At 53.6% G+C, this 61,852-nt stretch overlaps 1 protein-coding gene across 1 annotated transcript; it reads right to left on the bottom strand.

Moving 5' to 3' along the window:
• Window positions 1-2,923: 2,923 nt before the first annotated feature.
• Window positions 2,924-40,237, bottom strand: HRH2 (histamine receptor H2). Its single transcript, XM_045185159.3, is given in 4 exon segments — window positions 2,924-5,330; window positions 5,332-5,409; window positions 23,264-24,812; window positions 40,036-40,237. Coding segments are annotated over 3 exon segments (1,242 nt in total). The 5' UTR covers window positions 24,340-24,812; window positions 40,036-40,237; the 3' UTR covers window positions 2,924-5,242.
• Between the last annotated feature and the right edge of the window lie 21,615 nt (window positions 40,238-61,852).

Genomic DNA, 61,852 nt, shown 5'->3' with positions numbered 1-61,852 from the left:
GTGGGGTGGTGGGGCTGTGGGGAGCCAGCCCCCAACCCCCAGTGCTGTGGGTGGGAGAGTGAACCAGCCATGCCTCTCAGGAGGGCCCATCAGCAGCACACCCCACAGCCAGAATACACGTGTTGGTATGCTGAGCAGACATGTGCATGTGTGCCCCCCCCCCCAAAACCCACTCACACATGCTTACAAGGATCATTGTCATATGATCAGCATATTCACGCTTAAACAGCTGAAAATTAGAAATGACTCAAACGCCCACAGCCGGGGGGACAGCTAAGTGGACGGTGGGGTGCCGAGGGCCTGGAGCAGCCTCTGGCTGCCACCACTGCTGCGGGAGGCCTCTCTGCACCAGTGTGCGTGACCCTGAAGAGGGGTGACTTAGGTCAGTTCCTTAGATGCAGGGTCACTTTTATGATGACAACCAAAGATAAAGGAACCGAGGCCCATTCAGCAAACTGGGGAGTGTGGTTGCCTCTGGGGAAACTGCTAGGGGAGGAGGAGAGGTCATGTGGCCAAGGAACTCGGGCTTTCTCTGTCAGGCCGCAATTTCGAAGAGAGGCTGCTGTATCTCTATGTTGCCTAACCCTTAAAAATTAATTTCAGAATCTGAACGGTAAAGACAAGACAGGACTTTGGAGACAAGAGGTTCTGGGTGGGAACCCTGGCTATGTCACTTGGGTGTTTAACTTTGGGCACTTTGTGTTCAGGTTGCTGGGGCTGCAGACCTCTACCTGGCAGGAGGTAGAGGCTGCATTCACTCCTCCCCCAGCCCCCCTGCCCTCGTGGAGGGGCAGACATAATGTGCAGGGGGGGGCTCCTAAATGTAAATGTCACTTGAAAGTGAGGGACAGGTTTATCTGGGAGTCACACAACGGAGACTGCACGTCATTCTGGGGCCCTGTTTCCTTGGGACTCCTGCCAGGCCCACGGGGCACATGAAAGCCTTGGCACAGCTCCAGGGAGTGAGGGACATGGTCCAGCCCGGCCAGTGCTCTGCGCAGTGGCATCTCAGGGCGTGAGAAGTATGCTGTGCTGTGTGACCCTGAGTGAGGAGGTCGAAGACTTGGCACTGACATCTGCAGTGACCTCCAAAATAGTGAATTAAGAGCCCCTTAGGGCTGATGGCGGGGGGGGGGGTACAGCAGGGGGGACAGGGGGCCTCCTCCCAGTCACCCTGCAGCTGTTAGTGACTGCTGAAGGTTCCTGAGTCACCACTGAAATGACTGGGATTCTGGTGGGAGATGTGCATCCTCACTATCATTTCCTGCTTGAACGACCTGGAAAGAGCTCCCGCAAAAGGACAATGAAGGTGACAAACCTTCCTCCAAAGCTAGTAGTCCCCAGGACCAGATGGCACTGGCTAAGAAAATGTGAGCTGCCAGCCACTTAGCTGAGATGGGATTCCACACGGATCCCCTCAGTCTGGGCTGCTGAGCACCCCTGCCACCCACCGTGCTTCTACCCTGAGTTTAAACACAGCTGGCCCCGTGTACACCAGGAATGGCCCCCTTTGGGAGCTCATGGCTGCTGTGGCCCACGTCCTCCCACACTCCACACACTGCGCCTTGGTCCTGCCCTTGGCGACTGCAACACTGGCCCTGTGTCCCAGTCCTTCCCTGATTCCTGGCTGATGTTCAGGTACAAGCCTGGCTCTCTGGAGGGCCGGGAGAGTCTGGTTCCTGTGGGTCCCCAGCACAGAGGTCGAGGTCTGCTGTGGAGTTTGGAGTAGGTCTTCATCAGATGCGACCATGGACCCTCCCCCTCAGTGGGGCTGCTCACACTCTGCCTCTGCCCCCAGCTCCCCCCTTCATTTTTCCAAACTGGGGACTCTTCATAGCACAGACCGCATCTTTTCAGCCCCCCTTGATGGAGACCTTTCAAAGTTCTCCCACTCATGACTCATGGGGTGAGCCAACTTTCCTAATGTGGCTCCTTGTGGTGGCCCCTCTGCTGCCCTGTACCCATCCCCTCCTCCCACCGTCCCCTTTGCTCCTTACAGTAATGGTTTTCTTCTCTTCCATTTCCCTCTGGTGCAATCTAAATTTGTTGGAACGGGATTCTGGAAATTGGACTTCCCAGGCTTCCAGTCCTGGCTGGTTGCCTTTGAAGTGCTCCACATTCGTTGCACCCTGGATTATACTTCAGGGGCACCTAGATCTGCTCAGTGCCATCTATGGGCTCAACACGCTGCCTCCCTCTTTCCCAGGACACCCTGCCCACGGCTTTGTCCTCCCTCTGCTGAGTGGTGATGAAACTCGGGCCGATCAGCTCCTGTAGGCTTGCACGGTGGTGGTTCACAGCCTGTCCTCTGCCTCCCATGCACATTCATCACTGCGTGTCTTTATGTGTCTTCCGCAAGGACTCCCTCCCATCGCAGGGGACCCTGCGATTATCCAGCCATGAGCTTGGCTCTGGTCAGCTCTCTCCCTGCATTTTCCAGACCCTTTCACTGCTGCCTTTGGGATTCAGTCCTTGCACAGAATCCACGAATTTTCCTTGACCTGATTTCTTCCTTGCACCTCACCCACCTACTCTCAACTGCAGACTTCCTCGATTGACAGGGTTCCGTTCTAAAGGTGTCTTTTTTCTCCCCCTTGACAGAGGCGTCTCTAAAGCCGACCACTTTGGAGACGTTCCCGTCCACAAACACTGCAGGCCTGCCCCGCACTGGGCTCACCAGGTGAGCCACTGAAGGCCTGATCCTTCCGACCAGCTCGTCCCCCATTTTTGATGTGGCGTTTTCAGATGAAACGTAGTTTCCTGAGAATGTCTTTACTTTTTAGGGCAATTTCTAAGTTGGCCTTTACCCCAGAATTTTATCATATTTCTTTTTCTAAATCAAGACACATTATCTGATGACCTTTGGGGAGTAGTTCCTCACCAGGAAGTTAAAGAATAAAACTGCATGGCAACATCGGTTTTGCATCTTTATTGGAATATCATGGCAACACTGATCCATGGAGCCGTGGATTTGGGGGGCCACCACAGATGGTCCTCCTCCAGGCAGCCTGCACCCCACTTCTGCAGGTAGCACAGGTACCAAGGGGTCTCCAGAGAGGCAGGGGCAGCACAGAGACAGGCCTGAGGGAGGGCCCTGGAGTGACAAGTGGTACGCGGGCCCCTTGACCTCAGCGCTGACCAGCTGAGTCTCTGATCAGCCAGACTAGTCTTATGCCTCTGACTACTTGGCCATGACTTACAGACCCACCTGCTTTAGACTCTTGGCAAAACTTCCAAGGAGGAGATTCAGGGGCTTCCAGGGGGAATCCAGCCAAGAGACTGAATAACTGCTGCCACCAGGGAAAGTCATGACTTTGGGTGTGTTGGCAGACAAGCTGTATAAAACTCTTACGATGTGCCAAATGGTCTTCTAGGGGCTGGACATAAAGTGGTCAGCAGCCCCAGGCAGGGCCCATGACCTCCTGAGCGGACGGGCCAGGAAGTCACAGGCACTATGCATTACGACCATGCTAACAGCTCCCGAGGACAGTTCGGGGCTGTGTGCCAGGCGTGGCCTCGCAGGGAGGGCCGGGGAAGACTTCCTCAAAAGTGCTTTTTTGGCTGAGATATTGCGGCTGAAAGGGCAGGAAGAGTGTTTCGAGTTGTGCAAACAGCTCCTGGCCTGGCAGGTGAACCAAACGGTAGCCACGTGAGAGACGGTTTCCTTCGTGTGTGACCCAGCCACGTTTGCATTTGCGCTGGCTGTGGGTGGAGCGTGGATGGGAAGAAGGAGAGTGAGGAATGCCCAGGGCTATCAGGAAGCTGTTCCAATGGTCCTGAGAGAGGAGACAGCAGTGGGATGGGGCGATGACAGGCCAGGTGGAGAGAATGCCAGGACTGACCTGCAGTCTTAGAAGTCTGAGATGGGGAACCCTGGGAGAGGAACAGGTGCAAGGAGAAGGTGAAGGGTAGTCAAGACACCCAGGTGAAGGCGTTATGTAGGCAACAGTGGGGGCAGCCCCCAGAGGGGTCTGGGCTCCTGGTACAGATCTGTGAATGATCTGCACAGAAGTAAGTGTCTGGGTAACTTCAGTTTCGAGGGTATAAATGAGGCCACAGAGGGAGAGCAATTGCTGTGAGGAGGCTCGGGGAGCAGCCACATTGATGTCCAGGAGAGGACAAGTGGGCAGGGAGGGGACACTGGGGAGAGTTCTTGGGATGAGGGGAAGAGTGGCTCAGGGAGGGGCAGTGGTCAGTGAGGAGAGTCCAGGGACACCCTTACCTCTCTGGGGCTGTCACCACCCACCTCCTTGGGTGTCTTCAACTCCCTGTAAATAGGACAGGGGAGCTCACCCCCTAGGATAGAGGAGTAGAGATGCTGAGAGGGGCCCCTGACTCTCTCAAGGTCATGCATCCCAGCAGAGGGTGCTGCAGGGTCAACTCCCCTGCTCAGGTCTATTGCATCCCCTCACCTCCACCCCTCACTCTCTGACACCCGGCACGCCTTCGCCAGCAAGTCCACTCATGCTACAGTGCGAGAGCCCCTGGCTCTGCTCTGAGCCCTGCTGGGTGGCCTCAGTCAAGGAAACTTTTCGACCCCTGTCCTGAGAGGCGGTGTAGTGTTGTGTCAAGGACATGGGCTTGAGGCCTGGCTTTTCACCCATCGTCCTGTTGTTCGTTCCTTCACTCATTCCTTTGACAGCCATTTCTCCAGAGCCTCCTGTAAGCCAGGCACATGTTCCATCTGAGCGGCCTTGGGCAGGCCCCTGCTTCTCTGAGCCTCAGTTTCCACCTCTGTAAAGTGGGGGCGGTGACCCTTGTTGCAGGTGATGAGGGTTATGGGGACCCATGCAGGTGAGGTATGTCACTCACAGCAGGAGCCGTGAAGACTGATATCCGCCTTTCTTTTCCTTTCCCTCTTCTTTCCTTTCCTCCATCCTGCAGAACCCACAGGGAGCGAGAGGCCAACACCCTCTGCTGTGCTCAGAGGTCACGGGCTCACCCACACACACATGTGCACACACCCTGAATGTCCCCCGTCTCTGCTCAGAACTCAGGGCCAGCACCAACGTGAGCTCGGGGCCCAGAAGAGCCCTGAGCACCACTCTGGGAATGCTGAGTGCAGACACGCCGCTCCGCCCAGGCCCAAGGAGCCTAGCAGCCCCCACGGTGTGCTCTGGGAGTCCCCAGACGCAGGCTGGGGTGCATCCTAGGTTGCTTTGGGGGCTACTGGCCCCTTCGTGGCTCCAGGAGTTACATCTTGGTGACCAGGAGCAGTATCATCAGTGTCCCGGGGCCAGGTCTAGACAGGCTGGGAGGGCAGTGTCCTCACAGCTTCTTCGGGTAGTGTCCACAGTGGCTGCTCCTCCAAGGGGCCTCCCTCGTGCCTGGAGGAGCCGAAGGCCCCACAGACTCTTGCAGCAGCTCAGAAGGTTGCTGGAGCACACAGTGCAGGGCAGCTTGGGCTTCCTGAGGAGACACAAGTCCAGGTCAGGGTTGAGGTGACCACTGAGTGAGGCCAGTGAGGCCAGTGGGGCCAGGGCCCAGCCACTGGCCTCTGCTTTTTCTAAGCCAGGCCCCAGGAAGGGCGGCCAACCTCCCGTGTTCCCACCATGGGAACTTCTTCCCTCAGTCCACAAGGGGGAGCGTTCTGGAGACCTGGGGACCTGCTTTCAAATCGCAAGTCTGCTTCTAACATGCTGTGTGGCCTTGGTCCAGTGACTTAACCCCTCTGAGCCTCATATGAGGTTAACTATCTTTAAGAGATAATCTGTTGTATATATCTTTATATATATTCTTTATCTAACTGCTTTTGCAATTCTTGAAAAGATTAAGTATTCTAAAGTCTGGCTCATAGTAGGAGCCCAATTAGTGCTTGCTATTTTTGAATCTTAATGAAATGATTCCTGAGCACCTACAGCACACCTGGCATGAACCGGAGGGAGGTTGGGAGGAGTCGACGCAAACATTTATTCAGCCCTTGCATCAAAATCCATTATGAACGACTCTGTCTCTCCATTAGAATGTGTGCTCCCCAAAGGCAAGGCATGTGTTTTCCAACCCCCTGCGGTGTGGCTGGCACTTAGTAGGTCCTCAGTTAAGGTCAATCTGATTGAAAGAGAAGGTACTGAAGGTACGCAAGCCAAATGCTTGGTAGGACAGTTTTTTCACAAAGTATTTGACATCCATTTTCAGGAAGCAGAGGATTCCCCTCACTTCTGGGCATACAAAGCTCCTTTGCCCTGTTGCCTGCTAAGTTGTGGGTGGCAGACCTGCTTTCCCTCCAGCTACTTTCACTGAGATTCCTTTCTGGTTTGTACTTCGAGCCTCACGATGTCGGGGGGGTGGTGGGGAAAGGCTCAGCAAAAGCTCCTGTGTTTCGGGGCCTAACATCTGCCTCTCCCTTTACAGCCAAGAGCAGGGCGCAAGCTGAGAGCTCTATTCTGGCAATTGGATCCGGGCGAACTGATGGCATTGTTTTGTGTAATTGTAGCTCATGTTCACCAGTACTTCTGTTTTCCACAAGAGGTACTGCGTTTCCATTTATGGCGACAATATAAAGATTTCTCATAAATGTCTTTCAGTGAAAGCAGAGTTGGTGCAGACATTTAAGTGCATATATAGTGCAGGTCAGGGAGGACGATGAGCTGGACCAGAGAGGATTTACAAGCGGCTCTGGTTTGGGGAGTGCTGCCACAAGTCCCTGGCCCATCCCACTTGCCCTGGGCCCAAACACGGAGACGCTGAGCACGACATGGTGTCCCTAGAAAGTCTGTTGGGCAGACCTGCAGCTCCAGGGCAAGACAAGATCCAGCCTCAGCTCTAAGCCGCCTGCCTCATTTCTTACTTCCCTGCCTCAGCCAGAGGGGTAGCTTTCCTGGTCCACTTTCAACCTGGGAGCCATCTGTCACTGGTGCTGAGGCCCGTCCTGCTTCCTTTGGCTGTCCCGTGAGGCTCCTTCTGGCCTCAGCTCCAGCCACTGTCTCTTAAGCCACCAGGGGAGTCAAACTCCCTATTCCTTCTCCCTTCCAGGTGGAGAGGGGGAGAACTTCCCCTCAGATGGGAGCTGCCTATTTGGGCGCCTGGCTTTGCACGGCTTTGCAAACAAGGACACAGCCAGGGCCCACGCCTCCTGTAACGCTGGAGGCCGCAGCTCTCCCTGGGGGGTTGGCTGGGCCCTCCTTCCCCAGAACACCCAGCCTCACCTGGATTTCAAGGTCATACCTCTGGGGCTCCAAAGCTGGTGTCGTTCTCTGTGCTAGCAGTGTACATATTTGACCAGGCAGGCGGGAATCTGCCCTTGCATTAACATTCCAGACGGAGCCTGGGGCTCTGATAAAGTGACTTTCACTGAATGAGTGAAATTATCAAAGGTAGTTTACAGTGTCTGCATTTTCCCTTGCATGGGGCATAAAACTGATCAGTGTTCTTACCATTCTTAATCTCTGCGACATCTTTAACACTATTACCCTTTCATTCTTAATATTATTTATGATGTTAATGATTAATTTAGTGCTGTCAATTTTTCACATTTTTGAAGCCAGTTTACTTAGTACATACAAGTTTAGAATTATCTTCTTTCTGGTGAACCTTTAAAAATATGACCATCTTTATCTTGAGTTATACTTTTTTGCTTATGATTCACTTTGTTTGATATGAATTTAGCTACCCATGCTTCCTTTGGTTATTATTTGCCTAGTTTATCTTATTTTTCCTTCCTTACACTTTCAACATTTTTTGTTTCCTATGTCTATCTCTTGTAAAAAAAATTGTTTGGATATATAATATCAAACCCGACAATCTTCATTTTTTCCACTGGCCAGTCTGTTCCTTGTACGTGTACTGTGATTATTGATCTAGTCTGATGAATTTCTTCAGTGTGATTTGTGTTTTATATTTGCCCCTCCTTTTCTCCGATTTCTTCTGTCTTTTCTTGTTTTGTCTTCAGTTGCCTTTTCTCCCCTCACTCTCTTTCTTCCTTACTGTATGGATCTTACCCTGTTACAAAAGTTTTGGAACATGCGTATCGAACATTATTTACCCTAAGTGCAGTGGCATGGGACCCCTCCTCCTTTACCTAGCTCGCCCTCCGTGCCATGTGTGAGTTGGGGCGAGCCCCGAGCTGGCTTCCCATACTGTGTAGACTCCGTTACCTTGTGCACTTCTAGACGCACTAGTAGGTTTGATAGCGCTTGACCCCCTTCACGGCCCGTGGCTGACCTGAGCCCTGGGCACTGACGCTTACACAAAGGGATTTTAACGGGCTTCTCAGAGAGCAGAGAATACAGCGTCTGCCACTCTGTGCACCTGGGAAAGCACCTGTTACTTTCACCTCCCATCACCCATCCCTTTCCTCTTGGGAACAGCATGTCGATTTTGCTTTGGGACCCAAACTACCCCACTCTTGGCCCATGGGGATGTGGTGGGGTTGTCCTTTTCTTCTTTGCCCTGGCCCCAGGTGTGGATTCAAAGGTACACACATGACCCAACCCAGCCCATGAAACCGAAGCCTGAAACTTGTTGTTGAGGCAGTAGGAAAGGGACGTATTTTCCATGGGGCCACTAAGGTGGTAAGATGTAAGATGCTGGTGGCACCCTGGGGAGACTCTGACTGAGAATGAAGTCAACGCAGTGTGAAATTGAGTTGAAAGCTGGAGAAAGACACATTTCTAATGACATTGAAGCATTTGGATCCAGTCATGCTTGCAGCTGCTCTTGGTCTCTTCTGTTCTATGAGCCAATTCCTTCCTCCCACCAGTCCCGCTTCTTTTAACTGGCTTTCTGCAAGGGGCGGTGAACACTGTCCTGACTCATCGCATTCCTGACTGTTCTTTGGTGCTGAATCTCATGTTTTCACGTTGAGGGTACTGTAATACGCCTCACCAGCAGGGGTCAGGACCAGTCTCAGTGCTACTCTGTATGGGAGGACTCCCTGAGCCTTGGCTTTCTCGTGGGGGAATGTTAGTAATAGCAACCGCACAAGACTGTGGGTAGTAAGGACTTCAGACAGTGAATGTTAGGCCCTTTTCCATTACTCTGCAGTGTTGACAGTGCAAACGGTCGTACACGCAGAAGCACATGCTCTCTCTTGTGTTTGTGCCACGGCACATGCTCTTCCCATTGCTTGAAAGTCCTTCTCTCTCTCTCTCTCTCTCTCTCTCTCTCTCTCAGCTGTTGAACCTTTACTTGGGTTTCAAGATTCTATTCAGGCATCACCTCCTCTGGGAAGCTGTCTCTGAGGTCTCCCAGGGTTACTGATTCTCTCCCAGCCCCTCTGCTGAGGTGCTTACCTCCTTGCGTTAACCATCAGTTTAGTTGCCTGTGTCCCAGATGAAAGGCAGGCCTTGGGTCTTTCATCTTCTACCCACTATCCAGGTTTATAATTGGTGTTCAATCATGTGTGTGACTAGGGAATGAAAAGCCTGATAAACCTCCATTCACACAGGGATGGTTCTGCCTTCTGACTTCCCAGACTCACAGATCACCAGAAGCAGAAGTGCTTCCCCTGGCTGTCTCGGGCAGCCCTCACCCCTATGCGTTGTGTCTCTTGTTGGCTTTGTTTCTACAGCCGCTTTCCCACAGCTGCTAGCCAGCCTGGACAGCCTCGTGGGCAGGAACCCCAGGACGGCATCGTTTCGGCCAACACCTTCCGAGCACCAGCCATGTCCTGGGATAATTGGGAGGAAGTGTGAAATGTCCAGACTGTGGGTCTTAGATAACTCTGTCTCCCTTCCCAAGACCCTCCCCTCACTGGAAGACGGGGATCATTCCAGTGAAAGACCTGTTGAATCCATGAGATGAGATGGGAGGGGGACATGTTTCGGAATTCGAAGAGAGCCTCTTCTGCTGCCCCCTCCCTTGTTTCCGCAGTGGGCACAGCCATTAGCTGCTTTGCCCCCGAGAATCCCCAAGAACTGGTGGTAGAGGGACTGTGTCAAGGGTCTGAGTGATCCCTGAATGCTTGCTTGCCCCATCCCCAACAACACGGGAGAACCGCCATGGCCTCAGGGTCAGCTTCACCAGTGCCTGGAAGCTAGGTTACTGGAAAGCTCCCATCCTTTATGAGGAAGTGGGAGAGGAAGACATTAGAAGGGGAAGTGGCTGTCTCCTATCCCAGAGCCAGCCATGACCCACTAGGGGTCTTTCCTCCTCTCTTAAGCTTTTGCCAAAATCTGGGGTGGCCCACTTCTCCAGCTAGACCTAATTTCTGGTTGGTTTAAAATAAGCTACTGGGTAAAACTTTCAGGGCACCAACTTACCCAGAGCCCAATTAGAGTGTTACCTTCACAAACCAGTATTGCCCAATGTGCAGAGTGACCACACTTCTGCCCTCTGCTCATGGAAGGGATTATTTTTTCATGGCTTTCTCATAATTTTCTGGAAGTAAACATGGGGTTTGCCTGTGCCAGCATCTGCTTTGAAGGAGGAGCCATGGGCAGGTCTGATGGGCAGGGACATCAGCCAATCGTATGTCCATAAGGTAGAACTGTCTTTCTGTCCTTCAGTAGCAAGGGTCAGAGCAAGTTGGGGCACTTCCTATAGGGGCTTTGCAAACATTGTTTATATTCATGACAAATAAGGCAACACTTTCTAGAAAGGGTACCCTAGAACTCCCTTCTTATTTTTTCCCTATGACAAGGGAAATCAAAGGGTTGTGGTGCTGTGGGCTCCTGGAAGGAATCTTGACTGGGGACCTCCCAGGGCACACATCCCTGAACATTGGTGGGTCACTGCCTGGGACCATCCTGGGAGCTCATGGAGGGAGGGATTGGCTGTGAGTCTACCAGTCCTCAAGGGCCCTTCCCATAGTCGGCGTCTGTGAATTGTGCTGCTGAATGAATGAACAAACAATCGGCAAGAACTAGCATTTACTCTGTGCTCTCGGGCTAGGTCCTGAGTGGGGTGTTTTGCATCCTTTTTCCAGTTAACCCTCTTGATGGCGCTCTAAGGCAATCCTAGGTGTCCCATTGCACGGCCAGGAAACTGAGGCTCTGGCACAAGAGCGATGCCCCCAAGTCACGTGGTAGCAGAGCTCAAATTTCAGCCCTCAGCTGTTGACTCCCAAGTGCACTCCCTTTCCCGGGCTAAGTAATGAATCTGGCAGAATGGGACAACTGGCCAAGCTGAGAGCTGTGGAGATGGTGGTCAGGGCAGGGTCACCAGTCTCAAGGAACTCATGGGTGTGAATAGGTGCACGAGTGAGTGTGTGAGTGTGTGAGCATGTGCACATACAGGAGTGAGTGTGCGTGGGTGTGCATGGGCAGGGCTGTGTGGCACAGAGCCCTTCTTCCCCTGGGCATCAGGGGAGGCTCCGTGGAGCAGGTGGCATTTGAGTTGGGTCTGGGATGATGGGTGGACATTGAACAGGGGTGTTGGGGGCAGTTTCTGCTCACTGACGAGGGGGCAGCATGGCTGTGGGTTGTGGTCTGGGAATAGGAGAAGCCACCGAGGAAGCAGAGGGAGAGGGGAGCAGGCAGGGAGTCAGTAGCCAGAAGAGGGTGGCCCCATGGAGGAGCTGGGGAAGGCTCTGGAACAGGGGAAGGTCAGGAATGTCTCAACTTGTGGCCTGGACGGGCCCTTCTCCAAAGTTTCACAACTGCATGGGTCAGTGAGATTGTATCTGACTATGGCAGTGAGTGACTGGCCCAGATGGGTGGGGTGGGGGTGCGCTCCTCTGGTGAGGAGTGTGCGCTCACCACTGAGAGAACTGGGGCTGCAGGGCACAGGCCGGCGTTGGCATGGATGTCCTCTCTGAGGCCCTCGGGGGGCCTTCAGGTCGAGTACTTGCTGTGTGCTTGCCCCTTGAGGTGGGCACTGCCACCCATGTCTTCACAGGCGAGGGGACCGGCCCTTCATGAGATTAAGCAACCTGACCAAGGACACACAGCCGGGCATTAGAGGAACGCAGCTCTGTGCCATACCTGCCGGTTCCAAAGCCTGTGCTCTGAGCCCCACGGAGGTCCTCCTGCATGCCCGGCCTGGTTCTAAGCATTTTGTAAGTATTAGCTCAGTTACTGCACACCTATTATTCTCCTTATTCGATGGAGAAGGAAACAGAGGCACAGAGAGGGTAGGAGACTTGCCTGAGTCCACACAGCCTGTGTTACACGTTACAGCATGTTGAGCTTGTTGCTTGAAGACATAAAGGCTTGGGGAGCCCTATTTCCTCTCAACCCCTCCACTGCCTCCCTGTCACCCACTTCCTGCTGTTGAACTCTGTCTGCTGCGTAATGAAATGACAATGAAATGACTAACGCGCTTGTGAGCTGGGCACTCAGCACGGAACTTTGACAACACCTGTGTGATACGTGTCACACAGTTATCACAGTCTTATCTCTAAGAGATGAGGGAGGCTGAGCCCAAAGAACTGCAGTCACCTACCCAGGCACTCATGGCAACTAAGTGTGGGATCTTGAGAGAGCCCAGCTTGGCTGGACCGCAGAGCCAGAGACGCCCTGCCCGACCCCACCCCCTCCCCGCTTTCACAGGGAATTGGGGTCACACTCAGATCTACCCAGCCCTGGTGTGAACCCTCCAGCAACCTCCATTCGAGACTGGCTGGCTCGTCCACCCTGCCTGGCAGGCTCTGCTTGGCCAGGCCCATCTAATTTGACTTGGGACTTAGTTGCTCTCTTATCTCTGAGTGGACGTGAGTCTCACCTGTCTGATGGTTTCTCCTCAACCCCTTCAGAGACTCTCTCCTGTGGCCTGTCCCCTGTACCCATCCTTAAATGTTGGTGGCCCCTTCTCTTCTCTGTCTACACCCTCTGCCCCATCAGCACCCACAGTACTCCCAGGACCCAGCCCTTCATGGCTTAGAGCAAGTGATGCTTCCCACGTGGCTGGAGGCTGGAAGCCAGTAGCCTGTCTAGAAAACAATTAAGCAAAGTGTAACAAAAGGCCTAACATATCCCTCCCCTTTGACCAGTAATTTGGTTTCTAGGAACGTCCTTTCTAGGGAAATAATCTGAAAGAAACAAAATGTTCTCTGCATGCAGATGTTCATCACAGGGTTGCTTCCAATAGCAAAAAATGTGGAGATGGCGGTAAAGCACAAAAATAATTCATTTCAGACAATTCCGAGGCTCCTCACATACCCCCTTCCCCACCAGCGGCCTGTCACCGGCTGGTGTCAGAGACTCTTCTCGGGCCCGTGTCTGTGTCTTTATTCTCCCTTTTAATCCCTACAGCCACCTTTGAAGCAGGTACTAGTAACACCCCATTTTACAGACAAAGAAACTGAGGCATGGAGAGGTTAAGTAATGTGCCCGAATTCAGTCCGCTCCCAGGCAGCCTGACCTGCAGGCACAAGCGCTCCCAGAGCAGCGGCCATTACTCGTTACCATACCATCACCGGGGAGTTAGTCATCGAATGGGGGCCAGTGTGCCAAGTGTGTGGGGTGTCTCGGGTGGGTGGGGGGTGGGGGAAGAAACTCTTTTGAGATATGGAGGGGTTGCTGTGGTTTCTCACCCATGCTTGCTCCATTGCCAGGACCGCCCCCGTCCTCAGGCAGCCACTGCAGGTGATGGCCCAGGCGATATCTTAAGCCTCAAGCAGAAACCCTGGTGAGACAGCCCAAGGGCATTTGGTTTTCTAGAGCCTGGGAGAGCAGCTCCCCACCACCCAGAGGGTCAGCAGAACCTCTGGGGGCTGCCTGGGGCAGGAGGCTGAGAGTTAGGTGCTAGAGCGGGCTCTGCCCCTGCCCCTGCCCCTCTCTTCTGGGGTGAAAACACTGACTGGGGGTGGGGTCAGGGCCACTGGAGGGTGTGGGGGGCCTGAAAACACAGAAGGCTGTGCCCTCCTTACCAGCTGGAATCCAGATCAAGGGAGGGGCCCCTGCAGATGTGGCAGTGTGGAGGCTTCGTGTAGCCTCTGTGCCCTAATCCTTCTCCCACAGGGGTGTAGGAGGCCCCTAAAATCCCCCAGACTGACAGTGAGCCCCAGGGTGTGTCTGGGCCTTGGGGCCTGCCTGCTAGGGGAGTCCTGGGGGCTGGAGGGCTGCAGCAGAGGCTGGAACCCCTGGGAGGATATGGTCGGTCCTCCACAGTGCCAGGGAGAGCCCAGAAGCAGGCCACTAATGTCCCCTGGGCCCAGGCGTGGCATGGGCGCTGTGGATGGAGAAGCTGGAAGGGCAGGTCTAGACAGTGGCCCAGAGGATGCCACAGGGGCCAGACAGCCCTGGGAACTTAGCTGGTCCTGGGGAGATGGAGGCGGCGGGGGTGGAGAGAATCTTGTACTGACTGGCTTTACAACTGAAGTAGACTGAGCTCCCCTGACCTGGAAAACGTGTTTTTTGGTCTGTGGGTGCGGGAGCAGAATGAAACAAAGAATCTCACATCTGTGCGGACTCAGGAATGTGCTGTGAGCTTGTGTCCAGGCGCAGGCATTATTGTCCTCAGTCCTTTCCCCAGCCCTGGGAGGGAGGTGCCGTAACCATCGGCCTGACTTTCCCCCATTTGCTCCGGGAAGTCAGAAAGGCAGTACAGATGGGGACAAAGTTTTAGAGAAGGAAGCACTTGTCCATGGTCACCCAGCCAGCAGCACCTTCAGAGCTCTCCCAGCAGACCAGGCACTGAATGGCTCCCCATTGCCTGTGGCTCCCCTGCCCCTCTCCCCAGCCTTCACACGCTGCTCCTTTGCCTGAGTGGCACCTCCAGCAAGGGCCCACAGCTGCCAGAACCGAGCTCATGGCACATGCCTGTACCTGTCCCTGCTCGCCTGGCGCCTCCATTAGCGTCCCTCTCCCCACGCACACCCTGTGGGAGCGGGCACAAAGCACGAGGGAATATGAATCAGTAAGATTCAGCAGCCCCCACACAAGAGACATGCGGCCCGCTTAGGAATTCAATGTGTGGCTCTTCTCATTGCCTGGCTAAGGCCCCATCTGCTCCGGGAAGTCAGGAAGGCAGTACAGAGCTGTGACTTCAGGGGCTGTGGGCGTTGGCAGTGGGACTGGGGTCTCTCTTTGACTTTCCACTCCTATACTGCATTTCAGCAATAATTCAGTGTCTGTAAGTATTCTGTGTCTCCCTAGTCGGTGTGGAGAGGGCAGGTTCCCTTAGTCCTTGGGCACGGGGGACTGCCTGGCCACCTACCCTGGGCGTCTGGGCACAGGTTACAATGGCAGGTGACCTGCCCCGGGGTGAGGAGGGCCCGAGTCTCTTCCACGGCCTGTGATGCCCAGAGCCTGCATCCTTCCCTGTGCACTGTGGCCTTCTGCATGGTCAGAGCTGGCCAAATAGACCCACTGATGCTGTGTAGGGCCATCTGCCCCTTTTTGACAATTGGGACAACTGCCTTGCCCCCCCCCCCCCCCCCCCCCCCGCCAACTTTCTATCTCTGGGCAAGGAGGAAGTGGTCCTCATACCCCAGGAGAGCCTCTGGGGCTGTGGACAACTTGCAATGCCCAGTGGATCTCAGGCACACACCGTCCCTGTCCCCCCACATTGCCACAAACAGCCCTTGTGGGTTTCATGAACACCAGCCTCACCACAAAGCAGGGAGCCTGTGTGACTCATTGCTGTTTCTCCAGAAGCAGTGACTACCACCCGAAGTCTTAGCTCTTTGATAGGCGAGGAAACTGGGCTCAGAGAAGGGTGTGATCTTCTCAAGGCCACACGGACAGTTAGCCGCGGGGGCAGTGAGAGGCCCAGGTGCTGTTGGCCAGGCCAGGGCTCTTGGCAGCCCTGTCCTGCGTCCAGTCTCCACCTCACCTGCCGCTGGTCCCTGCGCTCTCAGCTCAGGTTGTGACAAGGACACATTTTACCGAATATGCCTCTGCACTCAGAATGGATCATTAGTATGAGAAACATGTTCTTCACTGCTCTTGCCAGAAGATTCTTGACACAAACACAGTTGGGGGTTTGCATAATTTCTCTCGCTTGTTCAGCATTTATATGTAATTAGTGTTGGAATGGTCTCTGGAGACTGATCCAGGCCCCCCATTTTCAGATGAAGGAGACCAGGCTCAGGATCAGGGCCTCGCACTTTGCTTAAATTGGTGCTAAGCCACATTGCAGTCCTCACAGAGGCATTTTTATTCCTATTTTGCCGACGAGCAAGCTGAGGCTCAGAGAAGGCAAGCCACCTGCCTGAAGTCACAGAGCCAGCAAGTGCTGGGGCTGGAATTGGCACCCATTTCTTTCCTTTACACTGGGGGTTGGCAGTGTATAGGGCCTGTGGGCCAAATGCAGCCTACCACCTATTTTTTTTTGTTTTTGAAATGGTGGGGAGAAAAAGGAATAGAAGAATAACATTTCATGACTGATGAAAATGATATGGAATTCAATTTTCAGTGCCCATGAATCAGGATTTAATGGAACACAGCTGCCCCCCTTTGTGTATTGCTGTCTGTGGCGGCTTTAGCAGTGTAAGGGCGGGGATGAGTAGTTGCTACAGAGAGCATATGAGCTGCAAGCCGGCCCTTTGCAGAGAAGGTTTGCTGACCCCTGCCCTACACCAGGCCATCTCCCCTGGGGCCAGGAGGGTCTGCAGCCCCTTCGCTGCACAAGGGTGTCAGGACTGAAATCTAAGAGCTCCTGCTGCTGGCCAAACCGTGTGCCCTGGGGCCAGGTTCCCTGGACAGAGGGCCTTCTCCTAATTTGTTCCCCGGGAGTGCACCTTGTTCTTATGGGCGCATAGCTACTAGCATGACCTCAAAGCACAGGTCCCCTTCCCTCCCCATCACAGCCCCTGGGAAGGCAGCCACACAGCAGGTCCCATCAGGTCCCATCAGAGTCAGAAGGAGCCAGAAGTATAGGTGGGAAAGGGCAGGGCCAAGGGAGAGGGAGAGGGGGGCTGGCTTCAAAGGCACAATCATGGGGGAAGGGGGTGGGTGGGTAAATGCGGAGTTCTCTACCTTTCAAGTGACTCCTGGGGGGGTCATGATTTATTCTCCTTGACTTTTGAGGCTGTAAAAGGCTTTCCGCCTCCTGTCCCTTTGCTCTCCTTCCCTTGACTTCCTCTCCCAGGCGGAGTTGGGGGGGGGTAGTCTCACTCCCCAAACTCTCTGAAGAGACAGAAGATGAAAAGGATTAGCTCCTTGTTGTAGCTGCTGCCCTGCCCAGGAGCTGTGCAGATGTGTGGGCCCTATGGGCCACCGGAGCAGGAGGTAGGGACTAGGGGTGTGGGCACCTGGTGGACCAGGACACAGCCTCAGACTGGAGCGGCCTCATGGACTTGCCAGGGCTGGGGGCTGCCATAAAGCCCAAGCACTTGGTGAAGGAGAAATGGGACTATGGAAGGAAGAAGGGAGGTGTGAAACAGAGGAAAAGAAAACACAAAACAGAATAGAGAAAATACAGGAAGGAGGGGGAGGTAGAGAAGAAAGAACCTCAAAAACAGCTTGGCACAAAGGAGCCAAGTGCAAAAGACCAGGCATTACAGGAAATAGCCAGTGTAGGCAAATCTATAGAGATGGAAAGCAGGTTAGTGGCTGCTGGGGAAGGCAGGTTAAAGGCTCCCGAGTTTCTCTGGGGGTGGTGAAAATGTTCTCAAATGGATGGTGGCGATGGCTGCACAGCTCTGAATGCACTAAAAGCCAGTGAATTGTACGCTCGAAATAGCTGAATTGTGCTGAATGTGGAGTGCATCTCAATGAAACTATTTATATAGAAGATAGGAAATGAACAAAAAGAGGCAAAATGAGAGAAAAGAGGGGAAGATGGATGGTGAAGAACAAAATACATGTCTGTTCAAGTCCCCGTCATTGTGCCAGGAACTGCGCCCCATGCCTGTGTACCCAGCTCCCTCTTATTCTTACGGCCCTGCAGAGTAGATTCCCACCGCTGTACAGGTAAGGAGCCCGCCCAGGGCCTTGCCCAGCACCACCTGGCCACTGCATGGTGGGGCCAGGACTCACACCACGCTCCCTAATTTCCACGCTGAGGCAGGAGAGCACCCTGTTAGCCTTGTGGTCTGATCGTCAGGCAAGGCACCGAGGGCACAGGTGATGAGCAGCCAAGCCCCTTAGTTTCGGGGTGGGGAGCAAACTGTTCTGGGTGCCTCTGCAAAGAGCACCCCCAAAGGCCATAGGGAATGCTGGAGTCAGTGTGCCAGGCAGCTAGACTGTATGCGAACTCAAACGACACCAGTAAACCAACCTGAGCTCTTGCAGGGGTGGTTACGGGAAACTTCCTTTCTGAGCAACAGCTGTGGCTTTCCCTCCTATGGTGTTGTGGCCTCATCCGCCTGCCTGGACTGGACTTCTAGCAGAAGAGAAGTCAGCTCCAAAGTCCCCTGGGCCCTCAGCCTCTGGCCCAACTAGGCAGTGTCTGGCGACCCCACCCCAACTTGCAGCACTTCCTGTGCTTTTGGCACACGTCTCTTCACCTTCCTGGGCTCATCTGTGACAGAGCGAGGGGAGGGGCCTCTCTCTCCTCTGACACTCGGAGTCACAGCAAGTCACAGCAGCAGTGGATCCTGCTGCGAGGCCTGCCCCCGATGCCAGTAATTTGGAGGGAGGACCATTGTGACATCCAGTTTAGAAAAGGGGAACCAGGAACTTCTGAGCTCCCATTAGGTTCCTGGAACTCCCCTCTTTGAGACTTGGTTTCCTGATCTCTGAAGTAGGTGCAGCATTAGTTACTTCTCAGGGCTCTTGAGGACCTAGAATGAAGTACTATAGTCATTCATTCATTCACTCATTGAACAAATATTGCCAGGCTTGTCTCATGCCAGGCACAGTGCTCGGTGTTGTGGACACAGCGGTGAACTTTAGAGACACAGGCCTGCCCTCAGGGAGCTCACTGTCTGGGGGAGCGGACATTGAACATGTAGGATGCACCAAGGGGGTCAGAAGGTCCAGGGCATGTGGGGTGCAGGGCCTTGGTGGTCAGGATAAGAACTCGGTGTTTTATTCCACGTGCATGGGGTTGGGGGCAGTGCATACTCCCCTTTATGTTGGGAACTGTTCTCTCTGGCTGCAGAGGCAAGGAAAGCGGACAGGGCAGACTGGAAGAGGGGTGGGGGCACCTTTCCTCCTTGTCTTACTTGAGCCCTGACTCCTGACACCAGGCATATCATAGCTGCAGGCATGGAGGGGGGGGTTCTGAGGGAATGAGGAAGTGTCACCCCCCAGGAAGACTGCTGATATGCCCGAGATTTGTGAATAGTATCTCCCTGCCTTGGGAAATTATCCAGAGCCAGTGAGTACTGGGAGAAGAACTCAAGAGCCCTGGGCAGGGGTCCAGAGATAAGGGTCTACTCTTGGCCCCTCCTAAGCTCACTGTGGGCCTTAGATAGGTCGCTGGCCTCCCCACGCTTTTGTTTCCCCATCTGGTGGCTATGAGTCTGGGCTGAATTCAAGTCTAGGCAGCATTTCATAATGGAAGGAGCCCAGGCTTCGGGGTGAGGCAACTTGGGCTCGAATCCTAGCTCTGTCACAGGCGAGGCTGTGTGGCCCGATGCTGGCTGCTTTGCCTCTGGAAGCCTGCGGCTGACTGCGGGCTGCAGTTTGAGAAACACTGTTCTCGAATAACACCCTTCAGAGATGAGGCCCTCTGCTTTGCTCACTGCTGTGCCCCAAACAGTGCAGGCATGTAGCCGATCCTTGGCGAGTGCTTGTGAATCAATGGACTCTTGAATGGTTCATTTTGGCAGGAGCAGAAGAGGTGGAGGGCTCCTGGGGGTCTGGGGGTGGTGGCAGTGCTTACTAAAGTGGTCAGGGCCTCTAATGACAGGCTAAGGAGCTGGGACTTGTGGTAGCTGAGCATGCCCCCAGAGAGGCCCACATCCTCATGGCTGAAATCTGAGAACGTTACCCTAATACAGCAAAAAGAACTTGGCAGATATGATTAAATTAAGGACTTTAGGATGGGGAGGTTATTCTGGGTTCTCCCAGGGGCCCTAAATGTAATCCCAGGTGCCCTATTGTAAGAGGGGGGCAGAGGGAGACTTGGCTGTGGAGGAGAAGGAGATGTGAGGATGGAGGCAAGAGGCTGGGGGAATGTGAGGAAGGGGCCATGAGCCAAGAAGTACAAGTAGCCCATAGAAGCTGGAAAAGGCAAGGAAACGGATTCTGCTCTGGAGCCTCCAGAGGGAGCCAGCCCTACCAACACCTTGATCTCAGACTCACGCCTCCTGAACTGTAGGAGAATGAATTTGCGTGTTTTCAGCCACCAGGTTCATGGCCATTAGTTACAGCAGCCCCAGGAAACTAACATAGCCTCTGTCCAGTAGACGCTTAGGCTACTGAGCAGGGAGAGAGGCTAGGGGCTGGGGATCAGAGAGGAGGCAGGGAAGGCTGTCCAGGGCAGAGGTGATGAAGAGTGGGGTGAAGGAGGCCAGCTGGGGTCAGGAAGGGGCAGACAGAACATCCTGCTGGGGAGGTGGCTGCTGGTTGGCCACAGGTCAGCTGGGCCTCCCTCTCTCCGGAGTCTCTTCTTGGCTGACCATGCTACCCTCCACCCCACCCCAAAGGCAGGCCTGGCTCAGTCCCTTGGAATTCTCAGCTCAAGCAGACACCCCAACCCCCTCAGAAGTGACAAGGTTCTTAGTCAGGCCACACTCGTTTTCATCCCCAGAAGGAGAGCAGGAAGGACATGCTATGGGCATCAGGGAAGCTGAGAGCCCCCCTAATGGAGGGCCATTCAGGGTCGCAATTGCCCTGGAACTGAGGTGGGAAAACCCACTCTCTCTGTCCTTGGCTTGCTGCATCGCCACCCCCATGCTCCTCTCTTCGTGTGAGGCCCTCCAGCTGGTTCCCTGTGCCCCTCTGCTAAACCCCTCTGTCCACTGCTTCCCTGGGGTACTCCACAGCTGCTGGGTAGGGCGCAGGCAGGCTCTGCCGCTTGGCTGGCCTCCGTGGGGGGGCGTCTTCTTAGGCCCCCACCCATAGTGGCCATGAGGATCAGAGGACCAGGTGGATGCTCACACCCTGCAGCGTGCCAGGCACCCACAGGGCAGTCAGGAGTGGGGGCTACTACTTCTGTTGATGCTCAGGCCTTGGCACTGGCTGACTCACTAGCTTATGTCACTTGGGCAATTTAATGGACTTCTCTGTGCCTCAGTTTCCCATCTGTAAAGTGAAGACTAAACAAACACCTGCTTCACGGAGTCGTGCAGAGAATGAAATGAGGCTGCGAGTCTGAAGGGTCCGCCACCACCCTGGATGAACGGGTCTTCCTTGACTTCGCTCAAGGCTCAGCTCAGAGGTCTGCTACCTGGGACGGGCTGCCCGGGTCATGTGCCACCTCACCTGGTGCTCAGAGTTTCAACCCTTGGCACGTGCTACGCTGAACCATGGCCAGTCTGCTCCTCAGCTACCCCCAAGCAGTTACAGGTGGCGTGGGGTGGGGGTCTTGCTTTATCTCCCTTTGCACTCTTAGCCTCCAGCACAGGGGTGGGGTTAGGATGCCCTCACAGAATGATCAATACATAGAAACAATGGCACAATTGTAAACCTGGCAGCTAGTGGTGCCCAGTGAGTGATAGCTCTTGTTATGTGCTTACTGAATGTTCCCCTAAGGATTAGGGTGAAGCGGCCTATTCACTGGGAGGTCACATAGGTAAGAGCAGGAGGAAGTGGTGTATATGATGAGACTGAATCATGTTGGCACCTTCTGGAGAGTCCACACCGCCCAATTCGCTCTTTGTTTGCTTCAGGAGCTATGTTAGCTTTGCACCTGAGGCTGCTTCCTGAATGAGGGACTGAGGCAGGACGTGGATGGGCATCACACCCACCAGGGCTGGGCATTATGGAGAGACACCTTCAGGCGGCTTGGAGGGTGGATTTGAAAGGGACAGTCTAGAGGCTGGGAGGAGGCTGGATGCAGGTTAGCAGTGGGGTGGTGGGAGGGCCCCAGACTCAAGTCTTTGGGGGGTGGGACACTCCACACCTGGCTGCTGCAATGACCAGAGAGGACATGAGGCCCAGGAGTCTAGTTGGGCAGTTTTCCCCCGCAATGATCCACAGAGACCAGAACCCGAGGGTGTGGGTCTGTGGTGTCCAGTGAAGCCTTTCTTGAGACCGAACATGTGTCCATGGGGATCACAGAGCCTCCTGGCATCTCTTAACTCACATCCACTCAGGCGACTCTGGGAGGTGAGCAGGGCAGGCTGCGTGAGGACAGACCTCATGCTCTATGAGTCGAGGAAACTGATGCCTGAGAGAGGCAGGGACTTGCTCAAGCCAGAGGGAGTGAGGGCAGAGCTGAGAAATGCTCAGAATGTCATTTCTACATCCCTGGGGCCCAGCCCAGTTCTCAGCCTATTGTAGGAAGATGATAAATGTTTGTGAGTGAGTGAGTGAATGAATGAATGAATGGCTCAGTCACACAGACCAGCGTCCTGGGGCACAAAGGCATGGTCTGCGGAAGAGAAGGAAAGGGACACTTATCGAGCACATCTGTGGGCCAGGTGTCCTACCAGCACACTGTCATTCACTCTCTCCCAGCTCATCCAGACCTTCCTCCCCACACGGAGAGTGGGCATCTCTGTGCCCTCGAGTCCGTGGTGTAGTTCCCACTGAACATCCTGCATTGGCTGTGTTACCGGTGGACCTAAGTCTCCTTCCGATCCTGTTTACTTTTCAGCTGGGATACCCCTTGGGGGTGAGTCCTGGGGCATCCTTTCTCTTCTGCTCCTGCACCCTAAACATCCAGTGATCCCAAGCCCATTTTTTCATAGCTGAGATTCTGCTCTGTTCTCTCTCACGGACCAGCACCCCAGGCCCCTTCACTGATGTCCTGTCTCCTTCTCATCCACATCTTAGGGGGCAATCAGAGCTCTCTTTCCAAAGCACAGAGCTGCCTAAGTCACCCCACCTTGCTTCTAACCCTTCCGTCTTCCCCTAAGGCCCATGGTACACTATCCAAGGCCCTGCCTTCCCGACTTGGTCAGTCCTCTTTCCCCTCTGATTTGCGCGCCCCCAGTGTAAGCGCTGGTGCATAATAGGTGTTCAGCAGACTGGCTGGATTTCTCATTCCACCCCCAGGAATCGGCACTCATGCACGGCCACCTGCGGGCTGTCCTGCAGGTTTAAGTAAGCGCTTACGACTGCTAGCTAAGTGGTAGAGATGGGCCTTACACTTAGGGCTTCTGATTGTCAGGACAATGCAGCTAGGTAAAAGGGCCCACAAGTTCTGGATCTGGGGACCTCTGCCCTGGTCCCAGCTTTGGGGTTCTGGGCAAGTTGTGGTCCTTTTAAAATAGAGGTAAAACGTTTCACCTTGAGGGGGCTATGGGTACTATGGCACAACACGAGGTTCGCAAAGTGCTCACGAAGAGTGCCAGCACCTTGTGAGCAGCGACTGCCTTAATGGTCACCATTAGTGGGGCCTCTCCCCGTGCCCCTGCCTGGGCACAAATAGCCAGGGAAGTTACCTGTCTGTGGTTCCACGAGGTGCTGTGGCTTCTCTCCCATGCCACACCTGGAGCTTCAGGGGCTTCTCTTCCTGCTGCCTGGGTTCTTGGCTTTGAGTCCTGGAGAACCGAGAGTTGTCAGACCTCGGAGAAGGGTCATAGACGTTGCGGCTGGCAGACCTGCAACGCAAGAGCTGCTGGTACGCCATGCGGAAGTCTCTATTCAGAGCGGCATACAGGATGGGGTTCAGGGCTGAGTTGGCATAGCCCAGCCACAGAACGACGGCTTCGAAGACCTTGTTGATGGCGTCATCCCCTCTCAGCCCACGGTAGACAAACACGGTGAAGTAGGGGAACCAGCAGACAATGAAGGCCCCCATCACAGCAGCCAGTGTCACTGTGGCTTTGTGCTCTCTGATGGTGGCTGCCTTCCAGGAGCTGATGTGATGGATCCTCTTGGCCTGATCCCGGGCGATCTTGAAGATGCGGCAGTAGGTGATGCACATGACCACTAGAGGCACGTAGAAGGTGACCAGCCCGTCCACCAAGCCATACACCAAGTTGACCTGAACTTTGCAGGACAGAATGGTGGAATTGAAACCGCTGGTCTTGTTCCTGCTGTTCCACTCCAGGTGGATAGGCAGGAAGGACAAGGTGATGGAGACGGCCCAGATTAACACCAGGGAGAAGCCGACCCGGGTTGGGGTCACCAGCACGGGGTAGCGCAAGGGGTCTGTGATGGCATAGTACCGGTCAAGGCTAATCATGAAGAGGTTGAGGATGGAGGCTGTGCAGAGCATCACGTCCAGGCTGGTATAGATATTGCAGAAGACCTTGCCAAAGTTCCACCTGCAGGACAGCTGGTAAATGGCTGAGAAGGGCAGCACCAGGAGGCCAAGGAGCAGGTCGGTGATGGCCAAGGACACGATGAAGCAGTTGGTCAGAGTGCGGAGCCGGCGGTTCAGGCCCACGGCCAGGCAGACCACCACGTTGCCAGCAATAGTGATGAGAATGAGGACAGTGAGGGCCACGCTAACAGTGATCTTGAATGCAACAGAATCCAGACAAGAGGAAGAGGTCGTGTTGTTGGGCTCCATCCTGGGGCCCCAAGGTTCCTTCCTCTGCCCACAGCCCCTGGCTGCTTCTCTCCCCACGACCCAGTGTGTCAGTTATGTTGACCACAGGGCTCCAGGCTGCCCAGCGGAGCCGAAAGGAAGTGTCCAACTGTGGGGAGGCTACAATGAACAACTCAGTGCTGTCTTTCTACAAATAAATAAAGCAGTCTCCTAGGAGGTGCTGGGCATGAGCATGACTGGAGAAGAGGCAAAGTTGGTGGTTGAAACTCCAGTCCCCAGATCGCCCCCTGCAGAGCTGGCTTCCTCCTCTCTCCAGGTCTTGCATAGAGACTGAGGCACTGGAGCATTTGTCTGGTCATGGCTTTGGTTTTATGCGGGAGGGATCATGTGGAGATGTGGCTGCCTCCTTCTCCATCGCTGATAGCTGCTCCCATCCATGTGACAGGGGTCAAGGTCTGCCGCACCTGCCTCTTGGGAACATTGGGGAGCAGGAGCTGAAAATGCAAAGGTTGAGTGTTGAGCACCTTGAAACAGACCAAGAGAGTGACCTGATTCATGATGATTCGCTCTAGACCTTGACCTCCCTGCAAGATACCAGGAGGCCAGTGTAAGTGCCTTTTCTTGGGAGGCACTGTGGCAATCAGTATATACAGTAGAGGAGGAAGGGAGCAGATGCAAGGGGCTGGACCACAGGTCACTGTGCGAGGTATGGTTGGAGTAACTGTTTCTACTGGAGAAAGAAAGATCTAGACACAGGCTCCAGGCTCCACAAGGCAGGCTGCATCTGACTGTTTAGTGCTGGTTCCCCATGGGTAGGCATTAACACTCTGATGGATAAATCATAAAGTGAATGAATAAGTACACAAATGTAATGAACTTACTCTGAGACAGTGCCGAGAACAGTTGTTGTACAAAATGCCATCATACCCTAGATCAAGGGCCGACGCACTGTTTTCAGGAAAATATTTTCTGCTCTGTGTCCCACATGGTCTCTGCTGCAGGGACTCAGCTCTGGCACCCTGGAGGGGACGTCACCTCCACAGCCGAGCACATGAGCAAGCAGACCTGTGCTCTAAGGAGACTTTACTATGAGCAGTGACCTTTGAATTTCATGTGATTTTCATGTGTCACAAAATATTTTTCTTTGTATTTTCTCTAACTCTATACAACTATTTCCAAACTATTGAAAAATGTAAAAGCCATTCTTAGTTCACAGGCAGCACAGAACCAGGCAGAGGGCTGGGTTTACTGCGGTTGAAGTTGGCTAACCACACCCAAACCGGCCCCTGCTCTACCCACCTCTCTAAACCTTTTCTTATTTGGCAACACATGTGGTCCCACTTCCAGGTCAGCTGTTACAGAACTCACGAAATCTTTTGAATGGCTGCATAACTGGGGCTTGCCACAGTTTATCATCCTCCTATCAGGAGTATTTGGGTGGTTTCCAATCCCTTCCTCCCTGTCTTCCTTCCTCTGGTCCTACTGCAAAAATCACTTCCATATAGTTGCCGCACCCACAATGCTTCTTGGCTAAATCTCAGAGACTACCTCCTAGTGGTGATATTCTATGATTCCAATGGGTGCAAAACACGCTTAAGGCCCTGCTTGATTGCTGGACCCTTTCATGGGAGCTCTTCCTGATTTTCCCCAGCACCGACAGTCTTCTGGGATCTGGGAGTGTGCAGAAATCCAGTCGACAGCAGAGCCTCTCGGAAGCAATCTAATCTCCAAGTGACATGATTTAAGCCTCTCCCACACTCTTGCTTGCAGTGGTTCTGCACCCTGAATGTGAGAAGCATCATTTAATCGTAACCACTGTGTTGGTGTAGAGATCACGGCTCCTGGTCACCTTCTGCTGCTCCAGCCGGCTCAGCCACTCAGCCTCACGAACTGCGCCTCTGGGAGTTATTTTTAGAAGATCTTTTCATTACATAAAAGCCCAGACAGCATGGCTCTCAACCACCACACTCAACTCTGGGGACGTAGCAGCAGGGGTATTTTTTTTTTTTTTGAGGATCCTTATTTCTCATCAAAATATTCTCTGAGTTTCCTTAACAGTGCAATATAGGTATTTTGGCATTGGCCCGGCATTTTAGTTAATGTTTGGGGGTTTTCCAAACAGAATGAACTGGTGTCATATATAATCAGAAATTCATCCTTCCCTCTCCCTTCCCTCCCTTCCTTCCTCCCTCCCTCCCTTCCTTCCTTCCTTCCTTCTTTCCTTCCTTCCTTCCTTCCTCCCTCCCTCCCTCCCTCCCTTCCTTCCTTCCTTCTTTCCTTCCTCCCTCCCTCCCTCCCTCCCTTCCTTCCTTCCTTTCTCTCCCCTCCCTCTGTTCTAGCAAATACTTTTCAGAACCTCCAATGTGCCAAATGCTGGTTGCAGGTGCTGGGGGCACAGCAATGACCAAAATAGCAGTGGTTCCATTTCCCAATGAGAACCACATCTGCTGTGTTTCCATTCTGCAGCTCAGGTACCAGCAGTTTCTGGTGATTGTTTGCATGGAGCGCAGTCCATCCCAAACCCTGTAGATAGAACGACTGCCGTAGAGGGCCGTGGAACCCCCATGATCATTGTCATCATTGTCAACATCACAGCCAACATAAAAAACACTTCCTTGACTTTCCTTTCAAACTTGCAAAGCAATGACTTGCTTATTGCAGTAAACCAAGTGTCCTGAGGTATACAGAAAGGGCCAACTATTTGGGTGTCACACACCCAAGCCCTCACACCTGGGAGGTGTCTGTTGCCAACTGTTGGGTGTGCTGGGTCCCTTCTCTCTCTGTGCCTCTGCATGGACACAGGCACACACAGGACACTGTTTCTTAGTGTCACTGTTCACAGGACACTAAGTGCACAGTACTTAGCGACTTTCCTTAACCTCTTTAAAAATTCCTATCATACAATGGATGACCTTCCAGGTTGCTCAGATCCCACCGGTCCTCCTGGGAAATTAGGCTGTGGCAATCTGACCACTGTTGGGTGAAGATGGAAAAAGGAGGACATGTGACAGACACTTGGGTGTCCGTCAGCAGGAGGATGGTTCAGCAAATCATGGCACCACTGTCCGGGAGGACAGTCTTGGGCAAGGCGATATCACGCACGTTAGGTGAAATGTCATTTCACCCTCACAACAGGGAAATCGCTGCTCTGGGTAACAGCTGAGAAGACGGAGGCTCAGAGAGGCCAAGGAGGCGCGCCCTTGTAAGTGGCCGGAGAGCTTGCATTCAGACCCAGCTCGCACTGCCACAGGGCCTGTGCTTGGGTCGGACTTCAGTACGTCCTCCCAGCTGGATTTGTCTCTTAACTTTCCCATTGTGCAGCTGGGCCTGGCCCCAAATGCAACACTTCTCATTCCTGCCCTCACCGTCTCCTTCACCTGCAAGTCCCTGTTCATGTCACCTCCTCTCCTTTCAAGGCCCAGCTCAGATGCTTCCGCCTTCCTGAATGCTTGGAGGCAGGAGCACCATCCCCTGCTGCATTTGTACCAAGTTATCCCATCGGCACCTGCTGCCTTGTGTTATTAACATGGCTCTGTGTCGGCCCTCGGGCAGGGCCTGCAACTTGGCCGTCTCTCTCCATGCCCCGTTCACCCGTCCATCCATCCATCCATCTACCCGATCATCCACCCACGCAGTATTTCCTGTTGGCTCTGTAACAGGAGTGTGCCTGTGTATGGGTGCATGGGTGTGTGGGTGTGGTCCCCTTGGAAGCTGGAGGATGCTCACCTTGGGGACGCAGTGGGTCTGGTTAGTATGTCTACCTGGGTATGAGAAAATGGGCCTATCTTTCCCAACATTTTATAGTGAAAATTTTCAAACACACACACAAAAAGTTGAAAAAAACTGATACAATGTATGTTAGATCTTGTCTAATGTCCATGCAGATTCAGTCATTATCTGTTCTGTGTGTGTGGTGGGGGCAGGGCGGGGGGGGGGCGGCGGGGGGGGGGGGACGGGGGAGAGAGAGAGAGAGAGAGAGAGAGAGAGAGAGAGAGAAATGTATGAAATTCAGCACCGCAGCCTTCAGCGCCTTCCTCTCCCCACTGCAAAGGCTGACCACAGGGGCTGCAGGCTCACATGCCACACTGCTTCCTCCTACACCTTCTTATCTTTGCCTGAACAGCCTTTGAAAAGACATTTTCTGGAGAATTTTCTGCCCCCCTGGGGAGGCTTCTGACATTTACCAAGTCATCACCTAGCAAATGCAGCCATAACACAGGGCCTTGGCCGGCTCAGCGTCTACTTTGTTCTGTGTCTCCCAGAGGCTGCGCTGGCCAATTAGCCCTCAAGGGCCACCACAGCTGAGTGTGTTAAATGTGCTGGATGCACACGTGGGTGTGTGCGAACCCCCCTGTGCTGGGCTCTGTGTGGGGAGTCTGCTCCAACCACTGTGCCTTGGGTGTCTCTATGTATAGATCTTGGCGTGGCATTCGAGGTTCTCCATGACCTGGTTCTGTCTCAGTCTTTAGCCTCAGCTCCTGCCTGCTGCGTGCCCTTTAGTGTCCTAGAACACTTGGAGAAACACAGATCTGGTGGCTTTTAATTCCTCCTGGTGTGGAAAGGACCAGGCCCATTCTGATTCTGTGCCTTTGCACATGCTATTCCCACTGCCTAGAATGCTCTTCCTCCCTTCCAAGCCTGGTGAGCCCTCACTCTTCCTTAAAGACCTGGCCTCTTCTGTCACCTCCTCCAGGAAGTCTTCCAGAGGTTCTTGCTCCATCCTCTCTCACTTCCACCTTCTACTAGCCCCTCTGACAGAGGCTTGTGCTTTCTGGGGTGCACAGGAAGGAGGGATTCCTTAACCCCATTGGATAGAATTCTGAGTTTTCAGGTCCCCAGGAAAACTCTCCTCCTAGTGGAGTACTTGGTAATTCACCATCAGAATGTGTCTCCCCAGGAATTGAGTTGCAGTGTGTGGTATCTGGGATACTATTTCCCTCCTGGATCCTGCCACCCAGCAGCAACAAAAGTGGGGTCTTGTAGGGTCAAGGGTCACCCACTATCAGAGGTGTCACTCGGAGGCAAACCCAGGTCTTCCCAATGCCCCAACTCCCTCCCTTCTCACTGCTTCTCATGAAATCCCAGACGTAATGCCACTGATGGGACGTTCTGATTGCCAGCTACAGAGGTGAGACCATCTAGAAAAGAAGCAGTCTGGTGGCTGGGGTCTCCTCCCCAGCAAATTCAGTGAACACTGAGTTCAGCACTCTCTTTTCCTTTCTCAATGTAGTTCCCTTTCTGGTTTAAGTACCTGAGCTCGGACATAGTCCTCAGGGAGCTGGCAACTGTGCAAGCAGCCAGCATTCGGGGGAATCAGTTAAGTCTCTTTTGATTGGGTTTCTCACTCGGCCTGAAAGATGAATCTGATTTTTCTAGGCAATAACTCACAGTAGGAAAAGAAAATGGTATTCATCAGGCAACACTATGCACGAGGCAACTCTGGGCGGTTCTGAGAAGTAGGGGTTTGGACCCATATTCTGCAAAAATTGACAATCAGAGAATTGTATGAGGGGAGCCCCAGGGGCTGAAAGCAAGGACTTTGGCATTGACCAGATCTGGGTTCTAATTCCGCGGCTGCCATTCAATAGCAGGTGACCTTGGGCACATTACCGCATGCTCTTCAAGCTTCAGTTTCCCCATTTGTAAAATGGGAGTAATAATATGTCCTCCTCCACTTGGTGGATGTGGAAATACCGAGGGTGAAGGTATGAAAAACAGCGCCTGGAACGTGGTCAATCATATTAAGATGGTTGGAAAGCAACACACATTCAGTAGAAATCATTCTTCCAGTGTTGGATTTTGATCTGTTCCTGGGTTAGCGATACGCGGTTGACACTCTCCTGGTGCTGGACAGCAGCCACCAGCGCAGCCCAGGGTCAGCCCCGCGTAAAGATGTTATTTTCATTATCGTCTAAAGCCACCCTCCCGTCGTTGTTGAATGCCTTGCACTCGCAGACACTGTGCTGGCTTCTGGGGCCCAGGGGTGAGCATGGCAGACACTCCCTGGAGCTTCTCTTGTGGTGACGGAGACAGGCAGTTGCACAGCAAAATGTAATGGGGACCAGAGCTGGTCTGGGAGATGCTGAGGCTTCCTGTGGTAGAGATATTTGAGGGGCAGGGGGTAACTCAGTGAAGATGGGGACATTCAGGTTCCAAACAGGGAGAATGGCCCCTGTGAAAGCTTGGAGGTGGAGATGGTGGGTTTTAACACTGGGGAGGGGAGTGGAGATGGGGGTGCGTGTGGATGGAGGTGATGTGACTGGAAGGCAGAGAGGGCTCTGGGTCCTGCTTATCTGCTGTACACCAGGGGTTGGGTGTGGCAGCTCAGGGGAGGCCTGAGCCAGCCCTGCCAGCCACCCCAGTTATCCCCATGCTCTGGGTCCCGGGGAGGCAGTTTCTCATCTTCATGAGCCATGACTTCTCAGCACTTTCCACCTAGAATCAGCCGTGTCACATGTTCTGAGTACCTGGGGCTGAGGGCATCAGAGGGGCCCCAAGCAGCAGCCCCTGAGGAGCTCTGCCCCTGTCAGGAATCCCACATGGGTCCCAGAAGCGGGGACACTTGTGCCTTTAGCTTGTCCTGCAGAGAAGGAAACCATCCTTCGGGCTTCTCAAGGAAATGGCAGGATTCTCTGAACTCACAGCACAAAACACTTCCTTCCCCCTTCGCCATGTCAGGGCTTCCTTCATCCTTCTAGTTGTGGATCTGTGACTCCCTCCCCGCAATGCACTGGGTGTTGGGTAAAAGCCTTGCAAGACCGTAAAGGACTTCGGGTTGAGGCTGCTCATGAGAGAGAGAGAGACAGAGAGAGAGAGAGAGAGAGAGAGAGATGCCAGCCTCCCAGTGGTCTGAGCTTTGGACCCACCCTTCCATTTCTTCTGAGCCATCTGGGGCCCAAGGCCAGGGGCTGTCCTCAACGGCGACTCATTCGGTGCATTGCGGCCCCTCGGGGAGTCCCTCTGCACAGCTCAGGGGTGAACGTTGTCTGGAATTTGGGGCAGGTTCTATAACAGCCACTCTGGGCCTAGGTTGGGAAGAGCTCCACCCACCCCTGCGATGTGTACCCTTGAGCCCTGAGCAGGACATTTTTTGATGAGGAATGTCATTGCCACAGCATCAGGGAGGCCTGGGCCAGAAGCCAGGACACTGCTGTGCACATACGGATAATTTCGTATCTCTGTGTGGCAGAGGTTATTATTATTCCCACTTGACAGATGGTGAAACTTGGGTTCAGAGAGGTTAAGTCACTTGTCCAAGGCCACACAGCTGGTAAAGAGGCAGGCAGGGCTTTGAAACCAGGCCTGGTTCCCCCAGGCTCTCAGCGTCTAGAGCCACCCCCGCATCCCCACCCCACCCTCCCTCCCCTGAATACATGCACCTGGTCTAGTTCATTCCCTGGTGGCGGTGATGACATCTGGTGATGCCAAATTCCCCGAGTTATTGTTTGCCTGAGAAAGTCTCTATCTCTCCTTCATTTTCTAAAATCGAGGTAAAAGTCATATAGCCATTTTAAAGCGCACAATTCAGCAGCATTCAGTACCTTTACCATGCTGCGCGACCACCATCTCTGGTTCCAGAACGTTTTCACCCCCTGAAAAGGAAGCTCCATTCCTGTGGAACTGTCACGCCCAACCCCCCTTTCCGTGCTCCCTGGCCACCACCAGCCTGCTTTATGGCTCCATGCACATGCCTATTCCAGATACAGGGGGCACAGAGTGTGTAAGTTGGGAAGTGTGGGTGGAGGGAGGTCCCCTCTCTTTCCTACCCTCTGCCTCCCCTTCATCCGCCTGGGTGCTCAGGCTAGTATTGTCCTTAGGCGTCACCACTGTCCTGTCCTCATCCCCACATCCAGTCCAGCAGCAAGGCCGGTGGCCTCTGCCTCTGAAATACACCGCTCTTGGATGTGGCCACTCTCTGGCTGCTGCCACCATCCTGGTCCTGCTCCGAGCCAGCACCACCTCCTGCCTGGACTTCTGTGACTGCTCTCGATTGGCCTCCCCGAACTCCCTCTAATCACTCACCCCCACCCTGCTTCTCTCTGGCCAACGCTGTCCTGTTCCACCTTCCCCGGGGCTCACAAGCCCATTGGGATCTGCGCTTCACCTTTCTGACCTCCAGCTTCACCCCAGGCCTCAGCAGGTACCTGGCCACACAGACCTTGCTCCTGTGCCCCAGACATGTCAGCACCCCGCCTCGGGGCTCTGCCGGAGGACTGTTGCTGCCCTGGATGTCCGTGTCCGAGTGGCAGAGCAAACGTCAGCTCCGCAGAGGGGCCTCCTCAGCCCCCAAGGCCGACCACCTCGGCCCCGTCCCCCCACTGGGCCTTCTGCGTCCACTATTGCCCTCTGCCCACTGGAATGTGGGCACGAGGGGCCAGGCTCCACCCTGCAGGCGCTGCCTGGGGCGCGGTTAATATTCATACTTACGGGGTTGACTAAATGCACATCGGAAACAAACATCAGAACAATGTAATGTTCCATTTGCCAGGCACTCTGAAAGTGCCAGGCAATATTCTCAGTGCTTTACATGCCAGTACTTTATGCCACTTAACCTCTGCAACAGCCCTGTTACGTGGACACCATTAGTCATTTCCATTTTGTAGGTGAGGAAGTTGAGGGTTATGGTATTTTGTGACTTGGCCAACGTCCAATGACAGCAGTGGGTTGTTGGCACCTGTGGGAAAGGGCCGGGGAGGGAGTTTTCAGGGCAGGGGTTGGACTGGGCCACACAAAAATCCTGCCTTTGTTCTTCTGGGAAAGGTGAGGCCCCAGTTGCCGATGTTTGCTGCGAAGCCCAAATCTCTGCTGCCAGGGGGCAAACCACCCAGAGGGTAGGGACCCAGGGGGAAAGGGCCCTGGGCTGGCAATCGGGACTAGAGTTTGAGTCCCTAGTGTGACTCTGAGTTGCTGTATTACCTCTAATAAGTTCTATAGCCCCAATTTCCTTAGCAGGAAGGTCAGGAGACGGGCTTAGAATCTCAAAGGTTTCTGCCAGAAACTCTGTGTGTGTGTGTGTGTGTGTGTGTGTGTGGAGGGGGGTAGGAGGGAAGGGGTCATGAGCTCCCAAAATAATAAAATGGGAGAGATCTGGGTAGAAACAAAACTCGGCAGCCACCTGGTGTTCAGGAGCCCCTATTTAGCATCCCAGAGAGGCAACCCCACTCTCCTTGCACCCCTCCAGTGATTGGCGGTAGGGGAGCTTTCTGTCCTACAAAGTAATTGCCAGTCAGCCATGGCCATTTCAAGACAGTGTAGAGCCATACACACTCTTTCTCTTGGAGTCCTTACCCTGCTGCAGAACGAGCACATTGGAATATAGGTGCATTCCACAGAAAATGCGATTTGTATATAGCTATTTAGTATAATGAACTACTGCTGTCAACTATCTGTCATAGTGCTACATGTAGATACCCAGTTAAACATGTATTGCACTTTTATGGTTTTCTTTTAGATCTGATACATGTAAGCGTAGGTCTGTGAGTTTGCAGAGATTTTTGTAGGTTCCTAAAGAGCCCTGGGGTCCACGAACAAGCCCCTTTTCTGGGCAGCCCTGCAGAGCGTCCTGTTCGCCAGGTGTCAGGCGCTCCACTGAACCCTTTCCCACCCCTGTGCCCATCACCACGGCCACGCCCGCTGCTCCTGTTGTGCTCACCGTGATTACTGCCTCACCACGATTACTGATTACTGCCGTAACCACCGGCAGCCCCACCTCCGTCTGCACCACCACTTCCAGCAGCAGCAGCCACAGGAGCTGCTGCGCCACCCTGCACTTCCCTTCCTCTGTTCTTTTTCCTCCCAGCCTCCCCTTGGGAAGGTTATGCCCTTCCAGCAATGCACAGCTCGCCCTTCCAGGCAAAACGTCCTGCAGCCACTGGGTCACCTTGCCACCTTCACACTATCCGCAGCGAACAGCTAACACTTGCCAGGAACATGTCTACAAGCTGGTTACCCAGTCTTCCCTGCCCTCCCCACATCCATGGCCCCCCCCCCGCATGCTCATTTCAAGTCTGTAGGAGGGCTCTGTGGAGCAGTCAGAATGTAACCCAGGTAGCTGGTTGTAGAAGCTTCTTGCACTTAGGGGAAATTGGGCTCAAAGCAAGTGTGGCACAGAGAGGTTGAGTGCCTAGGCTGAGACTGCACAGCCGGAGTACAACTTGCCTGTCCCATCCTGTTTCCCAAGCCTCACCCCATCCAGCCCCACCTCCATGATTTTTGCCAAGCCCACTATTTTTTTACTTTACATTTTTTAAAGTGATTGAATTTATTGCAAAAGGAGTTGTTTTATTGTTACAGTAACTACCGGGATTGCTTTCCCTCAGACGGGTCACCCTGAAAATAGGTGCCATGGAAACACAACCATTGTCGTTGAATCCTTATAGCTACAGCTGCCCAGAGAGCCCGGCCTCTCCCTCTCCTTGTCAGGAAGACAGGCCAGCCTGTGCTCGAGGGGGTGTTCAGGACCACCCCAGCCCACCTCAGGACCCCAGGGCTGCCTGCCCCACACTCTCGCCAGGGAGCCAACTCTGTGCAGTGCAAAGGAGCCAAGAAGCTCTCTGAGGCTCAGTTTTCCTCCCTGTAAAATGGGAAGATGACATGTGACGGTAAAGCGATGGTGCTGAGCGTAGTGGCTCCTCAAAGTGTCACCATCCTCCCCACGGCCATTTGCTGGTCTGCCCTTCAGTGAGAGAAGGCGCCCGAGGCTGCCAGAAGGGGGGCAGACATGAGCGCTGAAACTGAGCACGGGTCTGCATCGGGAAAAGTGTGTGCAGGGCCGGCCTGTGGACCGCCCTGACGGTCTGCAAAGCCAGGTGGGGCTGTGCTCTGTTAGAAAGCCAGTCCTCCCAGCCTGCCCCTCACCCCACCCACATCTCAGCCTCTGGCCCCCTGAGGAGAAGGACTGGAACAGCAGCTGGGGGTCCTGCTCCCAGCTCTGCTCTCACCGTGAGGCCATGCTAGCCAGGAGACTTTGCTTTCAGCCCAGCTTCTCTTCCTGTGAAATGGGGGTGATAATCCCAACCACACAGGGCCAGGTGGGGGTGGGGGCGGGTCAAGAGGCTTGTGGGGCTGAAGAGCAAGAAGCTTCTAGAACTGGCCACCTGGGTTACATTCTGGCCCCTCTGCTTCTCTCTGCATGGCTATAGGGAGCAGCAGCTGGGTATCTCTGCCTCAGATGCCTCAGCTGGTGGAAGGAAGTAGCTAGAGCCCCTGTTATCTGGCTGTTGGGAGCAATAAATGGCCCAGCACTCACAGAGCTCAGTGAGTCTGAACTCACGTGATACACAAGCAGTTGGCACAGCGCTTGGCCCGGACTTGGCCCAGCCTTCCTCCAGCTCCCCACTCAGCTTCCTCCCCTCCACCCATCGTGCTTTCTGTGCCCCAGGCACCCAAAGAGCCTCACGCATGCTCAGAGGAGGTTTGGAGGTGAGAAGATTATTCTCCCAGGAGAACCAGGCCATTCCAGAGCTGAAAGTGGCCAAGGTGTCCAGTCCTTCCTAGAGCTGTTGACAATTCTTTCTGCTGTTCCTGGAGGCTGGGCACCACGTCAAAGCAGCCGTGTGCACCTGGAGACCGTCCCCACAGGGCTGGCAGTCATCAGCCATTCCGCCAGCTCTGATCCGTGACCAACTTGGCTCCAGCCACCTTTCTCTCACAGCCACGGTGCCAGGCCTGCGTCCTCCTGGCAGCGCTGTCGCACAGAAGCCAGGATCAAAGAAGGGCGGAGTCAGCAAAGCCCTGGGACATCAGCCAGTGTGCCCCTGTCTAGTCTCAGGTGGGGCGGTAGCTTGCCCAGGTTCACACAGTGACGGTGATGAGAGGTATTGTCACGTCTGTAGCCCAGTTCTTCCAGCTCTTATCAGATAGTAAAATATATATATATATCTCAAACAAGAAGTTTGACATCTTCTATACAAGAAGTTTTGAGATGTGCTAGAAAGGTCCTGGGAGGTGCTAGCCCTCGAGACAGACAGGACAGGGACGGCCTCGCTGTGGCTGACCTAAGAAAGACTTTGCAAATGGTGATTTGGCAGAGGAGACAGCCCATGTAAAGGCCTTGGGGTGGGGGGGGCCCTGGGGGGCAACCAGCTTGCCACCTTGAGGCCCGAGTGGCCACAGCAGGGTGAGTGGGGAGCGATGCAGCCCACACGGGCAGCGCCCGATCATGTACAGCCTGGTGGACAGACCTCTGTCGGGTTTGCATTTCAGTCTAAGTAAGGGAATGACACAACGAAGTTTTAAAAGATGACTCTGATCTGAATAGACAGTTCTGCTGACAAGATACACAAATGACCAATGAGCGCCAGAAAAGATGTTCAGATTCATTAGCCATCAGGAGAATGCAGATCAACCCCACGATGCAATGAAGCCACTTCACACCCACGACGACGACCAGAATCCGAAAGCCAGGTAACGGACACGCTGGAACCCTCACACGCTGCTGGTGGGAATGCGAGATGGGGCAGCTGCTGCGGAGAACAGCCTGGCAGTTCCTCAAATGGTTAAACAGAGTCGCCATATGACCTAGTAATCCCGCTCGTAGGTACGTTCCCCAAAGAAATGAAAATGCATGTCCTTGCAAAAACCTGTACAACAATGTTCATGGCAGCATTTCTCAGAGTAGCCAAGAGAGTAGGAACACCCACGTGCCCATGGACCGGTGAAGGAATGCGCTCTTGGCCACAAGAAGGAATGAAGTGCTGACACATGGTACAACTTGGACGGACCTTGAAAATATTATGCTGAGGTCCCTGCTGAGCCACCCCTGCACCTGCAGAGATGCACTGCTCCCCCCAGGGTGTCTGCGACAGGTGCTCCAGTGTCAGCGGATTGAATCTGTTGGCCCTCCTGACTCTGGTTAGGGAAGTGCAGGCTCTGGATTTCGATGGCCTGGGACTGAATCGTGTGTGACAGACACTGGGCTGCCAAGTGGCTGAATGTATCTGACTCTTGGTTTCTTCTCTATAAAATGGGGTATTGATAGTACCTACCTCATAGGCTTATCGAGAGCACATAGTAAGAACACAGTGGATGTCAGACATTAATAATTTAGTATTTCAGTCCTGGCTGGTGTGGTTCAGTGGATTGAGTGCCAGCCTGCAAACCAAAGGGTCGCTGGTTCGACTCCCAGTCAGTGCACATACCTGGGTTGTGGGCCAGGTCCCCACTGCGGGGTGTGCAAGAGGCAACCACTCATTGATGTTTCTCTCCCTTTCCCCTTCCCTTCCCCTCTCTAAAAATAAATAAATAAAATCTTAAAAAAATAATTTAGTATTTCTTTCCCTTCTAAAGGGCCAGCCAGGCCTCAACACAGAGGTGGCCCTATCATTGACAAGTGTCCATGTGCCAGCCCTGTCTCGGGTGCTGACAAGGAGGAGGTGGGAGTGGTTATCTTGTCACCAGAAGCCAGAAAGTGTGTGCTCACTGCATAAAATCTGGAAAGTTCGGAAATGACGGAGTCCAGGCACAAATATCCCATAATGCTGCCACCTACTGGCAAACATTGTTCACGCTCTTTGGCTCATTTCCTTCCAGTCTTTTTTTCAAAAGTGCCTGCCCCAGATTTGTGACCATGCCATATATATGCATATGCATAAACATGTCTCCATTCATTAAAAACTCTCCATTTTTAGCAGCGACATGGTATCTCATAACTTCATTGATCCCTCTTGGACATTTAGGCACTCTCTGATTGTCGATGAATATGTTTGCATTTGAAAGAGCCTCTGTTCATTTCCCATCATTTGGTTTGGATGTCCACATCTTCTTTTAAAACACTTTTTGGCAAAGAAACCTCTCTAGCCTGTCTGAAGGCCATTTTCCCACCAGCAGGGACTTCCTTCCAGGGGCTGAGCTAAATCCTCGGGATTGGGGCTTAATCCCATTTCCCCTTCTCTTGGGCACTGGTGCAGATGGGCCACAGCTGGCCTCATTTTCCCCTCAGACATCTCATCTGGGAGAGTCGACTGAGTTAGTCATCAGTGGAGGATGGAGAACAGAAAGTGCCCGTGAAACCAGGAAACGCAGTCCAGGCTCAGGTTAATGGAGATGAGGTTACTGCGGATGAAGGGGTTGAGGAAGGAGGAGGAGCAGGTGGGATGGGTGTCAGCCTGATCTCTGCCTCCCATGTGGTGCTGACAGTGAACTTCCTTCCTTCTGGGGCCCTTGAGAAATCACTTGGCAAAGGCACCCTAGCCCCACTGCCAGCTTCCAGACTCACTTTCCCAGTGATTATGTAGCAGCTCTTCCTATTACATGTGGGACAAGAGAAAATCCATGCAGATCGGGTTGGCACCTGCCAGGTGCCTGGCCTGGTGCCAGACACCTTCACAGCCCACCTTGGGGCTGGCCTGGTGCTGTTGGAAGTAGTCTGGAGCCAGGCAGGCCTGGGGCCAATGCCAGCACGGGCATCTCCTGCCAGGGTGCCCTGTGGACATCATGGACCACCCCCCCAGCCTTGTTTTCCTCATCTGTAGAGTGGGGCCCACTGGCCCTGCCTCCCAGGATTGTTGAGGTGACTGTAGCCACTACTGTACATGCAACACAGCAGGCCACATAGCAGGCCGCACAGGCAGCTGTCAGAGAAGTGTTATTTTCTCGTTCTATTCAGTTCTCGTCCTACCTCAGGGTTAGAGGGGACAATAAATGTATCTAATTGCCTTTTGGAACCTATAGGGAACTGATGTGTAGGTAAGAGTTTCTAACTTCCTATTGCAAATAGGAGATGGAGGTTCTGAGATAAAACCAGGAATCTCTACAGGACATGAAGTGTCATCTCATGTTATCTCACAGATTTCATGTCCTAGAGAACCATCAGGACATGTGTCTGGGCTGGCGGGGTGTTGGGGCGGTGGCTCCTGCCCTGCCCACATTCCCTGGGCCCTGCTTCATGCCCAGTTGGGACTAACCATCTCTAGTAAAGGAGACCAGGGAGGACCTGGTGATGACAGATGAGTCCCAGGGAGGCAAAGGTGTGGGTCCCCTGGACTCTGGTCTCCCAAGTTAGGGTAGGACAGCTGCCTTGGGGAGGACACCACAACATGCAGGTGCGTCCCTGCCCCCTCCCTGTCCTCACTCCATCTCAAAGTGGGCCTTAGCATAACTCCTCGTGGGGGAGGAAACCGAGGCTCTCTTGCTGAAGGCCAGCTGCATTGTCTGAGCAAGAGAACTGGGATTCTGGCGAGGCCACTTGCCTGGCTCATCCCAGCGGTGAATCTCTCTCCAGATGCCCCTGGAGGACAACTCCCGCTGGGCTGAGTGCTGTGCATCCTAGCTCCCAGCATGGGGCAACAGCCCTGGAGGACAAAGTCCCCCTCCTCACTGCCCCAGCCCTCTGCTGGCCTTCCTTAGGCAGAAAGTTGCTTTATGCTCTGGTGCTTCCACCCAGACCCAGGGTCAAACCAGAAACTCCTTCTACACAAGCAGAGTTTGCAAATCCAACCCCACGTGGGCAGAGGGGACACACACCCGACCCTGGACAGACCGGGACTGTGTCCGGTGCTCGCAGCATCCCCTTGGGAAGGAGTACAACCCCGAGGGTCACAGAGAAGAAACTGAGGCTGTTGGGCTGAGGGACTAGTCCAAGGTCACACATAGCCAGGGAGCAGCAGAGCTGCTTGAACCTGGGGCTAGGGACAGGACAGCCACGGGGAAACCCCAAGCAGGCACAGCCGGGGACCCCACCCAAGCCCAGGTCCCTCGGGGAGGCGGCGGCTGAGTTACCTGGGGCTGCTGCCGCTGAGCGTGGTGCCGGTTCTCCTTGGTCCTGTGCCTGCGCCAGCTCAGCCAGCCGGCTCCCAGCAGGGATGGAGAGGACAGCCCATGCCCCAAGCCTCAGCCTCGTACTCACTTCCTGGTCTCCGCCTCCAACTTGCTCCTCCTCACTCTCCACCGCCTTCCTTTCCTTTCTCTCCAAGTCTCTCTCTCTCCCTCCCTGTCCCCTTCCCCCAACCACCACATGCACAGTGCTCACGCACCCTTTGCTCTTCTCTCTGTCCACACTCAGTGTCCCCGTCCTACACTCTCACCCGCTGTCTCTTTTCCTTTTTCCTGGACCTTCTTTCCTTCCCTCTCTGGCTCCAACACTTCCCTCTCCCTCTTCATTTCTGTCATACTGCCTGCTTTTTCTCTCACTTCTTTCCTTAGCTGGTGCCCACTCCCCCCACAGCCAGGCCAGGAACCCAGCGTCCAGCTGTGCGGTAATTGGCTGAATGGAAGGGAACTCCCAGCTGTGGCCCAGCACCAGCCTCCACCCACAGCTGGAGGGTCTGACCTGGGAGGGCTAGATTGCTGGATCAGGTGGCACTCTCACCTTTGGTGCCCAGCCCCCAGCGACCCTGAATCAGGCTAGAAGAGAAAGAAAGAACTAGTTTCCAGGGAAAAGCTTTGATCGTTCTGGGGTCAGTGGAAGTTCAGAAAATAGAGCAGATTTGTCCTAGTTGAAGGAAGGGATGGAGAGAGGGAAGAGGCAGGGAAAAGGGTCTTGGGAAGGGGCTTTTTGGGTAGGGGAAATAACCCTCACTACCAGGTGAGAAAATGGAGGCTCAGGTGGGAAAACCCAGCTCTCAAGTACCAAGCTGTCTTGGCTGCTGTGTGAACCGCACAGACCTCAGTGGCGGGAGCCTAGTGGGCAGGATGGCCACGAGGGTCGTGTGCAGCCTGGGGTTGCTCACCTAGTGGAGGGGCCCATGGGTCACCCCCTAGTTGCTTGGGGAATGTGATCCATGTAGGGGGGTTTCTGGAGAAGCTTAGCAAAGGTGAGTGAAAGGGGGCTATTTCAGGTGACTGTGAATTTCAGACACGTACTCATAGTGATTGACATACCCACCTAAGCCCTTCTGTCACCATGGACCCAGTCCTGTGCTGTGTACTAAGGCACGGAGACTAAGGTCACAGTTCCCTAGAGCTGAGAGGTCACAGCTTGTAGGTGAGGCCATTGTAGTTTGTGTACCCAAGTCACCAGCATCTTGGAATGACATCCAGAGCCTCCAAGCTGGTCCCCCAGATTCCACTCTTGCTCACCTGAAAAATTCACAAAGCAATTTCCACTGCTGAAAACCGTCCCTTGACTTCCCGTTGTAGTTAGAAAAAATCAGGGCACTCTGCATCACCATCGACACGATCCGGCCCCAGCCCACCTCTCTGATCTCCCATCTCACCATTCCCTGCCTCCCTCCGTGTGCCTCTGCTGGGGTGACTTCCGCCCTGTGCCCCGAACAGGCCAGGCAGGACCACAGCTCAGGCAGATGGCCCTCCCCGCATCTTCCCACAGCTGCTCCACAGTCGGAGAGGCCCCATCCTCTTACCAAAGGCCTCCTTTGCCACAGTGTTTTCATATCATCCCTTTTTATTGTAATGAAAACACTTATCACTATCTAAAATTATCTTGTTTGTACGCTTATTGTCTGCCACACTGCACCGGAATGTAACTACAGAAGGAGAAGGAGTCTTGCTTGTACGATCTCCCTGTGTCTCCCTAGAGCCTGGCACAGAACCCGGCACATAGTAATAAGTGCCTGACGCGTGTGCGTGACGAGTGAATGTGTGGTGCTGTAATGAAGAGGGCTTCGTTACAGAAGAGAAGAGGAGAAAAAGAAGTTGATTGACCTGCCGGCGTCGGGGGGGGGGGGGGGGCAGAACTTCCTCAGAGAGGAGTGGTTTCAGAGCCAGACCTTAAGGAGAGAGCCACATTTCACAGGTGGGGAAGAAGGGAAGGGCCTGGAGGCAGAGAAGCAGCACAGAGCCGGGCACAGCGCCTGAAACAGCCTGGGCAGAGCGGGGACGCAGGCTAGCAGCCCGGTGGGACTCTGCCGGTGGGGGGTGGGCGCTCTAAGGACCTGACAGGGATGGGAGTTTGGGCCTGATTCTATGAGAAATGCGGTCTCTGGCAGGTTTTCAGGCTGGGTTTCTGGAAAGGCTGGGAGGCGTACCCTGGAAGGGAGAAGCCCGCGCGACCTTTATCTCTATGAAGGGCATTCTGGGCCGAGGGGGCAGGTGAGACAGCAGCACTTGGAACAATGGTAGGAATAGAATGGGTCATTTTGGCTCTGTAAAGAATGTTTTTGGTTTTGTTTTTTAAGGACCGAAGAGGGAAATGGACTCCATGTGTGGGGGGTCACTGTTCACTTCTCTTCAGTGCCCCTCCCAGAGAGAGGGCAATGTGTCAGTGACCTGTGGGGCACTGACATGTGGGTGGAGGTGATCGGTGTCCCTTCCATGAAGAGGCTCTGGGCCAGTCAGTGCTTGCCATGTCCCTTTCCTTTCCGTCACGAGCCTGGCTCTGTTCAGGCAACATCCCCGGAGGGCTGCTCTGTTGCCTTGGGCCCCAGAGAAAAGTCCTCTCAGAGCCCCTGGCAGCCCCCGGTGGACACGGAATATGAGTGAAAGATAAATTGGTCTCGAGCCATTTGGATTCCTGGAGTCATTTGGTGTTGGATGGTCAGGATCCCTCGCTTTTCTTTACTGAGTCAGGGGCACGGTCTGACTGGTTTCAACACTTACTAGCTGTGATAGGTTCTCAACGGTGGCCACACAGTCTGGCTGCAGCTCTTTTGCGATGTGACAGCACCTGCCAGCAGGAGTGGAGTCTATCGCCCTTTTGCTGGTCTGGGCTGGCCTGGTAGCTTCTTTGACTGACAGAACCTGGTGGAAGGGATGCTGTGCCACTTCCGAGGTTAGGCCTTACAGGACTGTGGTGCTTCAGCTTCCACTCCCTGGGAATATGCTCTGAGACCAGCAGGCTGTGAATATGGCTGGAATGAGGGGCTACGTGGAGAAAGATGGCTCGTGTCCCACCTGTTCCAGCCACGTGAGTGAGTGCAAGCAAAACCGGCAGAAGAAATACCCAGGCAACCGACAGAACTGAGAGAAGTGATGTGTCCTTGCTTTTCCAAGGCAGTCACTTTGGGGGGTGGCTTGCTACAAAGCAACGAATAGCCAGATAAGGGGCCTTAGGCAGAATCGGTTCACATCTCTGAGTCCATCTTCTTGCCCAAGAAACGGGCATCACAGTGATGTCCGCCCCAGACAGTTTGAATGGGACTCAGGTGAATAAAAAAGGGATATTACATTCATTTTCTCCTCGACGGTGTCTACTGGACCTGCTATATGTTAGAGAGGGGGTTTCCTCTAGGGCACAGTGATGCACGAGACAGGGTCTGATGTGCTGGAGGGGTGAGGAAGAGGGCACCCCGGAGACTTCCAGCCCAAGAGGACTGCTGAGAGAACCCCAGCAGGGCCATGCAGCCGGGAGGGATCAGGGGCCGGGCGTCCAGACAGTTGGAGAAGGTTTTCCTGGGCAGGCGGCGCTGAGCTGAGTGAGGCAGTTGAAAAGAACGGGGAGCAGCAACTCATGTAGAAGGAGCAGTGAGTGCAGATGCCCCAAGATAGGCACAAGCGTGGGCCTGGCAAGGACCAGGAGCAGGTCGCTGTGGCTGAGTGTGTGAGGGGGACGGGCGATGGTTGGTGTTGGTGCCAGGCCATGGGTGAGGCAGGTGGATTTCATCCAGAATGAAATGGAGCCACGGGGAGTTTTAGTAGGGACGTGAACACTGTAGGGGGAGTTACTGCTGGAGGCAGTTCGTGGTGGGCTACCCGACAGATTGTGATGACATTGGTGACCCATTGCCAGCTCTGAACAATTCCAGTTCTGAGCTACATTTGAAAACTACTAAGCACTTTGATGGTATAAGAAGCCTTCATTACTAATAGGCCCCCCACCTGGCAGAGGGCTTTGGGGTCTGATGGCCACAGATTCCTCCTTGCTCTTAATGTGTGTTAAGAACTATTTGAAAGGAAGCCAGAAGCAGCTTTTCATTCTAAGGAAACCCAAACCACTCTTTGATCAAAATAGAAGAAAAAAGTGCTTTCTTTGGATGAGTAATCTTGGCCAAGTATGACAGTTTAAGATTGAAAAAAACCCAACAATATTGCAACAATTAAGATAAATGGTATGGGTTAGTGATAGCATTTACTGAAGAGGTGTGTGGAAAATTCCAAGGAAACCCACAGTTTTTTATTAATCACCGGTCATTTCTCATCGATGCCCTGGGTTCTGGGGTGGCTCTGGGTTTGTGGTGGGGCACACAAGATGTGGCTGGGGTGTGTAGGGTGCAGAATTTCCTGGCTATCACGGGCTCTGAGTCTTCAGAGAGACATTGGAAAGGCCTCGGGTATGGGCCTCCCCAGCTTGTTGCAGCAGGTTCGTGCTCCCCCCGGGGCTGCTCCACAAAGCTCGGACTTGGCTGTTTCCCCCTGGTCTGCAAGGTGACATGGTACCCAGTTCCAGCTCACAGGATAGGAAGGAACACAATTTATTGAATGCTTACCATCTTCTGTGTGCTGTACTGGGTTCCATGTGGACATCATCTCAAATCATCCTCACCCAGCCCTGTGAGGTGAATACCATTGCTTCCCCCCAGGTTATAGATGAGGAAACTGAGGCCCAGAGAGTCAGAATTTCCTCCAAGTGCCCACAGCTCCCTGGGGGACTCACTCGACCAGCTCCAGAACCCTTTCTTTTGAGCGCCGTGCTCTCCTGGCCCCTCCGGTGGTGAAACAGATGGTTCTGTTGGAACCCAGGTTCAGAAAAGATGCATTCAGCCTGGGCCTGCGGCCAGGCTGCAGATTTTGGACTTGTCAGCCTACTTAAGGGCATGAGCCAGTTCCTTAAAAGAAATCGCTTCCCCTCTATGCACACTCCCAGTTGGTTCTGTTTCTCTGGCGAAGGCCAGAACGCAGAACAGGAACTAAGAGCATCTCCTGAAGCAAGGACAGGAGAGATGATTTAGAGCAGCTGGAGGACGCATTGACTGACACGCAGCCCAGACTGGGACTCAATACGACACCAAAAGCCCAGAATAAAGGAAAAGTCAGGTCCAGGAATCATGCTGGGCTGGCCCTCTGGGAGCCTGGCTGGGGGTCATTAATTGGAGTTTCTAGGAGGCAGGGAGTTTGGACAAGTCAGGAGGTGAGCCCGGAACCCAGAAAGAGACTCAGACAGCTTGGTGGGGGCAGAGGACTGCTGCTGTCTGCCACCGTGATTTTGACCCCCTTTCTGCCTGCCTTTTACCCACTGTAAAGGCTGGGAAGTCAGATACTTGCTTTCCTAACCTCCATGACAGATGGAATTGTCATGCGACCCAGTTTGGCCAATGAGATGTTGGGGAAGTCTTTAGGGTGTGTGGGAAATTTCCCTAAAAAAATAGGTGGAAGAACATGGCAAGGTGCTCCCTGCTGCCCTGCTTGCTCATTCTACTACTTCCTTCTTGTGATCCTGCAGCTGAGGCAGCCATGTTGTGCCCATGAGGGAAAAGCATGGGAACTGCAGAGAAACTCGGCTTCCAAACGTTGTAGGGCTGCTGGACAAACCCTGGGAATGCCTGCTTCCCAACCTTGCCACTTGTGGGATAACGAGACGCCCACTGCGAGTCAGGGCTTCTATGGCTTCCAGCCGAACACGGCCTGCTTCCAAAAGGAAATATGTGAGTGTGCAGAAAATGTGACCCCGTCCCCAGTTTGCTGCCTGATGAGAGTCTGGTGACCTAATCTTCCTCTGTTGGGACATTCTTCCTTCGTAGTGTCCACCTGCTCTCCTGCCAAGCTTAGGTAGCACTTTCTCTGGAAGCTCAACTTTACGTTCCCTGACTGGCCACACATCCCTCTTTAGAGCCTCCTTGGACTAGCGCATCTTCACTTGTAGGCACAGTGCCGCCCAGTCTAGTGACGACCTCTTCCCACATGGTGGGTGCCCTGTGGGCCGATGGCAAGGGAGAAGAAAGGAAACCCTCCGCAGGTTTCCGCTTGTGTCTCAGTTGTGCAGACCTACCACGTGGCCACCTCTAGCTACAAAGGAGGCTTGCAAAGTGACAACGTCGCCCTGCCAGCCTCCACAGTGGAAGGCAGGCAAAGGAGAAGAGGTCTGGGAATGGAAGTATTGGGCTGGCCAATAAGTGGCATCTGCCACAAATGACAAGATATTCTGTTAGGCTCTTAAATTTTTTAAGTGTATTATTTTAATTTTTTTCTAAATAAAATATTTTTTTTACTGATTCTGAAAATAATAAAACTCAGCCTGCCTGGTGTGGTTCAGTGGCTTGGGCATCATCCTGCAAAGTGTAATGTCACCAGTTTGCTTCCTGGTCAGGGCTCATGCCTGGGTTGTGGGCCCGGTCCCCGGTTGAGGTGTGTGCGAGAGGCGACCAATCCATGTTTCTCCTGCATATTGATGTTTCTCTCCCTCTTTTTCTCCCTCCCCTTCCCCTCTCTCTGAAAATAAATAAAGTCTTTAAAAAAATAAATAAAAGTAATAAAGCTTCTTGTAAAAATTCATACCCTATGGGGTAAGTTTCCTGAAATCTTATTTATCCAGAGATAAGCTTATGAATAATTTGATCTGTATTTCATTCAATGCATAAAAATATTTTAGGCATTTATTTGTAAAAATAGGATTATATCATACATACTATTCTGCTGACTACCTTTTTTTTTTTTTTCTTTTAAAGAAAGAAGTGTAAGAGTAGCAGGGACATTTCCCTGTGTCTGTACAGATAGAGGTCTCACTTAACCCTCGGAACAGTGGCATTGTTTCCATATTCGTTATCACCAGCTTAGTGGCTGAAATCAACGCACATTTATTATCTCAACGTTTCCGTGAGTCAGGAGTCCGGGCGGAGCTTAGCTGGATCCTCTGCCCAAGGTCTCCCACTAGACCGCAGTCCAGAGGTGAGCAGGGTCGGTTTCTCTTCTGAAGGCTCAACAAGGAAGGACCACTTCCAAGTTCACTCAGTCCTTGAGAGGGTTCAGTTCCTTTTGGTTTGAGAGTTCCTCAGTGACTGTTGGCTAGAAGTCACCCCCACATCTGTCCATGGCAATCCTGCCCAACATGGCAACTTGCTTCATCTAAGCCAGCAAGGCAGAAGTCAGGAACTTCTGTAATCTAATCACAAACCGATAGCCACTCAACGTTGAGGCATTCCATTGGTTAGAAGCAAGTTATAGGTCCCGCCCACACTCAAGGGGAGGGCCTGACACCATGGGGTGAGCACCAGGAGCCAGGGATCACGGGGCTGCTGCCCGACATGGTGTCCCACTTACCAACTGTTCTTCTGCTGATGAATACTTAGGTTATTTCTAGTTTCTCACCAATATAAGCAGTGTCATCCTCCTTGGACTTGTTTCTTCATGCACTGGTCCAAGGGCAAGCAGATTCATGGATAAGCGCTCTCCCAAAGTGTGGCCCAGTGTGTTCGTGCAGCGACTGTGCACATGTTTGCTCTCCCCACCCCTTCCCAACACTGAGCATCTAACAGTCTGTTAAGTGCTGTCCAATATGGTAGGTGAAAACAGAGACCTCTGCCTTCCAGTTTGTAATTCTTTGTTTCTCAGTAGAGTTGAGTATTTTGTCTTACGTTATCAGCTACTTGTTTTGGTCAGGATTATTTTGGTTGCCAGGAACACGAACCCATTTGAACTAGCTTAATTTTTTTTTTTAATGGAAAAGAGTGTTTTTTAATCTTTTTTTTTTTTTGTAAGAACATAGAGCAACTCTTTTTGCCTTATTCCATTTCCTAAACATTTTCTTGGCTGCCCTTGAACATTTTTTTTCTAACTAATTTTAATTAATTTGTTCATATTTTCTTCCAAGCACTAATGGGATTTTTATTGGCATTACAACAAATTAATGGGATAATTTGAGCAGTATCACCTTACAACCCCAGGAACATTATCTGTGCCCCCTTTACCAAACCCTCCTTCTTTGCTGCGCTTTACAAAGCTGAACCCTTTCCTTGCTCTTGGCCTTCCCTACTTGCCGGCAGGTTTATTCTGGGTACCCTGCCGTTGCGCTCACTCTTTTCCCATTACAGTGACTGAGCAGCACTCAGGGTCTCGGGTTGGGCTCCCTCTTGCTGGCATCTGGGGCAGAGAGCACTGGCTTTGGAGCCCTGAGGTCTGGGTATGACTCCACTTAGGCATGTGACCTTGAGAAAACTCCCTCCCCACCGCCCCGAGTCTCAGCGTCCTGGACTGAGGCAGAGAAGAAGTGGCATCTGCCCCCGGGGCTTACTGTGAACGTTAAGCAGGACATTGTAGTTACAGCCCTTCAGGTGTTGTCTGTACTGTGCAAATATGCAAAAATGTCCACTGTTGTGACAACTTAGAGATATTACTGGCACAAATATTTTATAACTCTAAGCAATGTTCTCTCGTGGTAGACATTTTATTATTCCTCTACGCAAAACATATTTCTAACCCCCTTCCCTGTGCCCCATCTCTTCGGTAGCTGGGGGCTTTCTGCTCACTAAACACATGTGCTGAGTATTCAGCATCTAAAGACCTTTCAAGTTCTTGAAAGCTCTGCCTGAGACCAGGTGGAGACTGGAGCTGGGGTGGGGTGCAGGGAATCTTGGGAGAGATTGGAGGGGTACTGGGGAGTGTTCTGGGAGAGAGAGAGAGACCAGGTGAACGGAGAGGAGGGGAGAGTAGAAGCGTCGAATGTCATGGGGATGTGGGGCGAAGTCCCACGCCTTCCTAGCTCCCCCACTGTTGCTTTCATGGCTACCATGTATTTTTGCCTACATCACCAAGCAGTTCTTTGACACCAGCTGGGTGTCATATAATTCAACTCAATTCCTATACTATAGCTGCTTGGAGACAGCGTCAGATCCCACAGGGTACTCAGTCCTACGAGACTGCCCTCCACCCGCTTTGGATGTCAATGGTAAGTTCAGATTGTCACCCCTGCCTCTGACTGACCAGGCTTTGGATCTGAGGTTCCCATGACCCCCTCGTTTGGTTCAATTAATTTGCTAGAGCACCTCACAGAACTCAGAGAAACATTTTCCTTCCTGGGTCACTGGTTTATTAGAAAGGAGCAGCCAGATGGAAAAGGTGCATCGGGCAAGGTATGGGGAAAGGGTCTGGAGCGTCCATGCCCTCTCCTCAAATCTCCACATGTTCCCAACCCAGAGCTCTCCAAACCCTGTCCTTTTGGGGTTTTATGCAGTCACAATCGATTAAGTCATTGGCCATTGACAGCTGATTCAGCCTCCAGCCCCTCTCCCCTACCCGGAGGTCAGGGGGTAGGGCTGAAAGTTCCAACCCTCTAAATCATATGGTTGGCTCTCCTAGTGAGCAGCCCCCATCCTTAGGGGCTCTGCAAAAGTCACTTTATCAACATGAATTCTTTGTGGTTGAAAAGGATTTGTTATGACACCTCTCTGCTCTTAACATTTACATCCAAGGGCTTTAGATGCTGAGTCAGAAACAGGGATGAAGACCAAATGTATATTTCTGTTACAAATCACAATATCACAATGGCCAGGCAAGGAAGTTCTGAGCCTCCCCCTCTCTGGCCAGACCCCCTGCCTGAGTGTTTCCATGGGTACCTTGACCTCCCTCTGAGCCACATCTGCCTGCTTTCTGCCCAGGTCTTTGAGACTTGAGCCCACCAGAAAGCCTGGCAGCTCCCTCCCATTCCCAAGGGCACTGGCGGGGGTGGGGAGGTGGGGTTGGGGGGTAGAGGGAGGAGCTGGTCTGGTGGCAGAGTCCCTGGGCACTTAGAGCCCTGTAGGCCTGAGCCTGGGGAGGGAGGCCAGCACCCCAGCTGGCTGCTCCTGCAGGATCAGCACCCCATCACCAGTTCTGGTGAGCTTACATAGGGCTGGGGGAATTTAAACCCCTCTCTCCGCCATTTGGCCCCCAGTCCCTCTGGTGGCCCAGTTAAGTACCTACTGCCCCAGGCATTAATAAGCATATTCTCTCACTGTTGGCCCCCGAGTGAGTTTCCTGATAGCCCCTGCGGGGCACACCCGTTAGAAAGTGCCCCGGAAGGAAGCAGATGCCATCCTCCAGCTGGGCCATTAGAGGAGTGTGGCAGGGGACTTTTTACAGAGGAGCAGGCCAGGCAAGGGGAGCAACAGAAGATGGCGTGGTGCCCTCCGCTGGCCCCAGCTGGGCACCTGTGCCACTGGGGCTGGGGGGACAAGACAGCCAGCAGCTTCCAAGACCTGCACATAGAGGGCTGGGTGGAAAGAGCTGCCTGGAAGGAGCTGCGACCTTCCGGGGGAGGGGGCAGCCACTCCCCCGAGAAGTGGGGGACACAGACCCAAGCCCACTGTCCCCTGCCTTTCTGGCAGCACTGCCCACTGACTGAGCATGACAGGAAGCCAGAAGGCAAGGCAGCTCTTTGATATAGTGGGCCTTTGGGTGGAGTCAAGGTCCGGAGGGACAGGGAGAGGTCTCCACCACAGTGGGGGCCTGCAGAACGGTCTATGGGAGAGTAATGGCTGACACACACACAGACTCACCACGTGCCAGGCTCTGTAGGCCCTTCGCTTATATTCACTTATTTGGCCCCCACCATGACTCTCTGAGGTAGGTGCTTCTGATGTCGGCATTCTTACTTTCCTCGTAGGGAAACTGAGGCCCAGAGAGGTTAGGCCCTTGCTCCAGGTCACCCAGCTAGGACCTGGATCATTGGGCAGCCCATCCTGGAGGCTAAGGTCTGGTACACTCCCTGCTCTGTCCCCCACCACCATCAGGGCCCCCAGGGGAGCGGCCTGGCTTCCGAAATGGCTCTTCACTGAAACGCACTGGGAGGGCACCTGGGAGGGACCCAAACACCACACAAGACTCCTAGTGGGATAGGGTGCACTCACTGACTTTACTCAGGGGCCAGCCAGGGACAATTGTCCGGCCAGTATAAATGAAAAGGGCAGTCAGGTTGCCTGCATTGGCTGACGGCCGAGGTCCCTTGAGTGTGTTCCAGTCAGCATTTCGGCTCCCCAGAGTCCCAGCGAGAGTCCTGGACCCCCAGGTGTGGGGCCGTCCTATGTCCCTACAGGGCCAGACAGGTGGCTGCTCTTCCGGATGTGAGTCTCAGCCCCATCACTGACCAGCAGGCCCGGCCGCTGTAGCAAAATGCCACAGACGGGGGGCTTCCGTGCCGGACCTTGCTTCTCACGGCTTGGAGGCTGGTGCCAGCATGGTCAGGTTCTCTCTTCCTGGCTTAAACAGGAAGCTTAAAAAAAAACAAAACAGACTTTCAAATGCGTTCCAAATTGATTCTCCTAATAAATTCTTTAAAGAGTTCTCTCAAAACCTGAACCTGCTGCCCAGGTTTTATCAAACCTCTTCTCCCACATTTTAATCCTGGCTCACGTCTTGCCAGGGCAAAGCATGAGCTCCCCTGTCTGATTCTACTCCAGCCCAGCTCCAGAGAATGGGATCTTCCCTTCCAAACTCAGCACAGAGGACACCTGTCCCCAGGGAGTCCCCAGATCCAACTCCACACGAGCTGCTGCAGCTGCTAAGCCATCGGCCACTTTCCTTTTGGATTCTGTTTCCGAGCAGAGTCAGGGTCTCTGGGCTTCCAGAGCTGCATTTGACAAGCACGGAAGGTGGGGCACCCTGGCATTTCTCATTTCTCTTCCCTCCCTGAGCTCTAAGACGGGATGCCGGCTCAGCCTCTTTCAGGACTGCGGCCAGGGCTACGGAGGAAAAGCTCAGTCCCTGGGCTGGGTGTCGCCCCTGGCCCAACCACATACTACTGTCCTTATTAGCAGATTGTGGCTTTTGGTCCCAAGACCTCAAGCGCTGCTGGGCTGCCCTATGTGAAGCCTACTCATAGCCTTAGAGGTCCCTGCTTGCAGGCAGGCAGTCAGGGCCCCCAGTGCCCTCCCTCCTTGCATGGGCCGCAGCTTCCTCCCAGAGGTGGCCTCTCTGACTTTGCCGTGACCCAGGAGAGCTCCAGATCGCAACGTGTGCTGTTCTCATTTTCCTTCCTTTGCTGGTGGAGGGTCTTCGAGTCTGCATTTGATCTGTGCACTGATCTCTGAGCTTTGTCTGATTTGGGCTGTGGGGGTGGGGTCCCTCACAGAGCTTTTGGTCCTGTGGGGAAGACAGAAAACAAGCAAAGAGTTACAATATAGCGAACAGATAAGGAAAATAGATACAATGAAGCAAACTAGTTACAGAGTGTGATGCGATACTGTGACAAGGCAATGTGTGATGTGGACGTTGAAAAAGTAACACAGATGTTGCCGTCCAGACATTGCACTCCTAGGCAGCCGCTCAGACGTGTCCATGTCTGTGCTGGCTCCCTCTCTCACCTGTGTAGCGGGGATGTTGACACCTGCCCCACAGGATCACTGTGAGGGTGACATACATGCAAGGAGGTTTTGCTGTCCCTAGCACAGTCCTCCGGGCACGCACCTGGCAGTTGATGCTAGAGCTGCTGCCTTGTGCTGGGGCCCTGGCCCAGACTGGGACACTTGAGCATGGGCAGGAAGTCCATCGCCCATTGCAAGGGCCCAGTCCCTCCTCCCCCTTATTTCTGTATTCCTTAGGTGTGGATTTGTGGTTCCCCAAATATTTCCTGCCTCTTAGTCTTTGCTTACACTGTTCCTTCCCCCAGCATAGCCTTCCCTCCATATTTATTCACATACCCATTTGGCAATCATGTATTGGTTTTCTGCCCCTGATTTTGTGTCAGGCGCTGGTCAAGGCCCTGAGGATACAGCTATGACCAACAAATCAGGCCTTTGCCTGCATTTGAGTTGGGAGGGAAGTAAAGATATCTTTAACAAGATAACTTAAATGATGGGACAGGCTCTAAAGGATGAGCCCCATGGCAATTGGACAGTGTGACTGGCAGAGCTGGGCAGGGACTGGCTGCTTGGGGAAGGGAGGTGAGGGATGGTCGCACAGTGCAGGAAACAGCCTGGCTAGTGAATGCTGAGCAGGAGCTGAGTGTGGGCCTCTGAGGAGCTGGTTTCCTGGAAGAGAGAAGCAGCTAGTCCACAGGAACAGAGAAAGGGACTGGGGAAGGAGGCAGGACCCAAGTGAGACCTCAGCTGAACCAGCCATGCGACAGTCAGCCTAGGAAGCGGCCGCCCCGGCTGGCATGCTCTCTGCTGCCCTGCTGGACCTCGGACACAAATATTCTCGCCACTGGGAGTAATTTCTGATCATCCCATCAGAGTGGCTAAGGCTAAGTGACATGTTTGCCTCATAATTTCCAGGGGACAAGAGAGAGAGAAATCGGATAGCTAACCCTTCTTTGACCTCCTTGGTTTGAAGGCTGGTCTGAGGCTGAGCAGCCAAGAAATGATACCTGGGGAGGCGACATCTGACAGGAGGTCTAGATGATAAGAGGCCAGTGGTGGAGAAATGGAGGGAGAGCAGGGAACAGTCCAACAAAAGGAACAGTCAGTGCAAAGGCCCTGGGGCAGGAGTGAGCTTGAGGAGTTCCAGAAACAGAAAGAAGGCCATGTGGTGGGGGCGAGGGAGGGAGAGCCCAGGAGGAGAGGTGGGCTGAGAAGCTGCCATGCTTTGAAATGCAGCTGCTGCAGAAAGCCCCCCACCCCCAATCTCCCACCGCCTCAAATTCAGAAGACTTCTTGGCCCTAAGTCCCTCCCCGTCTGAGCTGCACTCTCTCACGAACACTGCACACCCTCTCTCTGGCCTGGCGGTTACTAATGGGCACTCCGAGAGCCCCGGGAGGGCGTTGTTTTTTCATCTGTGTCTCAGGGCCCGCAGCAGTGTGGCACAGGAAAGGTCTCAGGACGGACTGACTGACTTAATGAGCCGCCACAGCAGCGGCAGAGCCGGGGAGTGAAGCAGGGCCTGTGTCGAGAGGCACCAACATCTCCAGCGCTTCTGTGAATCTCACACCCACCCAACGATCACTTGTTGACTCTGCCTTTGTTGGTTTGTTGGTTCAGGCTGTGTCCTTCTCACCTAGGCTGTGAGCCCCGAGCAGGCAGCGAGGCAGTGTGGACAAGTGGTCAGAGGGACTCCGACCAAGGTCCCATCCCCATTTGCTGCTCACTGTGGGCCCATCACATGGGCAAGTGTCGTGGTTTCCTCCTGGCTTCCTGTTGTTGCCCTACTCCACAAATGGGGGTGGGGGGTGATGAGAGAGCACACCTCAAGGGTTGCTATGAAAACTGAATGACAAAAATCCATGTGATGTTATTAGGGCTGAGTCTGGGTGATAGTCAGTGCTCAGTGGACACGAGTGACTTATTTCTCCTGTTCTGAGACCACACCATCCCACTTGCCTGGCGTGGTTGCCCCCAGCCAGTGCTCAGGAAGAACCTGTGGGGTGAGGAGAGAATGGGTAATCCCCCTGCTCCCTGTCATATTGTATGTAGCTCTGTGAGCTGGGAAAGCTGGATTCTTGTCCCTGTTTTGCCAAGAAGGAGACAGAGGCCCAGAGTGGGAGAGTAGCCCCCCTGGGGCACACAGCAAGTGGGGACAGAAGCAGGAGTCACGCTCCGGGCTCTGGACTCCCAGTCAGATCTCTGTACTCATCCGTTCAGGGGACAGGTGTGGCCCTGGGGAAACCCGGCTGAGGGGAGTCCTCAGCCAGTCAGCAGCGAGGGACTCTGGGTGTCTCCTCCTCCCAGGTCAATGCAATTTTAATGCTTATCAAGATGTCCCTTCCCTACAGCCCTTGCTGGGCATGGAGCCAGCTGAGCGATCAGGTGTCTAGCCCTGTTACAGATGTCCTTGGGGACAGCGAGACTGGGAGGGGTACAGGCCCCAGGTCAGGAAGAACACCACACAGAGACCCAGGTCTCTGAGCGCCCACTTTGTGCCCGGTCCAGGCTGTGGCACCAGCCTCCCCTGCATGGGTGGGTTTCTGCAACACAGATCTAACCACATCTCTCCTCTGCCCACAGCGCTTCTGGGCTCCCTACCACCCTAGGCCCCTGGGCCTGGCATTCAAGGCTCCTCTCCTTACTCCCATCTCTCTGAAGCTCTCTTTACTAGTCTGCTTGTTTCTTGTCTGTCTCCCTTCTGCACACTTTGAGCACCAAGTCTCGCCCACTTCTGCATCTGCAGGGCCTTGTGTAGCACTTGCACTCTTTGGTGCTCGATGCACGTTCCTTGAATGAGTGAATAACGGGATGAGCTGACCCTGGTTACCTCTGCAGGCACATCTCCTGGCAGTGCCTCTACTCTGCCCCCATCCCAGACTTTATGTTCCAACAATCCCAAGCCTCTTGCAGCTCCCATAACATCCTTGTGTGCCTCTGTGCCTTTGCGTATGCCGCCCTCTGCCAGGAATGCCCTTTCTTGGCTTCCTGACTCTCTCCTGTTCATCCATCAGGCCTCAGCTCTCTCCTGACCTCTCCTCGCCCTGTCTCCACCTTCAGGTTCCTCCCTCCATGGTCACCCAGCCTCTTCCTTACTGCTTTGGGCATTAATGATACCCTGGACCATGAGCTCCTTCAGGGCACCCCGTCTTGTGTATCTTCTGAGCCCCAGAACCTCGTCAGGTCCTCGGACACAGCAGACACTTAGAAAGCACTTTCTGAAGGGTGAATTAATTTAATCCTCACACACCCTAAGGGCTGGGGACCCTTTGTGTTTGGGAAATGTGCTCACTGAGAAGCAAAGGTGATGAGTGACCCCAGGTATGGGGTCAGGTGGTCCAGAACGTAGGCCGTGAAGCCCAGCAGACCTGGTGTGAATGTCAGCCCTGACACCTGCCAACCATGACACAGGGTCAGGTCTCCTTTTTCCCACTTGTAAAATGGGGTAATAATCAGATCTCCTTCCCAGGGGTGCTGAAGTATTTCAACCAGAGAATTATAGAACACCTGAAAAACAGCCTGGCATGCAGTAGGTGCTCAATAAATGTCTGCTGCTATTGTTGTTGTATTCTTGCCTCTGCATCTTGTGCTACCTGGAGTAAGCTTTGCCACGGAATAGAAAGCGGTGGCCCAAAGTCATATCGTTTTTGACCTGTGGCTGCAAACATAAAGGTCAGTGACATTTGCGATAAGCTCTGCCTATGGCTTTGACTTAAGGGCTGGCAAGTTAGGCGCTCTGACCCTGGAAGGAGGTTGGGAGAAATAAAGCATCGCTGCAGGGCCTTCCTCTGCCTGGTCTGAGCACCCCGGCCCCAGCGGCCAGACCTCAGCAAGGAGGCCCCCTGTGCAGCTGGACACTCGGACCCACCTCTCTTACCAAGTCCAGCGGGCTCACTGAGCCAAACAAACAGAGGCCGTCTGTGGAGTCCGGAAAATCTGCTTGGTGATCATTGCTCTGCGGCTGGAGTTTTCACATACAGGAGCTTTCGTGACTTGCCCAGGCTCTCAGTGGCGAAGACTGCCAGCTCTTGCCACACAGCTCGTGAGACAGACTCCCCAGCAATCCTGCCAGGTGCGTGGCAGCCTTCTGTCAACTGGGGGTCAAGAGCTTGTGAGTGGAAGTGCTGCGGGTCGCTTCTGGGCCAAGGCAATTGAGAGCCAGGGTGCCTCCTGCATTCCTCTCGTTCCCCTGCCCTGGTGACCTGGGGCACGGGCATAGGTGACGTAGTTACAGGACGCAGCAGCAGTGCTGTGAGTGAGCGTGTGAGCCAGAATCACTCTCTGTTTTGCTGGGGTGGACTGTCACTGCGGCCCGGTCTTGCCGACTCCTGGCGAGCGGAGGGTTTTCTCTTCTCCAGATGAGGAAATAAACACGTCTGGACTTGAAGTGACCTGCTCAAGGACATCCAGCTAGGACGTGGCACAGCGTGGAATGTGCTGATGGCAGTTAGACTTGTGTTTTTCATGACTCATGTCAGGCCAGAGTTCTGGGCTTCTCTGGAAGGCTAGGCAAGCTCCGGATCTGAAGTTGGGAGGGGCTAAGAAAGCACCTCCAGAGGCCTTGGGCAGTGGCCAGGTGACGCGAGGGGTCTGGGCAGGCCCGTGGGATCATTTACACAAGCGAGAGGTCCCAGCCTTAGCCTAGAAAGCGGGGCTTAGGCCGGAAGCTCAGGATCCAGGTAAGAGGAGGTTTAGGGGTAATTCGTGGCACCTAGAGGTGAACAGAATGGGTTCACATGTGGCTGAATGATGAGCGCAGCCCCTCCGTCCCGAACAAAAAAGAGGTCACGTGCACACATAGTAAGAAGGCGGCCAACGCAAGCCAGGGACAGAGGCCTCGCCGGAAGCTGACCATATTGGGCCCTTGATCTTGGGCTTCCAGCCTCCAGAACTGCAAGAAACTAAATTTCTGTGGTTGAAGTCACCTAGTCTCAGACATTTTGTTATAGCAGCCTGAGCTGACTGAGACAACAGCACCCCCACCCCGCCCCCAGCAGAGGGAAGGGAATGGAGCGGGAAGTCCCGGTTACTGAGCTCCTGCTGTTCTCTGCATGCAACCCACCCGTCAGGCACATGGGCTCAGCACCTAGGGCCCACTGTACTTTTAGGGACCCAGAAAAATATTTTAGTGTCTTTTGAAATCATAAGATAAAAAAATGAAAAAATGAATTTCACATAAACAAAGGAAATTTCTAGGGCCCACACAATTCTATTACGGCGGGAGGGACCCACAAAAGCAAAAGTTCCCATGGTCCACGGAAGGCTCACTCAGTGCTGTGTGTGCCTGGCCCTGGCTAGGCGCTCCTATCGGGGTCAGCAGGCCAGGGCACGTGGGTCAAACTGGTGTGCTGCCTGTTTTTATAAGCCCATATTGTCTCCACCCCTTGTGCACTCCGAAGGCAATCGAGAAGATGTAGCAGATACCTCATGGACCACAAAGCAAAAACATTCATTATCTGGCCCCGTGCTGAAAAAAATTGCTAACTCCAGCTATATGGCCATCCGCTGAGTTAATCCATGCTCTGTGAGACAGGATTTTATCCTCTGAGTGTGGCCAAGTGACTTGCTCAAGATCCCATAGGTTTCCAATGAGTACCCTGTGTCACTACCGCTGCCAGCCAGCGGGGGTGTTGGATCTGCATCCTTTCCTCTGCTCCCCCTACATGTACATGAAGTGAATTGGCAACATTTAAGCAAAACTTGTTACCATGCTTAGTTCAATTCAACTAGTGTTTTCTGCGCCAAGCCTTCCCTGGGCTCCATGGCATTGGTATAAAATGAACACAGCATGGTCTGTGGGGGTAGCTGGGCAGGGTCGTGAGTGAGCTGGAGTGACCCCGGGCACCCGAGGTCCACTCTCCGAGCCTCGGTTTGGTTGGCCGTCGTTAAGAGTGGGGCCCTGGAGGCAGCAGATCTGACTGAATCCTGTCCAGCAGTGAAATCTCTTTGCCTAGGTCGTTGTCTACTTACTTGGGAATCTAACAGTTCCTCCCTCATAGGGTTGTTGTGAGAAGCCGGAAAGTTAAAGGCCACAGAACAGTGCCTGGCGCAGAGTGAAAGCTTAGTGGTTGTGGGCTGTCGTTGCTGCTATTATCATTACACGCCAGGACCACTCCATTGCTGGGTTTGGTGAGACAGCCTCACACCAGGGCTGTGGGAGACTTGGGATTCGTCCCAGCGGTTTCTGACTTGCCACATGACCTCAGACAAGTCGCTTTCTCATTCCAGCCCCAGTGTAGCCAGCATTAAGTTTCCCTTTTTCTGGAGCGTTCTTACCGCTTTTTCCTTTCTAGGCATTGTTTCCTTTCAAGGCCTGCCCAGGGAGGAGCCTGCCCTGGCTTCGCTGCCCCAGTGGCAAATACCACCCTTGTCTGCCCGCCAGTGGCGCAGATAGTGAGGTCCTGGGAAAGGTCGGAATCCAGGCGCAGAGCCTACTGGCCTGGAAAGGTAAGAAAGGAAATGAGAAAAACCTATGGTTGCCCAAGGTGTGTTCGTTGAGAGTATCGAGACAGGCCCGGGAGGAGAAAACAGAGCCCTGGGGATGAACTCTTTACCTGATGCAGACGGGGGCCCAGAAGGACAAGCGCGTCCTGTCTCACAGGTGCACCTCACTCCAGAGCGTACAGAGCACATCAGAGGTCCGTGTGACAGTGTGAAAAGGCCCCTTCGCCTGCACGCATCCAAGTCCCATCAAACGGGAACAGGAGTTTGCAGGCCAGAAAGTTAGGGATTTATTAGCTGGGGAAATGGCACCAAGCCTAGAGTCACAGGTAAGCTGGTGCTCAAAGACCCGGCTCCCTGGTGGCCCCCAGGGACAAGTTTTCTGCACAGGAAGAATGATCAGTCATGGTGGCTAAGGGAGCTGGGGCCGTGGGCTACACAGACTGGGTGGGGCCAGGGTAGCTGATCGTTGTACCAGATCCTGACATCAGATGTGGCCTGTTCTGTCTGCGTGGTGAGGGTGTGGTCTAGTGGCGGAGTCTTTGGCTTTCGTGGGCCGGGGTCTGAAACACGCCTGAACTCAAGATGTTATTTGTAGCTGGATGGACACTCTGTCTCTGTGGTTGACAGACCTGCGACTTTTCTCCTGTTTGATGCTGACCAGGACCTGATGTCCTGAGGACTTAGTGAATAAGGAAGTGGAGTGCAAGGCAGAAGGAGGCAGGGGAGTCAGGGTGCTGGGTGAGGCCATTTTGAACCAAAAGGAAAGAAAGGAGGAAAGGTCATATTAAAGAAGTGCCGTCTCTGCATGATAACATCAGGGTACTTCCTTCTCACAACCCTCCAAGGACCCTCCTCCTCAGTTGGAACAAAATCCCAACCCTGCTCCCTGGCTTCCATCCCGGCGCCAGCTCTAGCCCGCCTCCCCCACCCATGTCCTTCCGGCCCAGGCCTCACTCACCACCCTCCTGCCCCTCTGGCCTCCTGTCTGTTTTCCTCAAAAGTCAAGTTTATTCCCACCACCTTTGCTGTTACTTCTGCCTGGAATGTTCTCCACTGTTCTTATAGTGCTGGCTCGTGGTCATCCTCTAGATTCTCATCTGGAAAGTCACCTTTTGGGGGAAGCTGCCCTTTTGGGTAGCTTCCCCAGATACCCCTGACCTTGTCCTTTGGGGCATTTTTATTCTGCGGGTCTCCTCTGTGTCTCCGTGTTTATTGTCTGTGAGATCCGCAAGGCCAGGGACCTGTCTGTCTGGTCACGGCTGCGCCCGCAGGGCCAGGGCAGTGCCTGGAGTGCAGGGGTCTCTCAGCGATACGGGCCGAAGGACTGAGCGGGTGACACTCACAGACATTGAGGCCCGGACCTTCCATTACTCATGAAGAGAGGCCGAAGGCCTGGGAGGAAACAGTGCGGAGAACTTTCCGTGTGTTCGTGTGTGTGCCCAGAGCTTCCAGCGGAGTAGAGACCAGAGACCTGCAGGCTCCTAACTCACAGGAGATTCCGGGTGGGAAGACAGGGAGTTTACGGGGCCGCGCAGACTGTTGCTGAAGGAAAGAGGCAGGAAAAGGAGTCGGTCATCTAGCATCTAAGGGTCCGTGTGGCCAGTGAGAGGTTCCTCGTGGTGGGATTTTAGGGTAAGTTTCAAGTGGAAGCTGCTGCCAGGGCTGTTCGTGGGCAGGACCCGCCCTCCATTGCCCAGAGCCGTCAGCAACAGTGTGCTACACACAGAGCCCAGGGTGCGCGGTAATCTGGGGGAGAGAGGTTGCCCGGCGGGTGCACCGGGGAGGCCTGGGCAGCCAAGATAACCGAGAGGGTAAGAACTCAGAGGAAGTGAGTGATAAGAACAAAGGCTGGCTAGGAGAACTGTGGATATCCAGAATGGAATGTGAGCTGTTTTTATCTAAATATCCAAGAATAGGCCTATGCCCACAGGATGGAGGCCTGAGAGTCTCCAGAGGCTGCCATCCGACTTTATTTGGGGATTTATTGGGGATAATTTCAGACTCCGTGGAGGACCCTTTATAGCTTGGGCTAACCACGACCTGCCAGGAGACAGAATGGCATCCTTGCTGCGTTGGGAGGGACAGTGTCGGGCTGGGCAGACTCTCAGAACACTCCCAAAACCAAAGATAGTCGTACAAAAAGGTCTGAAGTTAGCCCGCCAACTTCTGGGGTGTGAGGTCTCTCACTTTGAGGCTGGGTGTTGCAGAGGGCAGTCCCTTGCCACACGGAGAGGTCTTTTTAGAGCCTTCCAGCCGAGCAAATCCCCCAAGCCAGGGCAGACCCAGGGCCACACCTCCACGCGGTTAGAATGCAGTGTGCTGGGCTGTGAAGGCGGCACACCTGTCTGAGGCCGAGGAAGGGCCAAAGCCATCAACTCTGCCTTGAGGCCTCCAGAAAAGCTCTGCAGAAGACACAACCTTTTAGCTGGGCCTCGAAGGAGGAAGAGGAGTTCTTCAGGTGGCAAAGGTGAGGATGGGATTCTTAGGCAGAAGGAAGTATGTGAGGTGGAATTTAGAGAAGGATGACACAGAATTTTACTGGTTACATGAAGTTTTTCATCTCTTTTCTCCTGTGTTTCTATTTCCTCTTAAAAATGAGAAATGTATTCAAATATATGCTAATTACATACCCTGCACTCAGAATAGAAAAAGTCGTAGGCAGAATCTGCAGAATTGTCACTCCAGTAGGAGCTTCTCGCTGTGAGAGCTTCTTGCTGCCTGGCTTCCTCGCAGGGTGTCCAGACCCTAGTCCCTTATGCCACTCCTGGAATGGCCACACACTCTGAACGCGTCACAGACGGTGCCGTCTCACAGGCCGCGGTTCAGGGCCTGACTCCAGCACTTGGGGGTTGTATGGCCTTAGGCAAGTCATTTTCCGTCTCTCAGCTTTAGTTTCCAAAATCTGAAACAGGATTACAGATTTGTCTTCTGGGGCTGAGCAGTGGAACTATGTCCCTGGTTGTTTGCCACCTGGCCCCCCCAAAGCATCATC

Source organism: Desmodus rotundus, chromosome 6 (genome assembly GCF_022682495.2).
Source record: "Desmodus rotundus isolate HL8 chromosome 6, HLdesRot8A.1, whole genome shotgun sequence".
Taxonomy (NCBI): Eukaryota; Metazoa; Chordata; class Mammalia; order Chiroptera; family Phyllostomidae; genus Desmodus; species Desmodus rotundus.
This window is presented reverse-complemented; position numbering and strand designations above follow the sequence as displayed.